The sequence below is a fragment of the Triticum urartu genome, chromosome 5A (genome assembly GCF_056163025.1).
Source record: "Triticum urartu cultivar PI428250 chromosome 5A, HENAU_Tu73, whole genome shotgun sequence".
In the NCBI taxonomy this organism is placed as follows: domain Eukaryota; kingdom Viridiplantae; phylum Streptophyta; class Magnoliopsida; order Poales; family Poaceae; genus Triticum; species Triticum urartu.
The window spans coordinates 104048251-104120046 of record NC_141877.1 but is presented as its reverse complement, the minus strand read 5'-3'; the positions used below and the strand labels follow the sequence as shown (position 1 = coordinate 104120046).

At 44.6% G+C, this 71796-nt stretch overlaps 4 protein-coding genes across 5 annotated transcripts; 2 read left to right on the top strand and 2 right to left on the bottom strand.

Moving 5' to 3' along the window:
- Window positions 1-26864: 26864 nt before the first annotated feature.
- On the bottom strand, window positions 26865-63451 carry LOC147970474 (uncharacterized). The gene is made up of 5 exons (XM_087523455.1): window positions 63217-63451; window positions 62533-62736; window positions 62152-62381; window positions 32589-33080; window positions 26865-27014 (listed from the first exon to the last, which is right to left on the bottom strand). Exons 1-5 carry the CDS (start codon window positions 63287-63289, stop codon window positions 26865-26867), a joined length of 1149 nt encoding a protein of 382 aa, XP_087379581.1. The 5' UTR covers window positions 63290-63451.
- On the top strand, window positions 34986-37547 carry LOC147970476 (protein FAR1-RELATED SEQUENCE 5-like). Its single transcript, XM_087522660.1, has 4 exons — window positions 34986-37020; window positions 37102-37236; window positions 37346-37447; window positions 37523-37547. The coding sequence occupies exons 1-4, from the start codon at window positions 36077-36079 to the stop codon at window positions 37545-37547; spliced, it is 1206 nt and encodes a 401-aa protein (XP_087378786.1). The 5' UTR covers window positions 34986-36076.
- On the bottom strand, window positions 47219-58152 carry LOC125508073 (uncharacterized). 2 transcript variants are annotated; one of them, XM_087522659.1, is made up of 4 exons: window positions 58100-58152; window positions 57770-57892; window positions 57404-57494; window positions 47219-47541 (listed from the first exon to the last, which is right to left on the bottom strand). In XM_087522659.1, the coding sequence occupies exons 1-4, from the start codon at window positions 58150-58152 to the stop codon at window positions 47365-47367; spliced, it is 444 nt and encodes a 147-aa protein (XP_087378785.1). In that variant the 3' UTR covers window positions 47219-47364. The 2 variants fall into 2 exon arrangements, 1 of the variants encoding a protein (XP_087378785.1); XR_007283215.2 differs by lacking the exons at window positions 57404-57494; window positions 57770-57892; window positions 58100-58152 and adding an exon at window positions 47848-48539.
- On the top strand, window positions 54127-56624 carry LOC147970475 (uncharacterized). The gene is made up of 8 exons (XM_087522399.1): window positions 54127-54201; window positions 54313-54468; window positions 54543-54608; window positions 54684-54773; window positions 54843-54971; window positions 55039-55119; window positions 55385-55624; window positions 56436-56624. The coding sequence occupies exons 1-8, from the start codon at window positions 54127-54129 to the stop codon at window positions 56622-56624; spliced, it is 1026 nt and encodes a 341-aa protein (XP_087378525.1).
- Window positions 63452-71796: the final 8345 nt, after the last annotated feature.

Sequence of the window (71796 nt, the reverse complement as noted above, 5' to 3'; positions counted from 1 at the left end):
GACTTGGCCTTAAAAAATTGCCGTCCGGGAAATATTTTGCCCGAAGAATCTCCACCCAGAGACCCTTCTCATTTTGAGCAAGGTGTCACCACCATTTGGTGAGCAGGGCAACGTTCATAAGTTTCGAGTCCGTGATCCCCAAACCACCGAATTTCTTCGGTCTGCAAACCGCAGCCCACTTTACCAAGTGGTATTTGCCTTTCGTCCCAGTTCCTTCCCAAAAGAACCGGGCGCGCAGCGTGTCAAGCTTGGCATGCACTCCGTCGACAAGGAGGAACATGCCCATTGTAAAGAGAGGAAGGGAGGATAAGCTAGAATTGGTAAAAATTAACCTAGCGGCCGAAGACATAAACCTCCCTCTCCACGGACTAACCCGATTCACCACTTTGCCATAAAGGGGCGCCCATTCGGCTATGGTCAGGTTCTTGTGCGTAATCGGTAGCCCAAGATATTTGATCGGAAACTTCCCAATCTTACAGTTGAGGAAGTTCACACCTTTGTGGATGCAAATTTCTACGTGATCAACTATAGCCTATAGGGTTTTCTTTTCCGCTGACAGGAAAGCACGCCCTCTTCGTCAAGTCCATGGAAATCACACAGGGAATAAATGCAATCTAATGACATATTGAGTTAATTATATACACGTGGTTCTGAGAAACGTATTGAACAAAAAGTTGTGTTTTTTTTGAAATAGAGAGTTGTATTAATTAAGCAGAGAAAATATAGTTCGTAAATCGTGCAAGGCTTCGCTCAACACGCAGGTTGGCACTGTGCCTTGTATAACCCCACCATGCAACTCTCTACGCCCCAACTGGGCAAGACTATGAGCTAACCTATTGTCCGTTCTATCTACTTTGCAAACTCTAACTTTTCTATTCCCTTTTATGGCTTGAAACTCCTTTGCAATTGTTCCAACCTCCGATCTATCAATAGACAAGAGGATGAGCGCCTTTGTCACCGAGTTGCAATCCGTCTCGATGATTAAGGGTAGATTCGTCCCCGACATTGCCTTCCGTAGTCCTTCTAGGCAAGCCATGGCTTCCATGCAGTCCACTCCATTGCACTGCGGTATATAAGAGCATCTCCAGCCGCGCCCCCAGGAAGGCCTCCCCAGGCGATTTTCTCGCGCCGGCGCCGAAAAAACGGCCCAGTCGCGCCCCCAGGAGCCCGATTTTCGCCGTCCTGGGCCGAAAACAGCGCCGGCGGACCCAGGCCGAACCCGGCGTGCTGGGGGGCGCCCGGGGGCGTCGGGGCGAGCTGTTTTGGTGCGAAAAAGTCGCGGACCAGCCATGTAAGTGACATGACACCTCGTCTTCCCCCAATGGCCTCGGTTCCCGCCGGGAATCAATGGCAAGGCTGCCGCCGGTCAGCCTTGCCATTGATTCCTCATGGGCGGCGCGTCACGGGACGGCGCGCCGACGCCTCCCCTCCCTCGCACACGTTCACACGGGCGCGGCACGGCTATATAGCTGGTGGCCTCACTCGCCTGTGCCCACACCAGTGTTGGGGAACGTAGTAATTTCAAAAAAATTCCTATGCATACGCAAGATCATGGTGATGCATAGCAACGAGAGGGGAGAGTGTGATCTACGTACCCTTGTAGACCGACAGCGGAAGCGTTAGCACAACGCGGTTGATGTAGTCGTACGTCTTCACGGCCCGACCGATCAAGCACCGAAACTACGGCACCTCCGAGTTTTAGCACACGTTCAGCTCGATGACGATCCTCGGACTCCGATCCAGCAAAGTGTCGGGGAAGAGTTCTGTCAGCACGACGGCGTGGTGACGATCTTGATGTACTACTGCTGCAGGGCTTCGCCTAAGCACCGCTACAATATTATCGAGGATTATGGTGGAAGGGGGAACCGCACACGATTAAGAAAACGATCACGTGGATCAACTTGTGTGTCTAGGGGTGCCCCCTGCCCTCGTATATAAAGGAGCAAGGGGAGGAGGCCGGCCGGCCCTATAGGCGCGCCAAGGAGGAGTCCTCCTCCTAGTAGGAGGGAAGGAAGTGGGGAAGGAGAAGGAAAGGGGGGCGCCGCCCCCCTCTCCTAGTCCAATTCGGACCAGGGGGGAGGAGGCGCGCGGCCCACCCTGGCTGCCCTTCTCTTTCTCCACTAAGGCCCATATGGCCCATTACTTCTCCCGGGGGGGGGGGTTCCGGTAACCCTCCGGTACTACGGTTTTCTCCAAAATCACCCGGAACACTTCCGGTGTCCGAATATAGCCTTCCAATATATCAATCTTTATGTCTCGACCATTTCGAAACTCCTCGTTATGTCCGTGATCACACCCGGGACTCCGAACTAACTTCGGTACATCAAAAACTATAAACTCATAATATAACTGTCATCGAAACCTTAAGCGTGCGGACCCTACGGGTTCGAGAACAATGTAGACATGACCGAGACATGTCTCCGATCAATAACCAATGGCGAAACCTGGATGCTCATATTGGCTCCTACATATTCTACGAAGATCTTTATCGGTCAGACCGCATAACAACATACGTTGTTCCCTTTGTCATTGGTATGTTACTTGCCCGAGATTCGATCGTCGGTATCTCAATATCTAGTTCAATCTCGTTACCGGCAAGTCTCTTTACTCGTTCCGTAATACATCATCTCGCAACTAACTCATTAGTTGCAATGCTTGCAAGGCTTATGTGATGTGCATTACCGAGAGGGCCCAGAGATACCTCTCCGACAATTGGAGTGACAAATCCTAATCTCGAAATACGCCAACCCAACATTTACCTTTGGAGACACCTGTAGAGCTCCTTTATAATCACCCAGTTACGTTGTGACGTTTGGTAGCACACAAAGTGTTCCTCCGTCAAACGGGAGTTGCATAATCTCATAGTCATAGGAACATGTATAAGTCATGAAGAAAGTAATAGCAACATACTAAACGATCGGGTGCTAAGCTAATGGAATGGGTCATGTCAATCACATCATTCTCCTAATAATGTGATCCCGTTAATCAAATGACAATACATGTCTATGGTTAGGAAACATAACCATCTTTGATTAATGAGCTAGTCAAGTAGAGGCATACTAGTGACGTTTGGTTTGTCTATGTATTCACACAAGTATTATGTTTCCGGATAATACAATTCTAGTATGAATAATAAACATTTATCATGATATAAGGAAATAAAATAATAACATTATTATTGCCTCTAGGGCATATTTCCTTCAGTCTCCCACTTGCACTAGAGTCAATAATCTAGATTACACAGTAATGATTCTAACACCCATGGAGCTTTGGTGCTGATCATGTTTTGCTCGTGGAAGAGGCTTAGTCAACGGGTCTGCAACATTCAGATCCGTATGTTTCTTGTAAATCTCTATGTCTCCCATCTGGACTAGATCCCGGATGGAATTGAAGTGTCTCTTGATGTGCTTGGTTCTCTTGTGAAATCTGGATTCCTTTGCCAGGGCAATTGCACCAGTATTGTCACAAAAGATTTTCATTGGACCCGATGCACTAGGTATGACACCTAGATCGGATATGAACTCCTTCATCCAGACTCCTTCGTTTGCTGCTTCCGAAGCAGCTATGTACTCCGCTTCACATGTAGATCCCGCCACAACGCTTTGTTTAGAATTGCACCAACTGACAGCTCCACCGTTTAATGTAAACACGTATCCGGTTTGCGATTTAGAATCGTCCGGATCAGTGTCAAAGCTTGCATCAACGTATCCATTTACTATGAGCTCTTTGTCACCTCCATATATGAGAAACATATCCTTAGTCCTTTTCAGGTATTTCAGGATGTTCTTGACCGCTGTCCAGTGATCCACTCCTGGATTACTTTGGTACCTCCCTGCTAGACTTATAGCAAGACACACATCAGGTCTGGTACACAGCATTACATACATGATAGAGCCTATGGCTGAAGCATAGGGAACATCTTTCATTTTCTCTCTATCTTCTGCATTGGTCGGGCATTGAGTCTTACACCTTGTAACACAGGCAAGAATCCTTTCTTTGCTTGATCCATTTTGAACTTCTTCAAAATTTTGTCAAGGTATGTGCTTTGTGAAAGTCCAATTAAGCATATTGATCTATCTCTATAGATCTTAATGCCCAATATGTAAGCAGCTTCACCGAGGTCTTTCATTGAAAAACTCTTATTCAAGTATCCCTTTATGCTATTCAGAAATTCTATATCATTTCCGATTAGTAATATGTCATCTACATATAATATCAGAAATGCTACAGAGCTCCCACTCACTTTCTTGTAAATACAAGCTTCTCCAAAAGTCTGTACAAAACCAAATGCTTTGATCACACTACCAAAGCGTTTATTCCAACTCCGAGAAGCTTGCACCAGTCCATAAATGGATCGCTGGAGCTTGCATACTTTGTTAGCTCCCTTTGGATCGACAAAACCTTCTGGTTGCATCATATACAACTCTTCTTCCAGAAATCCATTCAGGAATGCAGTTTTGACATCCATCTGCCAAATTTCATAATTATAAAATGCGGCAATTGCTAACATGATTCGGACAGACTTAAGCATCGCTACGGGTGAGAAGGTCTCATCGTAGTCAATCCCTTGAACTTGTCGAAAACCTTTTGCGACAAGTCGAGCTTTGTAGACAGTAATATTACCGTCAGCGTCTGTCTTCTTCTTGAAGATCCATTTATTCTCAATTGCTTGCCGATCATTGGGCAAGACAACCAAAGTCCATACCTTGTTCTCATACATGGATCACATCTCAGATTTCATGGCTTCAAGCCATTTTGCGGAATCTGGGCTCACCATCGCTTCTTCATAGTTTGTAGGTTCATCATGATCTAGTAGCATGACTTCCAGAACAGGATTACCGTACCACTCTGGTGCGGATCTTACTCTGGTTGATCTACGAGGTTCAGTAGTATCTTGTTCTGAAGTTTCATGATCATCATCATTAGCTTCCTCACTAATTGGTGTAGGTGTCACAGAAACTGGTTTTTGTGATGTACTACTTTCCAATAAGGGAGCAGGTACAATTACCTCGTCAAGTTCTACTTTCCTCCCACTCACTTCTTTCGAGAGAAACTCCTTCTCTAGAAAGTTTCCGAATTTAGCAACAAAAGTATTGCCTTCGGATCTGTGATAGAAGGTGTATCCAATAGTTTCCTTTGGATATCCTATGAAGATACATTTCTCCGATTTGGGTTCAAGCTTATCAGGTTGAAGCTTTTTCACATAAGCATCGCAGCCCCAAACTTTCAGAAACGACAACTTTGGTTTCTTGCTAAACCATAGTTCATAAGGCGTCGTTTCAATGGATTTTGATGGTGCCCTATTTAACGTGAATGCGGCTGTCTCTAGAGCATATCCCCAAAACGATAGCGGTAAATCAGTAAGAGACATCATAGATCGCACCATATCTAGTAAAGTACGATTACGACGTTCGGACACACCATTACGCTGTGGTGTTCCGGGTGGCGTGAGTTGCGAAACTATTCCGCATTGTTTCAAATGTACACCAAACTCGTAACTCAAATATTCTCCTCCACGATCAGATCGCAGGAATTTTATTTTCTTGTTACGATGATTTTCAACTTCACTCTGAAATTCTTTGAACTTTTCAGATGTTTCAGACTTATGTTTCATTAAGTAGATATACCCATATCTGCTTAAGTCATCTGTGAAGGTGAGAAAATAACGATATCCACCACGAGCCTCAACATTCATCGGATCACATACATCTGTATGTATGATTTCCAACAAATCTGTTGCTCTCTCCATAGTACCAGAGAACGGTGTTTTTGTCATCTTACCCATAAGGCACGGTTCGCAAGTACCAAGTGATTCATAATCAAGTGGTTCCAAAAGTCCATCGGTATGGAGTTTCTTCATGCGCTTTACACCGATATGACCCAAACGGCAGTGCCACAAATAAGTTGCACTATCATTATCAACTCTACATCTTTTGGCTTCAACATTATGAATATGTGTGTCACTACTATCGAGATTTAATAAGAATAGACCACTCTTTAAGGGTGCATGACCATAAAAGATATTACTCATAAAAATAGAACAACCATTATTCTCTGATTTAAATGAATAACCGTCTCGCATCAAACAAGATCCAGATATAATGTTCATGCTTAACGCTGGCACCAAATAACAATTATTTAGGTCTAATACTAATCCCGAAGGTAGATGTAGAGGTAGTGTGCCGACCGCGATCACATCGACTTTGGAACCATTTCCCACGCGCATCGTCACCTCGTCCTTAGCCAATTTTCGCTTAATCTGTAGTCCCTGTTTTGAGTTGCAAATGTTAGCAACAGAACCAGTATCAAATACCCAGGTGCTACTGCGAGCATTAGTAAGGTACACATCAATAACATGTATATCACATATACCTTTGTTCACCTTGCCATCCTTCTTATCCGCCAAATACTTAGGGCAGTTCCGCTTCCAGTGACCAGTCTGCTTGCAGTAGAAGCACTCAGTTTCAGGCTTAGGTCCAGGTTTGGGTTTCTTCTCTTGAGAAGCAACTTGCTTTCTGTTCTTTTTGAAGTTCCCCTTCTTCTTTCCTTTGCCCTTTTTCTTGAAACTAGTGGTCTTATTGACCATCAACACTTGATGCTCCTTCTTGATTTCTACCTCTGCAGCTTTCAGCATTGCGAAGAGCTCGGGAATAGTCTTATTCATCCCTTGCATATTATAGTTCATCACGAAGCTCTTGTACCTTGGTGGAAGTGATTGGAGAATTCTATCAATGATGCAATCATCTGGAAGATTAACTCCCAGTTGAATCAAGTGATTATTATACCCAGACATTTTGAGTATATGCTCACTGACAGAACTGTTCTCCTCCATCTTGCAGCTATAGAACTTATTGGAGACTTCATATCTCTCAATCCGGGCATTTGCTTGAAATATTAACTTCAACTCCTGGAACATCTCATATGCTCCATGACGTTCAAAACGTCGTTGAAGTCCCGATTCTAAGCCGTAAAGCATGGCACACTGAACTATCGAGTAGTCATCAGCTTTGCTCTGCCAGACGTTCATAACATCTGGTGTTGCTCCAGCAGCAGGCCTGGCACCCAGCGGTGCTTCCAGGACGTAATTCTTCTGTGCAGCAATGAGGATAATCCTCAAGTTACAGACCCAGTCCGTGTAATTGGTACCATCATCTTTCAACTTTGCTTTCTCAAGGAACGCATTAAAATTCAACGCAACAACAGCACGGGCCATCTATCTACAATCAAACATAAACAAGCAAGATACTATCAGGTACTAAGTTCATGATAAATTTAGGTTCAATTAATCATATTACTAAAGAACTCCCACTTAGATAGACATCCCTCTAATCCTCAAAGTGATTACATGATCCAAATCAACTAAACCATGTCCGATCATCACGTGAGATGGAGTAGTTTCATTGGTGAACATCACTATGTTGATCATATCTACTATATGATTCACGCTCGACCTTTCGGTCTCCGTGTTCCGAGGCCATATCTGTATATGCTTGGCTCGTCAAGTATAACCTGAGTATTCCACGTGTGCAACTGTTTTGCACCCATTGTATTTGAACGTAGAGCCTATCACACCCGATCATCACGTGATGTCTCAGCACGAAGAACTTTCGCAACGGTGCATACTCAGGAAGAACACTTCTTGATAATTAGTGAGAGATCATCTTAAAATGCTACCGTCAATCAAAGCAAGATAAGATGCATAAAAGATAAACATCACATGCAATCAATATAAGTGATATCATATGGCCATCATCATCTTGTGCTTGTGATCTTCATCTTCGAAGCACCGTCGTGATCACCATCGTCACCGGCGCGACACCTTGATCACCATCGTAGCATCGTTGTCGTCTCGCCAATCTTATGCTTCCACGACTATCGCTACCGCTTAATGATAAAGTAAAGCATCACAGCGCAATTGCATTGCATACAACAAAGCGACAACCATATGGCTCCTGCCAGTTGCCGATAACTTGGTTACAAAACATGATCATCTCATACAATAAAATTTAGCATCATGTCTTGACCATATCACATCACAACATGCCCTGCAAAAATAAGTTAGACATCCTCTACTTTGTTGTTGCAAGTTTTACGTGGCTGCTACGGGCTTAAGCAAGAACCAATCTTACCTACGCATCAAAACCACAACGATAGTTTGTCAAGTTGGTGCTGTTTTAACCTTCGCAAGGACCGGGCGTAGCCACACTCGGTTCAACTAAAGTTGGAGAAACTGACACCCGCTAGCCACCTTTGTGCAAAGCACGTCGGGAGAACCGGTCTCGCGTAAGCGTATGCGTAATGTCGGTCCGGGCCGCTTCGTCCAACAATACGGCCGAACCAAAGTATGACCTGCTGGTAAGCAGTATGACTTATATCGCCCACAACTCACTTGTGTTCTACTCGTGCATATAACATCAACACATAAAACCTAGGCTCTGATACCACTGTTGGGGAACGTAGTAATTTCAAAAAATTTCCTACGCACACGCAAGATCATGGTGATGCATAGCAACGAGAGGGGAGAGTGTGATCTATGTACCCTTGTAGATCGACAGCGGAAGCGTTAGCACAACGCGGTTGATGTAGTTGTACGTCTTCACAGCCCGACTGATCAAGCACCGAAACTACGACACCTTTGAGTTTTAGCACACGTTCAGCTCGATGATGATCCCCGGACTCCGATCCAGCAAAGTATCGGGGAAGAGTTCCGTCAGCACGACGGTGTGGTGACGATCTTGAGGTTCTACCATCGCAGGGCTTCGCCTAAGCACCGCTACAATATTATCGAGGATTATGGTGGAAGGGGGCACCGCACACGGTTAAGAAAACGATCACGTGGATCAACTTGTGTGTCTAGGGGTGCCCCCTGCCCCCGTATATAAAGGAGCAAGGGGAGGAGGCCGGCCGGCCCTATAGGCGCGCCAAGGAGGAGTCCTCCTCCTAGTAGGAGTAGGACTCCTACTAGGAGGGGGAAGGAAGTGGGGAAGGAGAAGGAAAGGGGGGCGCCGCCCCCCTCTCCTAGTCCAATTCGGACCAGGGGGGAGGAGGCGCGCGGCCCACCCTGGCTGCCCTTCTCTTTCTCCACTAAGGCCCATATGGCCCATTACTTCTCCCGGGGGGGTTCCGGTAACCCTCCGGTACTACGGTTTTCTCCGAAATCATCCGGAACACTTCCGGTGTCCGAATATAGCCTTCCAATATATCAATCTTTATGTCTCGACCATTTCGAGACTCCTCGTTATGTCCGTGATCACACCCGGGACTCTGAACTAACTTCGGTACATCAAAAACTATAAACTCATAATATAACTGTCATCGAAACCTTAAGCGTGTGGACCCTACGGGTTCGAGAACAATGTAGACATGACCGAGACATGTCTCCGATCAATAACCAATGGCGAAACCTGGATGCTCATATTGGCTCCTACATATTCTACGAAGATCTTTATCGGCCAGACCGCATAACAACATACGTTGTTCCCTTTGTCATTGGTATGTTACTTGCCTGAGATTCGGTCATCGGTATCTCAATATCTAGTTCAATCTCGTTACCGGCAAGTCTCTTTACTCGTTTCGTAATACATCATCTCGCAACTAACTCATTAGTTGCAATGCTTGCAAGGCTTATGTGATGTGCATTACCGAGAGGGCCCAGAGATACCTCTCCGACAATCGGAGTGACAAATCCTAATCTCGAAATACGCCAACCCAACATTTACCTTTGGAGACACCTGTAGAGCTCCTTTATAATCACCCAGTTACGTTGTGACGTTTGGTAGCACACAAAGTGTTCCTCCGGTAAATGGGAGTTGCATAATCTCATAGTCATAGGAACATGTATAAGTCATGAAAAAAGTAATAGCAACATACTAAACGATCGGGTGCTAAGCTAATGGAATGGGTCATGTCAATCACATCATTCTCCTAATAATGTGATCCCGTTAATCAAATGACAATACATGTCTATGGTTAGGAAACATAACCATCTTTGATTAATGAGCTAGTCAAGTAGAGGCATACTAGTGACGTTTGGTTTGTCTATGTATTCACACAAGTATTATGTTTTCGGATAATACAATTCTAGCATGAATAATAAACATTTATCATGATATAAGGAAATAAAATAATAACATTATTATTGCCTCTAGGGCATATTTCCTTCAACCAGCCCCCGCCCTCGCCGCCGCCCAGCCCCTCCCTCTGCCTGTCCCGAGCGCCGCCGCCCAGCCCCTCCCTCTCCCTCTCTACCTCTCCCGAGCCCGTCGCCATGGCGGAGTGTTTCCCCGGAGATGAGGCGGCGGCCAACGGCTTCGGCCTCCGTTCGCTGCGCGAACAGGAGTCCTGGCTCCTGTTCCAGGCAAACATCCTGGCGCCGTCGGACATGCGCGCCGGGCCGACGGGGTGGAGGCTCAGTGACGGGGGAGTTCCCGTTCCCCCATTGCCCGACGCCGTGGCCAATCCCAACTACTTCGCCGAAGAGGTCGAGGTCGTACGCGCCTCCCTCACCGACGCCCAGCTCTCCCTCCCCCAGTACGCCGCCGACAACCACGCGACTTGGGCGGCGTACTTCGAGCACCGCCAGCAGCAGCGGTTGGCGTCCACCAACGACGCGCCGGTGGTCAGCGGCCCGAAGAACAGCGAGGGGCGCCACCTGTGGTGGGGCATCCCCGGCCGCACACTCGAGGGCGTGCTGAGGCACCTCGAGGGCGGCAACGACCCGCCGTTGGCGTACCCGGCGAGGGTGGCCGCCCAGGCGCACCACCGACGCGCCGGGCCATGGGCGCCAAGGAGGTTCGGGTCCTCCTCCTCTTCCTCCTCCTCGCGATCTTCCTCGCACTCCTCCGGTGCTCCGGCCCTGCTCGGCGTCAAGGCCGAGCCCGCGGCGGAGACGCCGCTCGGCCGGCGCACTCGCAGCGCCGGCATCGTCATCAACGAGGGCGGCCGGCGCGCCTCCTCGTCGGCTCCTCCTCCGCGCTTCGTCAAGCCAAAGACGGAGCCGGGGCTCGTGCCGGTGAAGAAGGAGCCGGCCGCGCCGGTGAAGACGGAGCTCGACGACGACGACGCGGCCCTGGAATGGGCGCGCAGGGACTCCATAGCGATAGAGAAGGAGCGTCGGTGCGCCGCCCTGCGCCGCTTCGCGGAGCGCCGACGCGGCCGCGACGAAGGCGGGGTCGTCGTCATCTGCGACAGCGACGACGACAATGCGTCGCCGCCACCAGCCCGCGTTGGCGACGCCGGTCAGGGTCCACCAGGGACGGCCGCGTCAAGGAGGAGAACTCCGACGACGGCGGCGACGATGGCAGCGACGATTGCGGCGACGACGGCGACTACTCGGCGTTCGGCCAGTTTCTCCTTTAGTTTAGTTATCTATTTTGCTATGTAATGAAAACCGGCGAACATGTCTAATATATGCCCAAGTTTGCCGAAATTTATCATGTTTAGCCGAACTTTGCCGAACTGTGCTGAAATTTGCTATACAAATTTTATTTTTAAACGCGCCTGGGGGCGGCCCTGAGGCCAACGGCTGGGGACCAACTCGCCCCCAGGCCCAATTTTTGCACCGGCTCACCCCCGGGCGGCGATTTTAGGCGCCCCCTGGGGGGCCAACGGCTGGAGATGCTCTAATCCCAAGCTGATAAGATAATTCTTCCATCATGGTCTCGAATCACAGCTCCACAGGCTCCACTCCTACCTTCCTCCAAAAAAATTTCCATCAACATTGACCTTAGCCCATCCGAGCTCTGGCTTTTTCCATCTTTTTTTCCTTTGTATTATCATGTTATTTCACAGATGGCAATTTAACCATCAGACTTTTTCCTTTTCGATCTATCTCAGAAGTTCCGTCCGCAATCAAGCGGAGGTTTACAAGGTAGTTTTGCAGAAAACGAGCAGAGTGGGAATTTTTCGCTTTACCTTTTGCAAATATCACGTCATTTATATGGTGCCAAACACGCCACCAAAATAGCATAAATTTTTGTTTCATATCTTCACTCACCTTATCTAGCAGGATTAGGACCCAATCCCTTCCAGTATATTCTATTTCATGCTCAGGGGCAGGTTCCATACCTCCTTGAGTTCGTGCCACAAGGCCCTTGCAAATGTGCATCGTTGTGCCATATGGAAGCATGTTTCATCATCGGCCCCACATACATTACAAATTAGGATGAGGCCTGGGATGCGACGGAATCTATTAGTTTGAACCGCCAGTGACTCAGTTGCTAGTCTCCATGTAAAAATACGTGCTTTTTTAGGTACATTTGTCTTTTAGATATTATTTCAAATACTGCGACCCCCTTGGGTATTGTGGCTGGACCCAATCACCCCAGAATCCTTTTCGTCCATGGCTAACCGGTATGCGCTACGAACACTGAAAATTCCGGTTTTTTAGCTGCCAAGCAATATAATCCTCTTTATCATAATTTGGTAGTCGGATACTTAAAATATCATTTGCGTCTTCGCGTGTAAATATATGCATGATGTAATCTTCCTTCCAAGCGTGACTCTCCTGGTCGATGAGGTCTGCTACCCAACGGGTTCGGCAGCTTGTTGGATTTTATGTTTATTTTCATGTTTCCTCTCAGGGTCCAATTGTCTCTCCAAGTGTCGACACTATTTTCGTTGCAAATGCGCCAAATACATCCTTTTTAAGGAGTTCCAAACCATGCACGATGCCTTGCCAACCCGGCGATGCATTATGAATAAATGCCGTGTCTAGCAGATCAGCCCCATGGTAGTATTTTGCCTTAAGTACTCTCACGCACAAGCTGTCAGCATGTGCAATAAGTCGCCAGGCTTGCCTAGCGAGGAGAGCCTGGTTAAAAACTTTAAGATCTTTGAATCCCATACCTCCTTGGCTTTTACGTTTTGTAAGTTTCTCCCAACTCAACTAATGAATACGTCAACGATCTTTATCATCTCTCCACCAAAAGTCTCTAGTCATGTGCATGAGCTCCTCACAAAGGGTTGCTAAGAACTTGAAAACACTCATTGCAAAAGTGGGGATCGCTTGGGCCACTGATTTAATTAGTGTCTCCTTGGCTCCACTGGAAGAATATTTTTCTGTCCAATCATTCATTCTTTTCCTCGCTTTATCTTTTGTGTGCTTGAATTTCCTTTTTAGCATACGTCCTTCTGGAACCGGCAAACCCAGGTATTTCTCCTCAAAACTCACCGTCACTGCATTCAGGATATTTATTGCATCATGTCCATCTTCTTGTGAGCATTTGTTTCCAAGGAGCAGGGAGCATTTAGATGGACTTATTAGCTGTCCAGTGGCTCTCTCATAGTTGTCCAGGATGTTCTTTACCTTATTGGCTTGATCACTATTTGCTTTAAAAAATAACAGGCTGTCATCCGCGAATAAAAGGTGTGAAATACCAGGGCTTTGTCGACAAATTTTCAGCTCCTGTAATTCCCCCGTTTCCACCTTACTCTGTATTAGCCGCGAGAGCCCATCAGCGACAAAGAGAAAGAGATAAGGGGAAAGTGGATCTCCCTGTCTCAACCCACATGTAGGAGTGAAACTCTACAGCAGGTTCCCGTTGAAACGGACAGAGTATTTTACTGTTTTCACACAAGTCATGATCCATTGTATCCATTTATCTGCGAAACCTTATCCTCTCATTGCCCCTTCAAGGTAATTCCAGTCAACTCTGTCATAGGCCTTTGCGAGGTCTAATTTGTATGCGCAATATTTTCCTTTTGCGTCAGAACTTTTTTGGATGTTATGGATACATTCAAATGCAATCAGAGCGTTGTCCGTAATCATTCGCCCTGGAATGAAGGCACTTTGCGTTGGGGCTATCAAATCATGAAGCAATGGTCTCAATCTATTTAACAAACATTTTGAAACAATTTTGCACACTACATTGCATAGGCTGATAGGCCTGTAGTCATTTAGGGACCTCGGGTTTTCCTTCTTCGGTATTAGCACTATAACAGTATTATTAACTCCTTCCAACATGACGCTCGAACTGAAGAACTCTTTTACTTCCTTGATCACCTCATTTTTCATAGTACCCCAACGCCTTTGATATATGGTGGTGCCGAATTTTCACACATGGTGGAGAACCTAGATTAGTGATCACCATGCTAGCTACTATGAAAAAGGGTTTCCCCCTGCTTTATATTATAAAGCAACGGACCAAGCATCCAACATCACAGTACAGAGAGTAATCAAGTCAAAGTCATGCTAGGGGCATAGCAAGACAAGCCCCAAAACAAAGCTAAAAAAGATGCTAATCCGGCTCAGGAGGTGGCGGAGGAGGTGGTGGAGGCGGCGCAAAAGCCGATGTTGAAGAATGAAGACCCGCTATGATGATGTCGATGGCGTCCCAGTCTCTCCGCTTGCTAAGCGGTTTCCAAAGCTGTAGAAGGCCACACAATTTGTAGATAGCATCAGTCACACGCCAAGGGATCACGCATTCTATGACTAGCTTATTACGATTACACCAGAGGGTCCATGCTAGGGTGCCCAACACCACCCACATGGGTGGACGGCTAGAGCCGGGGAGCCTAAGGACCTCCCCAAACAAGTCCGGGAGGTTGTTATGGCACCAGTTGCCACTGACCACCTCCCGGAGGCAACTCCAAAGGAATTGTGCCACCGGGCACCGAAAAAAGATGTGATTGCAGTCTTCCGGTACCAAACAAATGGGGCATAGACCATCCCCCGGGCCATTACGTTTGCGGACCTCCATACCCGAGGATAGGCGACCGCGGACCCATTGCCAAAGGAAAATGCGGATCTTCAAGGGGATTTTGATCTCCCAAAGCACTGAGAGTTCCATCGGGCCAGGGGTGGGGACAATCGCCTGATAAAGGGATCTCGTCGAGAAGCGGCCACTTGACTCAAGGTGCCAAGAAATAGAATCGGGATCCAGGGAGGGGGATGTAAGGCAATACACTCGAGCAATTCATCCCATTGCTCAAGTTCCACCGCCCCAAAGGTACGGCGAAAGGTAATAGCACCCAAATTAGCTAAGGCCGCAGCCACAGAAAGCTGTGGGCGGACGCATATCGCGAACAACACAGAGAAGCGGTCCGCAAAGGGGCGGTTCCCTGCCCATCGATCTAGCTAGAATAGGGTGCCAGCGCCAGAACCTATTTTAACGGAGGTCCCAATATGCAAAACCGGCATCAGCCGAATCACCGATTGCCAGAATTGGGAACCACCAGATCTATATGCAAACGCCAGTGGCTGTTCGCGCATGTACTTTGCGCGAATAATCTCAAGCCACAGACCGCCCTCAGCAGTTTGAATCCGCCAAAGCCATTTGGAGAGGAGGGCAATATTCATCTACTTGGACGAAATAACCCAAGACCTCCTTGGTCTTTCGGCTTGCAGATCTCAGATCACTTCACCATGTGGTACTTCTGTTTGTTGTTCTCTCCTGCCCAGAAGAATCTGAAGAGGAGTTTGGTGACCTCGTGATGAAGGAATTCGTGCAGACTATAGAATCCCATGATATACATCAATAGGCTAATGAGGGAGGAGTTCATCAGAATCACTCGAGCGGCTTTGGATAGCCACCTCCCCTGCCATGGCTCCATCCTAGGTTGGAGCTTGGCGATTATTGGGCGAAAATCCTTCTCAAGCAAGCAAGTGTCACTAAGATAGGTGGTCGGGAAGGTTCCCAAACAGCAGTTCAAGCGGTTGGCAATGCGCTGAGCTTCCGTCGGGGAGTATCCCATGACCATCACCTCACTCTTGACGAAGTTAATCGTAAGTCCCAACATTTCCTGGAAGCATAGGAGAAGGAACTTGAGATTCTGAATGTCCTCATCCGAGCCTTCCACTAACCATGCTAGCTACTAGCGCTGCTAGTACCAGGTCGGCTATGATGTGGTGGTAGCTTCGCTTTTCAGTCGATTAACAGGAGCATGCACGCTGCATGAGAGCATCTCCAGCCGCGCCCCCAACAGCTCCCCCCCCCAAGGCCGTCTTTTAGCGCCAGCGCCGAAAAATCGGTCCAGTCGCGCTCCCACGAGCCTGTTTTTCACCGGATTGGGCCGAAATTGGCGTCGGCGCACTCAACCCGAACCCGGCGCGCTGGGGGGCGCCCGGGGGCGCCGGCTCAAACGTTTTGGCGCGAAAGAGTGGCGGGACCGGCGCATCAGCGAGACAAAGGCTGGTCGTCCTCATCGTCTCAGTTTTCCCGCGGGGAATCAATGCCAAGGCTGCCGCCGGTCAGCCTGCCATTGATTCACGGGCGGCGAAGTGCGGCGACGCCGCCCCGCCTTCCGGCACGTTTTCACACGCGGCCGCCCCCGAGCCGCTATAAAAGCCGCCCCTGGCTGCGCCGGTGAGGCACCAATCCTCCCCCTCCTCGCCGCAGCACTTCCTCCCCTCTCTCTGCCGTTCGAGCCCCTCCCCCCCCCCCCCCCCCCGCAACCATGAACGTGAGGTACCCCGGCGACGAGGCGGCGGCCAACGGTTTCGGGCGCCGCTCGCTGCATGAGTGGGAGGCCCACCTCCTCCACGAGGCCAACTACCCCGCGCCGCCCGGCGTACGCGCTCCGTCGCGGTGGAGGCTCAGCGCCGGCGGGGTCCCTGTCCACCCTCTGCCCGTCCCCGAGGCGCCCACCTATTTCCATGCCGAGATCGAGCGTGCGCGGGCGCTCCCGGAGTACACCGCCTACAACCACGCGGCGTGGGCGGCGTACTTCGAACGCCGGCAGGAGGTGCGGCTCGCCTCCACCAACAACGCGCCGGCGCCGCGCGGCCGCAACAACAGCGAGGGTCGCCGCCTGTGGTGGGGCGTCCCGGGCCGCACACTCAGCGGCGTCCTCGCGCACCTCGAGGACGGCAACAACCCGCCGTTCGAGTACCCGACCACTCGGAGCGGCGGCGCGTGGCTGTCGAGGAGGATGATGGGATGGTCATCCTCCTCTTCCTCCTCCTCCCGATCCTCCTCTCACTCCTCCGGCGCGCCGGCGTTTGTCAGCGTCAAGCCAGAGCCGTCCGAGACGCCGCTCGGTAGGCGCACCCGCGGCGTCGGCCTCGTCATCAACGACGGCGGCCGTGGCTCCTCCTCCTTGGCCACTCCTCGCCTGGTCAAGCCGAAGAGGGAGCCAGGGCTGGCGACGGTGAAGCCGGAGCCGGGGCTCGCCGCCGTGAAGCCGGAGCCTGCTCTCACCGAGGAGGCCGACCAAGAAGAGGCCGCCTTGCAGTGGGCGCACGAGGACTACGCGCGCATGGAGCTGGACCGCCGGCGCCGCGCCCTGGAGGAGATCGCCGAACGCCGCCGCCGTGAAGCAGCGCGCCGGGGCGAGGGGTCGAGCAGCGGCGCCGGCCGTGTCAAGGAGGAGAAGCAGGAGGATGACGCCGGCGACGACTACGCCCTGCTCAGCGCCTACTTCGGCCCGTAGTTTAGGGTTTTTTCTGTGTATTTTATTCGTGTAAAAAAGATCTAAATTTCGTCGAAATATGTCGTGTTTGTTGAAATTTGGTCTAAATATGTCGTGTTTGCTGAAATTTGGCCGAACTGTAGGGACGTCTGGGGCCCGACGGCTGAGGACGTACTCGCCCCCACGCCGAAAAAACCATTGGCTCATTCTGAAAAAGCAATTTTCAGCGTATTTTGGAGGCGCAACGGCTAGAGATGCTCCGACGTCGTACGCCTCTAGCTAGCCCTACCAAAGGAAATCACGCCGGCCAGGGAATCAGATCAGTGCTCAGTTACCAAGTTTAGCTGGGATTTTTATTTTTTTTAAAGCAGCTGGGATATATTTGGTGCTTTGTTTCGGGTGTAAAATTCAAACCGACCATCTCTTCCGCCACTAGCTTATCGCGGTCGAGACGACCGGAGCCCGACGGCCAGGCCGCCATGTAGTAGACAAAAGAAGACTGAATTACACAATCATTGTATCTATTAAGAGAGTCTCCAATACTCAATACTGACCCTTAAATCACCCATAACCGTCCAGATCACATGTGATTCGGCCATGTTTTGTCATTCAACATGGGTTTGTATCGGTCCGTAGACCGATTCATATGTGTTTTTTTTCGTAAACCAGAAACAAACTAGGGGTGGGGGGCTTTGCGGCCGGACCATTGCCACGCCCGCTTCTGACTACCGTGGTCCACCCAAAAAAAACCTCCCTCGCACGCACCCTTTCCCGGCCGAAGCGGTTAACGCCGCTCCAGAGCACCAGTGCCGCATTCATGCCGGCTCAGAGCGACACGAGGCGACCTCTCACTAGTGCTCCGGCAATGAAGCGGCACGCTGGCCAAGAGCGCCGCTCGCGCCGCTTCTTGGTGCACGCGACTCCTCCTCGTTCAAAACAGTAGTTCGTTGTTCCGCCTACCTACATTAAACATGTGTGGTTGCTGAGGAACCTACGTTGACGCCACCTGTTCGTCCATTTGCCGCCCACCATTAACCATGTCGTCACTTGCCCTGTCATCCGACCGCTCTTTAAACTTCAGCTCCCAGCCATAGCCGCATCCATCCTCCTCCGCTCCCTTTCTCCACTCAGCGCCATGCCCGCCATGGCCTTTTCAAGCTCCAAAACCATTTGGGATAGCCTCTCGTCCGAGAAGAAGGCAGAGATCACCGTCATTGATGCCGGCAGGAAGGCTGGTAGGCAGACCGAGGTCGGCATTGTGGACGTCCCAATGGAGGATGCGGCCGACGACGAGCTGGCGCCACCCTCCTCGCCGGTCCATGCCGGCATCACCATGGGTGAGGCTCGTGCTCACTACACTGAAATGGTGTTGGCCGAGTGGGAGGTCGTATTCCGGCAGGCGCAAGCCGACCAGGAGTACAACCTCCGCCTCCTCTACAAGCACTGGTGCGCGGAGGAGCATCTCGCCGCCAGCATGGCCATCGCCCCGAGCATGGACCTGGCCGAGCAGGACGTGTTGGTTGACTCCTATCGCTCCACCCACGACATCCGGCATGACCGCTGACGGTACCGTCTCCATCAGACGGAGCTAGATGCCACCTTCTGAGATCGATGAGGTGGCGGATGAAGTCCATGGCAGGAACGAGGACAAGGACGGAGTTGCCAGCTCTGCCACATCTGCGCCCCGATGACATGACCACGAAGCGGCACGTCCACGAGCACCGGTGGCAGCGAAGAAGAGTGGAGCATGGGAGGTCGCAGGTGCTTGGGTCCGAGGAAGGTCATCGCTCTTTTGCTCCCGCTGAAGCCAAGCTTGACTGGCGCATCATCGTCGGTCGATTAGCCGCTTGCATGCTGCAAAGGCGGAGGCGGAGCTTCAGTTCTCAGGGCTCATGGCCTGCCGGACATGGGGAACGGGCGCTGGCGGTCATTTAGGCTAGATTTAGAGTCCGGCCTAGTTCAAATATGTCGAAAACCATCCGGTTTTATGTAAAAATTATTCAAGCATGAATGAATATCGTCCGGGTTATTCACATATGCATCAAAAAATGAATTAATTTCATTAAATTTTGACCGAAATGCAACGGAACATATGCGGCTAGTTTTGGATAGCCGGCTACCGCATCAGTGTCTACGGACTGATCTCCCAGTTCGTGGACGAATGCGGTGTCTGGTTTGCAGGCCCGCGTTGTAGTTTGCATGCATCGCCTCCCCTGCTGATCTATCACTCTATCTACCTTCAAAGTATGATTAGTATCCCCGGCCCCTATTGTTATTTAGTATACGTGTATATATACAACCATACTTATGCATGCAGTCTACGTACGTACGTCCTGCTTAATTAAAAGCTATGCATGATAGTCGGTTTCTGCTCCCTGACATGCATCCGTACGAACCGCTCATGAATTATGGGAAAGAGCATGCTGGTTTAACATGCGTGTGACGTCTGTGAGCTAGTAGCCGATCGGTTACTACTGGTGTGCATATGGTTACTAGTGCAACTTTGGAGCCTGACACGCCTCAGATCTCTTCTTTCTCCACCCTTTCTCTCGCACACACACATACAGTCTCACACCCGAGAGGGAGAGAGAGAGAGAGAGAGAGAGAGAGAGAGAGAGAGGCAGAGGCAGAGAGCAGTAGCATATATCCCTATCCCCAGACGCGCATCACTATCGTCTCGACGAAGTAAAGAAAGAAGCAGCAGCGTGTGAGGTGAAGGTCGACGGAAGAAAGAGGGAGAGAGCGGCGAGCGGCTGAAGGGAGCGCCGGCGGATCTGCGTAGCGACGTGAAGACAGTCAGTACCTTCATCACGGTGTGAGGTAGCTAGCTCCGATCGAATCTCCTGGCTTTCCTGCTCCTCTCACTTGGGTTTCTTTCCGTACGTTTTGCTGTTCATCCCTCGCTGCACTGCATATTCTTTCGGCCTTTTGTGACTTCGCCGGCGCAAGCTTCTTCGTTTTGCTTCACTGTCGATCGTTCCCTGCGCAAGTTGAACGTCGTGTGTGCTCTCCTAGTATCATATGCATGGATGGTTGCATCATGCGTGGTGGCGATCGGCTTGACACTTTTTGTTTGAGATTTTCTTTTTACTTGCACTTGATCTGTGCCCTGCTGCCTCCAAGAACTTTTCTTGATGAGCAGGAACTTGTACTACCAAGATAGTACACGATGGTCTACTACTGCTAGTGCAGGCTGGCCGGCTAGCCCTTCGCAAACAAGTCGCCACCACAGGGACGTGATTAGTAGCGACGTGAAGACGGTCGCTTGAAGAGGAGGTTTTTTTTTCTTCTTTTCGTCAGTTCTTGGTTTTCCCCTTCTCTGCAGAGGGTCGGGGGAACATGCATCCATCATGCGATGGTGCATGCATGGTGACGATCGGGTTGCCGCTTCTTCTTCTTTTTTTAGGATTTTTGCTTGCCACTTTTCTTGGGGATTTTTCTTTACTTGAGACTTGATTTATACCTTGCTGCATATCTAAGTTTTTTTTTCTTGATGAGCAGGGCTGTACACGTACGGCGGGTTCAAAAACTTGCACCAAGTTAGTACACGGTGGCGTGCTACTGTACTGCTAGTGCAGGCCGGCCTGCTGTTCGCAAACAGGTCGCCAGAACGTAATTTTGTTGATTTGTTGTATATTTTATTGTCAAAAAATTACATCAACCTAACCGACGTGAAGAAAATAAAATGGACAAACCTTTCCTACATGCTCCTCTTCTTTATATTTGCACGTAGCATATATATGTTGTGCTCATATGTAGCAGTGTGAACAGGGGTTTATCAGGCATGCATGCACTTGAGTGCTCGTATGTAGCTAGGCTGTTGGTTGCTTTTGATCTTACTAGATTTAGAGAGAATAAAAATTAGTGGAGTTTGAGATTGTTTGTGAACAGGGAACAAGAGGTTGCTTGTTTGTAGTAGTAGTAGTGCTACTCAAACGTGCATTAATTAATTATAAATGAGTAATTTCTATCTTTTGACGAGTAATTTAGACCAACATGCATGTTTAAGGTGTGACACTAGTGCAAATCTAGCTATAACTTTGTATTTCTTTATTCCACTCCACCAGCAAGATCACTACACTACGTACGTACGTAGCTAGCTAGCCATGCATGAGAGGGTATACGTACGTGCATACATGCAGGTAGCAAGCATCGCCATCACTCGTTCAAGCATGCATGCACATGCATCGTTGTGTGTTGCAGATGTACTGTGCACATACAGGTTACTTTTTCCAAATGATGGCAAATGGAACAATGGAGCATGTGTGTGTGTGTGTGTGTGTGTGTGTGTGTGTGTGTGTGTGTGTGTGTGTGTGTGTGACGCACCAATGTGAACCAGTACTAGGTGTGCAATGCGACTTCTCTCTGTCTCTCTCTCTACAAATACAGAAGCACTTCTTCTTTGCCTTTTTTTTTGCGAATCACTTCTTCTTTCCCTTGCTCGCTCTCCCCTGATCCGGACAAGAAGGCAAGGTCGATCTGTAGGTGCTAGGCGTTGTAGTTCATCTTGGTTCCTTGGATCTGTATGAGCTAGGTGAGGGTGGGAAGCTAGCGGCCGCGTCGTTGCCCTTGCAGAATACACCCGTCGAGGCTAGCTGCTTGGTACGGTGTGCTCGCCAGACTCCAAGCAGCTCATGCATGCAGCTCGGCGGGTGGCATGCATGGCGAGCTTTGGGCCATGCATGCATGGTCGTCCTCATTCGTTCTATCATCTCGCCTCGGCTACTTTCTTTGCTTAAGAGTTACGAGTGACCATATGCTGTTGCTTAGGATATCCATAGCAGAGCGAGGATGCAGATTCGATCTTGTCTTTTTTTACTGGCAGTTTTTAAAGTACCTTGAGAATTTTTGGCTGCCACTTTTTCTTCTTGACGGTTTTTAGTTTGTGACTTGACGTGTACCTTGCTGCATCTAAGTAATCTTTTGTGCTGATCTTGCTGATCAGATTGCTGTAACCTGCGCTCAATCTTGTACCAAGTTTTGACAGCAGCAGCAATTTTTTTTGACAGCAGTTTCTACCAAGTTTGAAGACTAAGGTGGTGTCATACTCGATCGTCCTACTGCAGGCCAGCTCTTTGAGAACAGATCGACCCCAGCACTGGTACGATATTATTCTACCATTCATTTTTGTTTTTGGTTCTGTTTCTTTTGCGGGGGATTTTTGTTTTGGTTCAACCGAGATGACTTCATGAGGTGAATTTTCTCTGAGCAGTGACGTTTAGCTTTCTTGCACCCACTTCTGCTTATAGTTGTGCAGAAATTATCTTTATGTTTTCGGGCACATAGTGAACTTGAACTTGGTGCCTTTTTTCCTTATATGTTAAACTGAGCATGATGCAGATTTTATGATCGAGTGGTATACATGTGTTTTTTTACTTGCCAACTTTTTTGTTTTGGGGAATTTTAACTTACCACTTGATTTGTACCTTGCTGCGTCTAAGTATTTTTTATGCTCAACCAAGTTTTTCTATACCTTTGCTGCATCTAAGATTTTTTTTCTTGATGAACAGGGCTGTACGTAGGGGTTCAAAAACTTGCACCAAGTTAGTACTTAGGACACGGTGGTGTGCTACTGTACTGCTAGTGCAGGCCGGCCGGCTCTTCGCAAACAGGTCGCCAGAACGTACTTATTTTCATTTGTTGTACTCCCTCCGAAGGCGTTTTTTCACTCTAGTGTAGTATGAAAAAGACTTACATTATGGATCTTAAACTTATGTGCTTGTATTTGCAAATAAAAAATTAATGTGCTGGTAGGCTATCCTTTTGATCATCCGCTGTGGGGGCGGGGCCGTTGTTGTAAAAAAAAGATTGTCTAAAAAAAGTAAAAAAGAAAAAGAAAACATCCCCACTGTAGTGATTTCCTTAACTAAAATTTGTGTCTGGCCATTTATGCCCACTAGGACAAAAATTAACATGTGCAAATAATTAGGGATGCTGCTACTATACTTTGCAACGAAAAGTTCTTGAGCTGCGATTTGTTTTGCCAATATCCTAGTCAGAGAATCTCTGTAGTTCCTTCTACTGCTAGCTTTTTCTATGGGTACTGCTAGCTTTATTTCGCTCAGATGCGATATACTACTTTTTAACTTGCCGATTGTATGTGTGGCTTGTGTATTGCAGTTAGACCAAGGAGTAGATTCCCTGTCCTGGCTGTTGAGAACCGTTCGTACGTCACAGCTCTCAACCTACTGCTGGTAATAAAATAACCGCTTCCATGCATATTGCTTCTTTTGGTTAGAAGAAATGATGACTGTTCAATTTGCATAGCATGAACTTGAGCCGAAATCGAGTCACATTTTGATAATGTACGTACGTCTTGAACACTGTTGCCTGAACTTAGAATCATTTCCTTTAATGTATAGGATGTTAGAATTCTTGTGGGTGTTCACTCCATACACAAGAAAATTATTATCTTTCAACACGAATGTTCATCTTCTAACGGTAGCTAAGTACGCCCTTTAGGATGATCCTCTTAATTAGTTATAAATATATGCTCACAGTATGTTACTCCTTCATAAGTGATATCTCTGTTGTAACCAAATTTTGCGGGAGCGTATTTCAGAGCATATTTGCAGGGCTAATCTATATATCTACAGTGAAATGGTTAAGTTTAATAAGAAAGTGCATTCAGAATTTCTCCAAAGAAACGTATTCGGAAATTCTCAAAAAAGTGTATTTGGAATGTCTGTTATAATATTCCCAAATTGTGTATTTATTTACTTGCAAATAGTGCTGAGACTAACATTCACCAAGATGTTCCTTTTATCCGGTTGAATTCTCATGGCTGTAAATGCAAGCGATCGAATGTAGAACTGTTCTGTAGAATTGTCCTCGTACCCAGAAAACGTTTACATTGTTTGATAGGTCCTGTAGAATTGTTCTGTTAGACATGCATGCATGGATGTTGCTCTCCTTCATTATCTTGAAATTAATTCCCATTTACCACAATAGTTTTTCTTGATTGCAAGATAATTCCAACATTCAGGAAGACATTGGTATTGTTGTTTAGAGTATATATTTAGCCACTGAATTATTTCGGTTTTATGGTATATGGTTCCAGCTAACGGTTTCCTTTATATATGTCGTACAAACTTTATGGTCGGGAAACCTAATCACTACAAAAATTTCTTCAACATGTCCACAAGGAGTTCCATAATCCATATAAGCAATAGAGACCCCTTTTGGGTATGTAACAGGGAGATAAACCACTAGGGTTTTCGTCCCCCCCCCCCCCCCCCCTCTCTCTTTATGGTCGGGAAACCTAACAAAAATTTCTTCAACATGTCCACAGGGAGTTCCATAATCCATATAAGCAATTGAGACCCCTTTTGGGGATGTAACTGGGAGATAAACCACTAGGGTTTTCGTCCCCCCCCCCCCCCCCCCCCCCCGCCCTTTTTTTTCTTCCTGTATTTTTCTCCCTCTCGAAACCCACTGATCACTTGATCAACAATGTTATCCATTGCTTCCTGCTAAATTAATGAACGCCAGCCAGCAGCTGGATCTTTAAAAAAACCATATACAATCAAGTTTTTAGTTTAACCTAAATGACTCCGAGAAAATAAATGTGTGAATTTTGTACAACCAGTAAAATTTACAAGCTTTCTTAGGTCCTCTTTCAGTTTGACGAAATAGGGTTGCACCCCGCCACTTTATTTTTACTTGCCACTCCATGTGTACTAATTTACAGACCATTATACTTATTTTTTGAGTAGGCAACCAGCATGTTAATCTTCAGAACAGATAATTAACTATCTAGGCTCTTTCAAAAATAAAACTTTAACCACCTAGCTCAATGTAAGCAATGTTTTTGGTGATGATAGGGTACAAATTATGCAAAATAGAACAGAAACGAACAAGTGCATGCAAATCATTAGGAAACTGCTGCTAATATTCTCTGAAACAAAAGGTTGATGAGCTGCAATCAGTTTTCAGGCGATCTCTGAATTTCGTTCTACTGCTATCATTTTTGTGCGCAGGATATATTACAAGGAAGAGCATCCACGAACAATTCCATGGCAACCGGCATTCTGGAGGTATACGCAATTATTACTATACAGCACATTGATGAGTTTATCACCCAAAGATGTGGTTGCTTCTAGATTCTGTCTAAATTGTGCAAGTCATTTTTAATATAGGTTATACCAGCTCCAATTGCAACATTTGACATCAGTGATGACAACAAGTTGGCCGAGAATTACAAAACATGTGTCGAAGCCATCAGGAGTCACATGGCGAAAGAAACGGATGTGAAGTTTACTGTTACTGTGGAAGGCAAGGAGGCGACAGTTCCTGTGACTCCAAAGAAAAACCATACACCATCTGGTATGTACGTAATAGAAGTCACAGATGGCAAGAAGAGTCTGCAACTTGTCGGCACAAAATTTCAAGCATGGTTTAGGGGCATTGTGAACAATAGTGGGGATCGTTTTGAGGTTGATGACAAAGAGTCGAAGATAATGAGGAAGTCTGATTCCCTCCACACTACTGGCATGTACCCTAAGCTGCTGTCATGTCAGCTTGCAGATTTCAAGGTGGGATATCATCGGTTGAAGTCTGCCTTCCACACCCTGGCATTCTGGCAACCTATGGAGAAAGACTGCTGAGCAAGGACCTCGTCAAAGAGAATGACTCCATTGGGTTATTCATTGTGATGTTGTTTGAAGGTCCCAGGTTCATTCCCATCTACGAGATCAGCTATGATGCTCTGCTTCATATGGATAAGGAGAATACTGTTGGGCAAGACAACAGTAAACTGCTAATTAGGAACTGGGGTGATTTGAGCAAGGGTTTTTATCACCACGTGAAAGGAAAAATGAGTTTTACCCTAGAGGGAAATACACCAGAGAATGTCAGGAAGGCTGCTACCACCTTAAGAATCATGTCCAGAACGGAATGGGATAAGTGGGGTGGACGAGTACGGGAGTGGCCGGAGCAGCAGCAGCAGCAGGTGTTAGGCTCCTTCATTAAGAGTGAAAAGTAATTTCTACTACTCGTCATTCCCTAGCCTCTATATACTATAGTACGTACTGTAGTATTGTACTCCACATTTGCATTACAATTGTACATATATACATATATAGTGCTCCATATTCGCATTGGTATATGTATTTGTATTCCATCAGCAAACCACCCATACTTGGTCAGATATATATTGTACTCAGCTTTCCTCTGGCCCTGGTACATGTATATTCATGTGAGATCTCATCTAACAAGCATAGTGCCAATTTCTAAACAAAAATAAGGCATCCATACTTCTGCCTAGTCATGGTTACTTATAGTTGTCAACTCCACAGGAAATGGCAGATCGGATGTGTTGAACTTATAAAATTACGTTTAAACAAATGTAGTAGAGTTTAGTTTCTCTCACTTATCAGTTTTAAAGAATATCTCACATTTAACAGAGTATAAGACACTATACTAGTAGCAAATAGTTTTGCAGCGCAGCAAAAAATCCTTTTTGTGCTTACACTAGAATAGAAGTTCTTTTCTTACCGGAACATAGAAGCTCCGTTCTAAGCATATCGGATGCGCCATTCTTCATCTACCATACTCCAAGTCACTTTCACTGAAATCGTAGTGAATTTATCAAACTTCACCTTTTCAACCACTGTTCCATGATAGCATGCATCAAATCTGCCTGTCCAGGTATAACAGGGCAGCTTCTGATCAAGACCATGTGATGGACAGAACTCTCTGCTCACAATCAAGTATACGAATTCATGGTTACAAGTAGTTGAGAGGAATTGGAGAGGAGAATTGGAGAGGAGAGATACAGCTTGGAGAGGAAGGAAGAACTTGAGGAAGGAGGGGATCGAGATCTGATTACACTCGCTGCCTTCCACCACTAGCCAAACTGGGTATTATACCCCTCCCTATTACATGGGCCTCACGACAGGTATGTTGGCCCAACAGTCCACCGCCACTTCAGTCAGTCGATGGCCCAGCCTCTCCATCCTTGATGCTTGTCAGTGGTAGGGTACTAGCGCTGACATTGCCTCCCGCTTGAGTTTCAGCCTGTCCCCAGGCTGGAACAGTAGGGTAGCGTATCTTGATGGTGTCATAGTTCTCCCAAGTAGCCGCTTCCACAGGTAACCATGTCCACTGTATCAGAACCTGCAAAAGAGCAGTATCGCCCCTCTTCACCAATTTCCTGTCCAAAATAGAGCCTGGCGCCACATCGAGACTGGAGAGGTCAACTGGAACAGGTAAAGTAGTGAAAACTGGTGTATGGTCTGGCACAAACTCTTTAAGTTGAGACACATGGAAAACTGGATGAATTTGAGCTTCTGCAGGCAGTTGAAGCTTGTACGCGGCAGGGCCAATTTGCTCCAATATTTCAAATGGTCCATAGTACTTGTAGGCCAGTTTTGCACAGGGTCTATTCACCACAAAGTGTTGTGCATAAGGTTGTAATTTCAAGTAGACTGCCTCACCCACAGAGAAGACCCTAGGTGTCCTGTTCTTGTCAGCATAGTGCTTCATCTTAGCCTGAGCCTTGAGTAAATGTGCTTTCAACACCGCAGTGTGTGTTTGATGGTCCCTGAGCCACTGTTCCGCATCTATATTGTCTGATTGAAGCAAAGTGGGAAACACACCATATGTAGGTTCATAGCCATACAGAGCCTTGAAAGGGGAGCACTCCAGAGCTGAATGAAAATTGGTATTATACCAGAATTCAGCCAAAGGCAACCAAGCATGCCACTTTGTTGGAGTATCATGGACTGCACACCTCAAAAACATCTCCAAGCATTGGTTTACTCTTTCACTCTGGCCATCTGTTTGAGGGTGATAAGCAGTGCTCATAAGCAACTTAGTATCCCATAGTTTGAACAAATCTTTCCAGAAATGGCTAGTGAAAATCTTGTCTCTGTCTGACATAATGGTATGAGGTGGTCCATGAAGTTTTATCACAGTATGTAGGAAGGCTTTGGCGACGACTGGAGCAGAAAAGGGATGCTTCAATGGGATAAAATGAGCATACTTGGTCAGTCTATCCACCACCACCAAAATCACTGTATAACCTTCTGATTTGGGTAGAGCTTCAATAAAATCCATGGTGATTTCTTGCCAAGGCCCTTCAGGGACAGGAAGTGGTTGAAGTAAACCTGGGGATTTAACATGTTCATGTTTTGCTTGCTGACAGACAGCACACTGATGGACAAAATCAACTATGTCTTGCTTCAACCCAGTCCACACAAACAGTTTCTGAATTCTGTAATATGTAGCTTGAATGCTAGAATGCCCTCCCACAGCACTTGCATGAAAAGCAGAAATCAGTTTAGTTCTTAGAGCTTGATTTGCTCCAATCCAAATTCTGCCCTGATGTTTGATGACACCCTTTTCCAAAGAATACTTTGTTGTATCGTTATCAGAAATAGCCAACTTCTGGAGCAGTGCCTGTGCCTCAGGATCCACTTCATAAGAGTTAATCACTTCCTGTAGCCACACAGGTTGGCTAGTATAAGTAGTGGTCACTGCTAGTAAGTGCCCCACCCTGGATAAAGCATCCGCTGCTACATTGTCCGTGCCTTTCTTATATTGAAATTGAAACTGCAGCCCCACAAGCTTGGTCATGGCCTTCTTCTGGACATCTGTTGTAAGTACCTGATTTTCCAGTTGACACAAACTTTGATGGTCAGTTTTGATAATAAAGGGACCTCTCTGCAAATAAGCTCTCCACTTCTCAACCGCTATCATAATTGCTAGAAATTCCTTTTCGTAGATAGACAGAGACTGATTCTTGACGCCCAAAGCTTTGCTATAAAAAGCAACAGGATGGCCTCCTTGAGTGAGTACAGCTCCAATTCCTGTAGCACATGCATCTGTTTCAATGCAAAATTGTTGCTCAAAGTCAGGCAGTACTAACACAGGAGTAGTCATCATACATGTCTTAAGGTTCTCAAAAGCTTGCTGAGCTTCAGGGGACCAAATAAAAGCTTGTTTCTTCAGTAATTGAGTCAGTGGTTTGGCAATGATGCCATATCCCTGCACAAACTTTCTGTAATAGCCTGTGAGCCCCAAAAAACCTCTGAGTTCAGTGACATTTTGAGGAGTGGGCCATTGAGCCATAGCCAAAGTTTTCTCAGGATCTGTCTGTACTCCCTTGTCAGAAATGATATGTCCCAAGTAGTCTAATTGCTGCTGGGCAAAAGTGCATTTGGTACTCTTTGCAAAGAATTGGTGCTCCCTTAATGTCTGGAATACAATTCTAAGATGTTCCAGATGTTCCTCAAGGGTCTCACTAAAGATCAAAATGTCATCCATAAATACAATCACAAACTTCCTATTGTAAGCAGCAAAAATCCAGTTCATGATGCATTGAAAGATAGAGGGGGCATTGGTAAGTCCAAAGGGCATCACCCTAAATTGATAGTGTCCACTGTGAGTTTTGAAAGCTGTCTTGTGTTCATCCTCTGGTAACATTCTGATCTGATGATATCCTGACCTGAGATCTATTTTGGAAAACCATTTACTGCCACTAAGTTCATCTAAAAGCTCATCCACTACTGGCATGGGAAATTTGCTCTTGACGGTGATTGAATTTAGCTTCCTGTAGTCAACACAAAACCGCCAAGTGCCATCTTTCTTTTTAACCAACAAGACAGGAGAAGCAAAAGAGCTAAGGCTAGGGGTGATAGTGCCAGCTTTTAGCATTTCAGCAACTTGCCTTTCGATTTCATCCTTTTGTAGTGGTGAATATCTGTAAGGTTTGGAGTTGACAGGAGCAGACCCTGGTAACAAGTGTACAGCATGGTCTAGAGTTCTGGAGGGAGGTAGCTCAGTAGGTTCTTTAAATACATCTGCAAATTCCTGCAACAATGGTTGCACTGGGGCTGGAACATTGTCAGATTTTTTATCAAACACCGGATGTATCAGTGCTACTGCCCAAACGTCATTTCCTTTGTGCCATTTCAAGGTTTGTTCGAGAGTGACCTCCTTGATGTCCTCTGTCAATTGTGGGGTTATGCCCTACAACTTAACCATACTGTCCTTGTGGTTGAACTGTATCCATTTGTTTTTCCAGTGAAAAATCATTTCCCCTTGAGCCTCCAACCAATCCATGCCCAAAATGAGATCATAGCCTCCCAAGTCAATGACCTTTAAGTCGTATTCAAATGTCTGCCCTTGTATCCACCAATTGAGCTGTGGTACCTCTGAATTGCATACTAGTTTCTCCCCATTAGCTACTGTGACCGACATTTCTTTTGGGAGTGGCTGAGGTGTCACTTGAATTCTGGGCAGTAGAGCTGAGTCCATGAAACTATGGGTGCTGCCCAAGTCCAAAAGGATTAACACCACCTGGTTGCCAATAAGAGCTCGCAAGCGAATGGTTCTAGGGTGATCAGCTCCAGACAAGGCATTGACAGACAAGTGCATTTCTTGCAAAGCAGTTTCTTGTTCTTCTACTGCATCAAGTATTTCATCCGACAAAATGGCTTCAGCTGCACTAGTCATGGCCATGACTGCAGTAGGAGTAGGTGGCTTCACACAAATATGACCCGGTGTGTATTTTTCACCGCAACTGAAACACAGGCCATTAGTGCGCCTATACTCCTTCAGTTGTCTTGCCTTCCACAACTCTCCAGCAGGTGGTGTGTTTAGACGAGTGTCAGGCTTGAAGAATGCATGTCTGTTGCCAACACTTCTATTGGAGCGAGCACGTTGGACAATCTCTTCCTGGATAAGTGCATACGACACTGCTTCACTGACGTTGGCTGGTATCTGCATATCCACAGCAGCCCGGAGTTCCTCTTTGAGGCCTAAGATGAACCGTGTCACCAGGAATGTGTCACTCACTGTCGGTTCATATAACAGAAGTTGATACACCAACTGGGTGAACTCCCTTTTGTACTCTGCTACTGATCCAGATTGCTTGAGTAACAGAAGAGCTCGCATCTTTGTGCGATGGACATTCAAATCAAACTCCTGCATGACAGCCACCCGAAACTCATTCCAGCATGGCCATTGATGCAAGGCCTTGTAAGCATGAAATCAATTGGCTGCATCACCTGACAGATGCAATGTAGCTGAAGTGACCTTGAATTCCTCAGGAATAGCATACAGAGAAAAATATGCCTCACACCCATCAAGCCAAATGCGGACATCTTCCCCTTCAAAGCGAGGGAAATCCATCTTCGGCATCCATGTTTTCTTCGACTGGAGCTCTATCCCCGAATGCTCTGCTTCGTGATGTACAGTGTGAGGTACAAACACTGGTGGTGGAACATGTGGAACGGGTGGGCGCCCCTGCTGCGGTGGCGTACCCAGGATTCCATCGCCTGCCAACGAACCCTGAGGGGATTGCTTAGAACCCAATTCTCGAGCAGCCGCTGCCTGCTCCTGTCTGATTTCTCCAATCGATTTCATCATGAGACTGACATTATTCTACACGATATGCATCTGCTCTACTTGCGTTGCAAACTGTTGATCAAAGGAATCCAACCGGCGAAAGAGATCATCGAGCTTACTCAACTTGTCGCCCATGTTCTGTAGCATCTGCAACTGCTCACCAACCCGAGCCTCGATCGTCTCCATGGCGTCCACCACGAGACGCGTCTGCTGATTAGGCTTGGGGGGTGCCGCAGTCGCCAGCTTCACCGCCTACCACGAATCGGCGAGTACCAGAGAGTTTTACAGCAGCCGCTAACTCTTTCCTCTGCAACCGACTCCTTGCCGCCGCCCTGCAGCGCCAATCAAGCAGCTTCACCGGGATTTCACACACACAGGAGATCTGTGTGCAACCGTGAGTCACGCTCGATCCGCTGCCGAATAAATCTCCGTCGCCCTGAAACGCCGCCCGTGCCGCACCGGAACTGCAGCCACACACCGCCGCCACAGACCCAGCTAGCGGACGGGAATTTTACGAGAGAACCCAACCCGACCGCCGCCGAGCCCGATCCCGCCACCGATCGACCCAAATCTGATACCAACTGTGATGGACAGAACTCTCTGCTCACAATCAAGTATACGAATTCATGGTTACAAGTAGTTGAGAGGAATTGGAGAGGAGAATTGGAGAGGAGAGATACAGCTTGGAGAGGAAGGAAGAACTTGAGGAAGGAGGGGATCGAGATCTGATTACACTCGCTGCCTTCCACCGCTAGCCAAACTGGGTATTATACCCCTCCCTATTACATGGGCCTCACGACAGGTATGTTGGCCCAACAGTCCACCGCCACTTCAGTCAGTCGATGGCCCAGCCTCTCCATCCTTGATGCTTGTCAGTGGTAGGGTACTAGCGCTGACAGACCACAACCGTCTTGAGGCGACCTCTGACAAAGACCCTCTCTGGAAGACCCTTTAATGCAAACATCAAGGTAGCTATCTATCAAAACACCCACAACAGAACTGAATCTACCGCCGGCTTTTGAACGTCCATGAAATAGGCGGATAATATCCCTGAAGCCACTCGTCTTGGCATACAGATTCAGGATAAGGCCACATGCAGGAGCGTAAACTATCTCAACATCAATCTTTGCTTGAACTGCGCTGTTCAGTATGGCAAACTTCAGGTCCAATCCACACTTCTCTCCATAAAGACGTTGGGTTTCAACAAATGATGGTCTGAACATATTGCTCAACTCAGTACACCCTTCAATTAGAAGCTCCTCTTTTGGCCCCTCGTCAGGTTCGTCTTCAATCCGTATGCAAAGTTTGAATTCGAATAACACATGGTCTGTCATATTGATACCTCGAGCAGGGCTTCCTAGTGATAAACGTGCAGTACCCTGCCAATTAGGATCAACGGTTAGCTAAATTACATGTGTATGAAAATGAAAGAAAAATGATCTCCTTAAAACTGATGATGAGATTTTCATTTTACCATTAGACTGCAGATTATTAATTTTGTCACCGAGAACATCCGAGACAATTAAGCTGAGATGCCCCCTATTCAACCTATGGCCTCACCAAGGGTGCAAGGGGGTGTACCAACCTTGACGGTGATGGCATTCTGAACGGTCTACGGATAACTTGCCAAAAACATTCTAGATGGGATCATCCTTTTCTATTCTCTCTTTATATTGTATTTTTCGCAAAATGTGCTAGCCCGCTTTGCTATTATAGAGATCCCGATCACTAACCGTAACCCTAAAGAAACATTCACGAGCATACCCTCAACAGCATGTAATCCCATGCCTTGACGAAGTTGGCAGGGTTGGTTTTGCCAGGCCGATCTGGTCTATCTTGTGCCTTAGCAAAGTTAGTAGGGCTGGCTTCGTCTGGTTGATGCATGTGTTGTGCCCTGGCGAAGTTGGTGAGTTTGGCCTTGCCAAGTTGATGTTTCCTATCTACCTTGGCAAAAGTTGCATGCTCAACTTCGCTGTGTCGATCGCCTGCCTCTGTGGATTCCATGGCCTTCCCACTCTATCCTTGGAGCATCTCTAGCCGAACCATCAAAAGTGTTCAACTCAAAATATTACCTTTTGAGGAGTTAAGCCACACCTAGCACAACCCTCAGCCGGTTTAATTCCTGAAAAAAAATTAGGCAGCTTGTCGTCTTCTCAACAAAAATACCTCTCGTGCGGCTCCTCCATATCACTCGACACTCTCCACCCTAGTGTTGTCTCCACCGATTTCCTTTGAGACATTTTACGACATTTTACGGTGCATCATACTCCTGTAAATAGTGGGTAGTATATAGGTGATCCAATGGTCATTATTGATCCCTATTTTTTCTCTTGAGGACATTTTAGTAATTGGATGTAAGGGTAGATTAGTCCTTTCTTAATGATGATGTTATTAATTTTTAACATGGGTAATTGCAGTGATTGGAATCGTACGTACTCACAGCTGGAATAGAATCGTACGTACTCACAGCTGGAATAGAATTGTCGTATCTGTTCATAGGTCTTCTCGTGCGTTTTGTGCCGCCGCCTATCTGCCCGGCAGTCGTGGCACAGGGGCTGCCTCTCCTTCTCCCGCCCTGCGGATCGCTCCGTCGCACAGGGGCCGCCTCTCCTCCCCCCCCCCCCCCGCGGTCGCTTCTTCCCCCGCCCATCGGTCGCTTTTGCCTGAGTCGCACTTGGGCGGCCGCTCCGTCTCCCGCCCTGCGGTCGCCGCCGCAAGATCTTGGACGAGCCCCAAGATCTTCAACGGCCCAGCCGGCCCGCGTCGCCCGGCGGCCCTCTATCTCCGTCGCAGAATCTTCTGACGACGCCCGAGATCGGTTCCTCCACGCGTCGTGATCCCTCGCATAGGTACGTTGCCTCTGGTTCTCCCCAAACACCATAGCTGGGCGCACATGGATGCTGGCTGTGCATGCAATACCAATTCAAAAACGGCTGCTGGGTTTTCTGTGCGTGTGGATGCTGAATTAGTAGTGTGTGTGAGGTTTCTAGTTCTTGTACTGTGAGTAAAATGCTCTCAGATTATGTGTTTGATATTGTGGGATGCATGTTACTTCTTACAAGAACATAATACAAATTTCTGGGAACATGAAAACGATGGGTTAAATTACTATGGCCAGTAGGATTCTTGGCTTCTCAGGAAACTAGTAAGGATGTCAGAGATTATTGGTTCAGTTACAGATGATAATCGTTGACAATGTATAATTAATATGTTTTAGTTCCAGCGTATTTTCTTTCATGTAAATATGTAACAGGTTTTGCTGTTTCTTATGGCAGGATATCGGCATGGCTGGTGAAGGCATCTCGATAGATGAATTTATGGAGTATGGCTCGATGGTCAGGCAGACATTTAAAAGTGAGAACGAAGCGTACAAGTTCTACTTAGCGTATGCGAAGAGCAAAGGGTTTGGTGTTAGAAAGGGCGGTCTTAAATATAAGGGAAACAAGGAAAATGCATACCGGAGGACGTTTGTGTGCTGCAAACAAGGATATCGTGACGTAAAGCACTTTGATGAAACCGACAAGAAATGGACGCCAAGGGCACTCTCTCGGTGTGGTTGTCCTGCTCTTTTGTAGGTTGAGCTTCAAGCAAGCACTGGGTTGTGGTTTGTAAAGAATTTTGTTGACCAACATAGCCATCCACTCATAAATCCTGAGTTGTCACCTTTCCTGTGGTCTCATCGTGGCCTGAACGACCCACAGAAGGCGGATGTCATTGAGTACTCGGTTGGTGGACTTCGCACACATCATATAATGGATGTGATGAAGAAGCAGGCTGGTAGTTTCGGCAAGGCTGGATTTATATCTCGCGATCTGTATAACCATGTCGCATTGGAGAAGAAGAAAAAGATAGAAGGTAGCGATGCTCAGTTTATGCTGAACTACATGACAGCACAACAGATGAAAGACCCAGATTTTTTTTACAGATACACCACAGACAATGATGGGCATCTGCAGAACATATTCTGGGCAGATGCCCAATCTCGCTTGGACTATGTTGCATTTGGTGGTGTGGTGGTGTTTGACAGCACATACCGGTCAAACAAATATAGGTTGCCGTTTGTTCCATTTGTGGGGTTGAACCATCACCGCAGCACAGTCGAGTTTGGGGTTGGTCTTGTATCCGGCGAATCGGCTGACTCATATGAGTGGCTGCTTCAGGTTTTTTTGGAGGCAATGCACCAGAAGCATCCCATTTCAGCGATCACAGACGGCAACGCTTCAATGGCCAAAGCCATATCATCAGTCTGGCCTAGCACATATCACCGTCTGTGCAGCTGGCATATCGAGCAGAATATGGTGCTTCACCTCCGAAAGGAAAAGCTTAAGGAATTTAGGAAATTTATTTACTATGCCATGGAGATGCATGGATTCACATGATGTACGAGCTGAGAGAGAAGTGGTCTGTAGCATATAAAAAGGAAAGGTATTTCCTAGGGATGTTGAGTAATCAGAGGAGTGAGTCTCTAAACTCGAGGCTTCATGTGCACCTGAATAGGAGAATGAAACTCGTTGATCTTGTGCAACACGTTGAATACTGTGTGTCAGTTTTGCGTCGGAATGAAGCAGCATTGGACGATGTAGCTTCGCACACAATCCCCTTCACTAGATTGACTGCCGACCCACTTGAGATAAGTGCGTCATCTATTTATACCCCTGTTATGTTCAGTAAGGTAAAGGCCAAGATTGTCAACTTATCAAGATGGAATGTTCTTGAGGTGGAAGAGGACACTGGTTTGGTTAGCTATGGAGTTGCTCGCAAAGAGTCGGTGCATGTTAGGTTCCATGTCATATGTATTTTTGATGGATCTAAGATGGAAAGTGCATATTGTGGATGTAGGAAGATGGAAAGCGAGGATTTTCCATGTGCTCATATATTTTGTGTTCTGAAGTACAATGGGATATGCACCATCCCCGCATGTTGTGTGAAGGCTAGATGGACAATGCAAGCCAAGCCTGCTTTCGGTTCTGTGAGGAGTGCCAATACACATGTATGGTCAGAACAGATGGATAAGTACCATGAACTGCGCAATATGGCTAGCGAGGCTTTATTCACGGCCTCAGCTAGCGAAATGAAGTCAAAAAAGGTGATGGAGTACCTGAGGAGCATATTGGACGAGGGCAACAGAAATGATGTGAATACTGGCACACCATCATTTGTTCCTATGCCGGCGTATTTTTCTGGGGCGCGGCAATGGTTTATAGATCAAGTTCAAGACCCTAAACCAATAATAAATCCCAAAGGCAGACCAGCCAAAGAATCGAATAAGAGGTTGAAGCCATTCCTGGAGAATTTGAAAGCAAAAAAGAAAACATTGAAGTAAGTGTTTGGTCATTGTGATGTGTACTGCATATGTTCATTTCTTGGTTGCAGCCTGTCAATATGGTTTACTTTTTGCAGGAAAGTTCATGGTCAGTTGAGTAGGGGGAGGAAGAAAAAAGTGAACAATACTGTGGAAGAAGTAGAAGAAGAAGAAGAAGAAGAAGAAGAGGCGGCAGAAGAAGAGGATCGTGCTAAGAAGAGGAAACCGGTGAAGTAAGTTTTTAAGAAATTTCGTGTATCTTGTCTACTGTACTTGTGCAAGTCGAACTATTGTTGAAGCATGTTAATATGTGCAATTTAAACAATGTTTTGCACTACACAGGAAAGCTTCAGCAAAGGTGACTGAAGTTATTATGATGACTCGGGGGAGAAAGAGAAAAGAGAACAATGACGAAGTGTGTGCTAAGAACAAAAGACCTTTCAAGTAAGTTTATGCATTTTCAGAAGTACATGTTAAACCCTTTGTCAATACCATGTTAATTTATTTGAGTTTGTACAGGAAAACGGCTGGAAAGTCTAAGTAGACAGACAAAGATGACAAGGGGGACAAAGAAAAGATGATAATAAATCCACTTTTTGTTTGCCATTATTCTGTCGAATTATTGGTCACAAGTGTTATACATTCAATTTTTTACTATGGAATTTATCATCAGAGTTATATTTGTACTATGGAAGTTATCATCAGAGCTATTGGATGTGTGTGTCCTTGTGAACTTGTGATTATGTGCTATGCTAAATGCTATGGGAACTAAACCTGCGAACATGTTCTATTTGAATTCTGCCAAAAATGAGCATGGGTTCACTTTATTTTTTTGCTGTCAAAAGTGAGCATTGGTTCAGTTTATTTTGCTGCTACCAAAAATGAGCATGGGTTCAGTTTATATTGTTGCTGGCAAAAAACAGCTTGATTCAGTTTATTTTATTGCTGTCAAAAGTGAGCATGGCTTCAGATAATTTCAGTTCATTACTGTGAACATTCTCTATGAGTAAATGTTGCTCTTTTACATTGCGTACAATTTATTTTGTTGCTGTACAAAATGACACTTCAAACCTGAAAAAAAATTGCAAACTAAATCAAGTACACTATTTGTTTAAAATTCAGTACATTTCCTCACAATTTTTCCAAACTGAATTCAGTACATTGCCTTTCAAAATATAGTACATTGCCTGAAATATTTTGCAAACTGGATTCAGTACACTGCCTTTCAGATATTCAGTACATTGCTTGGCAAATTCTGCAAACTGAATTTCATTCAGTACATTTCCTGGCAACATACATTACATTGCCTCACAACCATTTGTGGATAAGATCAGTAGCAAATGAACTAGGATAAGATCATCCCTAGAACTAAACCTGATACAAATATCAGAATGCCACACACCAACATCCACCCTTTCCTAAGTAAATTGTCACTAACTGATGCAGCAGCACCACCATACCCTGCAGTTTGTTCAGTTCTCTTCTGCATTTCCACACGCAATGCACCAGCACCTACATCTGAAGGAAATATGCCCTAGAGGCAATAATAAAGTTATTATTTATTTCCTTATATCATGATAAATGTTTATTATTCATGCTAGAATTGTATTAACCGGAAACATAATACTTGTGTGAATACATAGACAAACAAAGTGTCACTAGTATGCCTCTACTTGACTAGCTCATTAATTAAAGATGGTTATGTTTCCTAACCATGGACAAAGAGTTGTTATTTGATTAACGGGATCACATCATTAGTTGAATGATCTGATTGACATGACCCATTCCATTAGCTTAGCACCCGATCGTTTAGTATGTTGCTATTGCTTTCTTCATGACTTATACATGTTCCTATGACTATGCGATTATGCAACTCCCGTTTGTCGGAGGAACACTTTGTGTGCTACCAAACGTCACAATGTAACTGGGTGATTATAAAGGAGATCTAGAGGTGTCTCCAAAGGTACATGTTGGGTTGGCGTATTTCGAGATTAGGATTTGTCACTCCGATTGTCGGAGAGGTAGCTCTGGGCCCTCTCGGTAATGCACATCACTTAAGCCTTGCAAGCATTGCAACTAATGAGTTAGTTGCGGGATGATGTATTACAGAACGAGTAAAGAGACTTGCCGGTAACGAGATTGAACTAGGTATTGGATACCGACGATCGAATCTCGGGCAAGTAACATACCGATGACAAAGGGAACAACGTATGTTGTTATGCGGTCTGACCGATAAAGATCTTCGTAGAATATGTAGGAGCCAATATGGGCATCCAGGTCCCGCTATTGGTTATTGACCGGAGACGTGTCTCGGTCATGTCTACATTGTTCTCGAACCCGTAGGGTCCGCACGCTTAAGGTTTCGATGACAGTTATATTATGAGTTTATGAGTTTTGATGTATAGAAGGAGTTCGGAGTCCCGGATGAGATCGGGGACATGACGAGGAGTCTCGAAATGGTCGAGACGTAAAGATCGATATATTGGACGACTATATTCGGACATCGGAAAGGTTCCGAGTGATTCGGGTATTTTTCGGAGTACCGGGTAGTTACGGGAGAAGCAATGGGCCTTGATGGGCTTTAGTGGGAAGAGGAGAAAGGGCCAAGGGGCTGCTGCGCCCCCCCTCCCCTCTAGTCCGAATTGGACTAGGGAAAAGGGGGACGGCCACCTTTCCTTCTCCTCCACTTCCTTCTCCCTTCCTCCCCTCTTGGTGGACTCCTACTAGGACTTGGAGTCCTAGTAGGACTCCACATCCTGGCGCGCCTCTCCTTGGCCGGCCTCCTCCTCCTCCATCCTTTATATACTGAGGCAAGGGGCACCCCATGAACACAAGTTGATCCACGTGATCTATTCCTTAGCCGTGTGCGGCGCCCCCAGCCACCATAGTCCTCGATAATATTGTAGCGGTGCTTAGGCGAAGCCCTGCGGCAGTAGTACATCAAGATCGTCACCACGCCGTCGTGCTGACGGAACTCTTCCCCGACACTTTGCTGGATCGGAGTCCGGGGATCGTCATCGAGCTGAACGTGTGCTAAAACTCGGAGGTGCCGTAGTTTCGGTGCTTGATCGGTCGGGCCGTGAAGACGTATGACTACATCAACCAAACGCTTCCGTTGTTGATCTACAAGGTACGTAGATCACACTCTCCCCTCGTTGCTATGCATCACCATGATCTTGCGTGTGCGTAGGAAAATTTTGAAATTACTACGTTCCCCAACAGTGGCATCCGAGCCAGGTTTTATGTGTTGATGTTATATGCACGAGTAGAACACAAGTGAGTTGTGGGCGATATAAGTCATACTGCTTACCAGCATGTCATACTTTGGTTCGGCGGTATTGTTGGATGAAGCGGCCCGGACCGACATTACGCGTACGCTTACGCGAGACCGGTTCTCCCGACGTGCTTTGCACAAAGGTGGCTAGCGGGTGACAGTTTCTCCAACTTTAGTTGAACCGAGTGTGGCTACGCCCGGTCCTTGCGAAGGTTAAAACAGCACCAACTTGACAAACTATCGTTGTGGTTTTGATGCGTAGGTAAGATTGGTTCTTGCTTAAGCCCGTAGCAGCCACGTAAAACTTGCAACAACAAAGTAGAGGACGTCTAACTTGTGTTTGCAGGGCATGTTGTGATGTGATATGGTCAAGACGTGATGAGATATAAGTTGTTGTATGAGATGATCATGTTTTGTTGAAGTTATCGGCAACTGGCAAAATCCTTATGGTTGTCTCTATATTGCATAAGATGCAAGCGTCCAATAATTGCTTTACTTTATCGCTATGCGATAGAAATAGTTGCAAGAGCAATTGTTGGCGAGATGACCACGTGACGACACATTGATATAGATCAAGATGATGGAGATCATGGTGTCATGCCGGTGACGATATAGATCATGTCAGTACTTTGGAGATGGAGATCAAAGAAGCAAGATGATGATGGCCATATCATGTCACATATTTTGATTGCATATGATGTTTATCTATTATACATCTTATTTTGCTTAGTTTGACGGTAGCATTATAAGATGATCTCTCACTAAATTATCAAGAAGTGTTCTCCCTGAGTATGCACCGTTGCCAAAGTTCGTCGTGCCCAGACACCACGTGATGATCGGGTGTGATAAGCTCTACGTCCATCTACAACGGGTGCAAGCCAGTTTTGCACACGCAGAATACTCGGGTTATACTTGACGAGCCTAGCATATGCAGATATGGCCTCGGAACACGGAGACCGAAAGGTCGAGCGTGAATCATATAGTAGATATGATCAACATAATGATGTTCACCACTGAAAACTACTCCATCTCACGTGATGATCGGTTATGGTTTAGTTGATTTGGATCACGTGATCACTTAGAGGATTAGATGGATGTCTATCTAAGTGGGAGTTCTTAAGTAATATGATTAATTGAACTTTAATTTATCATGAACTTAGTCCTGGTAGTATTAGCTTATCTATGTTGTAGATCAATAGCTCGCGTTGTAGCTTTCATATGTTTATTTTGATATGTTCCTAGAGAAAATTGTGTTGAAAGATGTTAGTAGCAATGATGCGGATTGGATCCGTGATCTGAGGTTTATCCTCATTGCTGCACAGAAGTATTATGTCCTTGATGCACTGCTAGGTGACAGACCTATTGCAGGAGCAGATGCAGACGTTATGAACGTTTGGCTAGCTCAATATGATGACTACTTGATAGTTTAAGTGCACCATGCTTAACGGCTTAGAATCGGGACTTCAAAGACGTTTTGAACGTCATGGACCATATGAGATGTTCCAGGAGTTGAAGTTAATATTTCAAGCAAATACCCGAGTTGAGAGATATGAAGTCTCCAACAAGTTCTATAGCTAAAAGATGGAGGAGAATCGCTCAACTAGTGAGCATGTGCTCAGATTGTCTGGGTACTACAATCGCTTGAATCAAGTGGGAGTTAATCTTCCAGATAAGATAGTGATTGACAGAATTCTCTAGTCACCATCACCAAGTTAGTAGAACTTCGTGATGAACTATAATATGCAAGGGATAACGGAAACAACTCCCAAGCTCTTCGTGATGCTGAAATCAACGAAGGTAGAAATCAAGAAAAACATCAAGTGTTGATGGTAGACAAGACCACTAGTTTCAACAAAAGGGCAAAGGGAAGAAGGGGAACTTCAAGAAGAACGGCAAGCAAGTTTCTGCTCAAGTGAAGAAGCCCAAGTCTGGTCCTAAGCCTGAGACTAAGTGTTTCTACTGCAAAGGGAATGGTCACCGAAAGCGGAACTACCCCAAGTGATTGGCAGATAAGAAGGATGGCAAAGTGAACATAAGTATATTTGATATACATGTTATTGATGTGTACTTTACTAGTGTTTATAGCAACCCCTCAGTATTTGATACTAGTTCAGTTACTAAGATTAGTAACTCGAAACGGGAGTTGCAGAATAAACAGAGACTAGTTAAGGGTGAAGTGACGATGTGTGTTGGAAGTAGTTCCAAGATTGATATGATCATCATCGCACACTCCCCTATACTTTCGGGATTAGTGTTGAACCTAAATAAGTGTTATTTGGTTTTTGCGTTGAGCATGAATATGATTTGATCATGTTTATTGCAATATGGTTATTCATTAAAGTCAGAGAATAATTGTTGTTCTGTTTACATGAATAAAACCTTCGATGGTCATACACCCAATGAAACAAGTTCATTGGATCTCGATCGTAGTGATACACATATTCATAATATTGAAACCAAAAGATGCAAAGTTAATAATGATAGTGCAACTTATTTATGGCACTGCTGTTTAGGTCATATTGGTGTAAAGCGCATGAAGAAACTCCATGCTGATGGGCTTTTGGAATCACTTGATTATGAATCAGTTGATGCTTGCGAACCATGCCTCATGGGCAAGATGACTAAAACTCTGTTCTTCGGAACAATGGAGCGAGCAACAGATTTGTTGGAAATCATACATACTGATGTATGTGGTCCGATGAATATTGAGGCTCGCGACAGGTATCATTATTTTCTGATCTTCACAGATGATTTGAGCAGATATGAGTATATCTACTTGATGAAACACAAGTCTGAAACATTTGAAAAGTTCAAAGAATTTCAGAGTGAAGTGGAGAATCATCGTAACAAGAAAATAAAAATTTCTACGATATGATCGCAGAGGTAAAATATTTGAGTTACGAGTTTGCCTTCAGTTAAAACAATGTGAAATAGTTTCACTACTCACGCCACCTGGAACACCATAGTGTAATGGTGTTTCCGAACGTCATAACCGTACTTTATTAGATATAGTGCGATCTATGATGTCTCTTACCGATCTACCACTATCGTTTTGGGGTTATGCATTAGAGACAGCTGCATTCACGTTAAATAGGGCACCATCTAAGTCCGTTCAGACGACAACAATCTGAACTGTGGTTTGGCAAGAAACCAAAGTTGTCGTTTCTTAAAGTTTGGGGTTGTGATGCTTATATGAAAAAGTTTCATCCTAATAAGCTCAAACCCAAATCGGAGAAATATGTCTTCATAGGATACCCAAAGGAGACTGTTGGGTACACCTTCTATCACAGATCCGAAGGCAAGACTTTTGTTGCTAAATTCGGAGTTTTTCTAGAGAAGGAGTTTCTCTCGAAAGAAGTGAGTGGGAGGAAAGTAGAACTTGATGAGGTAACTGTACCTGCTCCCTTATTGGAAAGTAGTTCATCACAGAAATCTGTTCCTGTGACTACTACACCAATTAGTGAGGAAGCTAATGATGATGATCATGTAACTTCAAATCAAGTTACTACCAAATCTCATAGGTAAACCAGAGTGAGATCCGCACCAGAGTGGTACGGTAATCCTGTTCTGGAAGTCATGTTACTAGACCATGACGAACTTGCGAACTATGAGGAAGCGATGATGAGCCCAGATTCCGCGAAATGGTTTGAGGCCATGAAATCTGAGATATGATCCATGTATGAGAACAAAGTATGGACTTTGATGGATTTGCCCGATGATCGGCAAGCCATAAAAAATAAATGGATCTTCAAGAGGAAGACGGACGCTGATAGTAGTGTTACTATCTACAAAGCTAGAATTGTCGCAAAAGGTTTTCAACAAGTTCAAGGTGTTGACTACGATGAGATTTTCTCACTCGTATCTATGCTTAAGTCTGTCCGAATTATGTTAGCAATTGCCGCATTTTATGAAATCTAGCAAATGGATAAACAAAACTGCATTCCTTAATGGATTTACTAAAGAAGAGTTGTATACGATGCAACTAGAAGGTTTTATCGATCCTAAAGGTGTTAACTAAATAAGCAAGCTCCAGCGATCCATCTATGGACTGGTGCAAGAATCTCGGAGTTGGAATATACGCTTTGATAAGTTGATCAAAGCATATAGTTTTATACAGACTTGCGGTGAAGCCTGTATTTACAAGAAAGTGAGTGGGAGCACTACATCATTTCTGATAAGTATATGTGTATGACATATTGTTGATCGGAAATAATGTAGAATTATTCTGCAAAGCATAAAGGAGTGTTTGAAAGGAGTTTTTCAAAGAAAGACCTCGGTAAAGCTGCTTACATATTGAGTATAAAGATCTATAGAGATAGATCAAGACGCTTGATAAGTTTTTCAATGAGTACATACCTTGACAAGATTTTGAAGTAGTTCAAAATGGAACAGTCAAAGAAAAAGTTTCTTGCCTGTGTTACAAGGTGTGAAGTTGAGTAAGACTCAAAGCCCGACCACGGCAGAAGATAGAAAGAGAATGAAAGTCATTCCCTATGCCTCAGTCATAGGTTCTATAAAGTATGCCATGCTGTGTACCAGATTTATTGTATACCCTACACTTTGTTAAGCAAGGTAATACAATAGTGATCTAAGAGTAGATCACTGGACAGCGGTCAAAATTATCCTTAGTGGAATAAGGAAATATTTCTCAATTATGGAGGTGGCAAAAAGGTTCGTCGTAAAAAGTTACGTCGATGCAAGTTTTGACACAGATCTGGATGACTCTAAGTCTCAATCTAGATACATATTGAAAGTGGGAGCAATAAGCTAGAGTAGCTCCGTGCAGAGCATTGTTGACATAGAAATTCGCAAAATACTTATGGATCTGAATGTGACAGACCCGTTGACTAAAATTATCTCAGAAGAAAAACATGATCACACCTTAGTACTCTTTGGGTGTTAATCACATAGCGATGTGAACTAGATTACTGACTCTAGTAAACCCTTTGGGTGTTGATCACATATCGATGTGAACTATGGGTGTTAATCACATGGTGATGTGAACTATTGCTGTTAAATCACATGGCGATGTGAACTAGATTATTGACTCTAGTGCAAGTGGGAGACTGAAGGAAATATGCGCTAGAGGCAATAATAAAGTTATTATTTATTTCCTTATATCATGATAAATGTTTATTATTCATGCTAGAATTGTATTAACCGGAAACATAATACTTGTGTGAATACATAGACAAACAAAGTGTCACTAGTATGCCTCTACTTGACTAGCTCATTAATCAAAGATGGTTATGTTTCCTAACCATGGACAAAGAGTTGTTATTTGATTAACGGGATCACATCATTAGTTGAATGATCTGATTGACATGACCCATTCCATTAGCTTAGCACCCGATCGTTTAGTATGTTGCTATTGCTTTCTTCATGACTTATACATGTTCCTATGACTATGAGATTATGCAACTCCCGTTTGCCGGAGGAACACTTTGTGTGCTACCAAACGTCACAACGTAACTGGGTGATTATAAAGGAGCTCTGCAGGTGTCTCCAAAGGTACATGTTGGGTTGGCGTATTTCGAGATTAGGATTTGTCACTCCGATTGTCGGAGAGGTATCTCTGGGCCCTCTCGGTAATGCACATCACTTAAGCCTTGCAAGTATTGCAACTAATGAGTTAGTTGCGGGATGATGTATTACAGAACGAGTAAAGAGACTTGCCGGTAACGAGATTGAACTAGGTATTGGATACCGACGATCGAATCTCGGGCAAGTAACATACCGATGACAAAGGGAACAACGTATGTTGTTATGCGGTCTGATCGATAAAGATCTTCGTAGAATATGTAGGAGCCAATATGGGCATCCAGGTCCTGCTATTGGTTATTGACCGGAGACGTGTCTCGGTCATGTCTACATTGTTCTCGAACCCGTAGGGTCCGCACGCTTAAGGTTTCGATGACAGTTATATTATGAGTTTATGAGTTTTGATGTACCGAAGGAGTTCGGAGTCCCGGATGAGATCGGGGACATGACGAGGAGTCTCGAAATGGTCGAGACGTAAAGATCGATATATTGGACGACTATATTCGGACATCGGAAAGGTTCCGAGTGATTCGGGTATTTTTCGGAGTACCGGGTAGTTACGGGAGAAGCAATGGGCCTTGATGGGCTTTAGTGGGAAGAGGAGAAAGGGCCAAGGGGCTGCTGCGCCCCCTCCCCTCTAGTCCGAATTGGACTAGGGAAAAGGGGGCCGGCCACCTTTCCTTCTCCTCCACTTCCTTCTCCCTTCCTCCCCTCTTGGTGGACTCCTACTAGGACTTGGAGTCCTAGTAGGACTCCACATCCTGGCGCGCCTCTCCTTGGCCGGCCTCCTCCTCCTCCATCCTTTATATACTGAGGCAAGGGGCATCCCATGGACACAAGTTGATCCACGTGATCTATTCCTTAGCCGTGTGCGGCGCCCCCAGCCACCATAGTCCTCGATAATATTGTAGCGGTGCTTAGGCGAAGCCCTGCAGCAGTAGTACATCAAGATCGTCACCACGCCGTCGTGCTGACGGAACTCTTCCCCGACACTTTGCTGGATCGGAGTCCGGGGATCGTCATCGAGCTGAACGTGTGCTAAAACTCGGAGGTGCCGTAGTTTCGGTGCTTGATCGGTCGGGCCGTGAAGACGTATGACTACATCAACCAAACGCTTCCGTTGTTGATCTACAAGGTACGTAGATCACACTCTCCCCTCGTTGCTATGCATCACCATGATCTTGCGTGTGCGTAGGAAAATTTTGAAATTACTACGTTCCCCAACAACATCTCCATCTGTACATAATGCTGCAACATCATCCCCTAGCTTCCATACTCTCCCAGCAATACACGCAGGAATTGAGATGTTGGGTCGTCGTGCTACTGTCTGAACCCATGCTGTTCAAAAAACTGAAGTTTATAAGACAGGGGAATTGAACAGAGCAGAGGAGGACAGAGCATGGGACAGAAAGTACCAATACATGTTTATATTTGAGGGCAGAAAGTACCAATACATGTTTATATGCAACAGCAAGTAACACAGTACCAGTACATGTTTACATTTGAGAGCAAGTAACAAGATTCATATGACACAAAGTAAGAAGATTCATGATTCAGCTTCAATTGGCTTGTCATCTTGAGCAGCTTCTAGATTGGCACCTTCGACAACTTCATCGTCAATAATACTATGTAAGACAGATTTGTCTCCTGCTTCTGCATCTGCCTCTACACTCATAAATGCATCTTCATTCTCATTCAGTTCCTCATCATGTTCAGAAAACATCTAAAAAAAGAGGACATTAGTCTGTCAAACAACATTGACCTGATCAAATCACAACATAAATATACACCATGTATATATCTAGTTTCAGGAAACAAGCACAAATGCATTACTGTGTATGCAGTATTGAAGTATTGAAGCTGCTAACATTTGACACAAAACAAGCACAAATACAGTGTTCTATTTGTTGTCTCCAAGTGCTAACATTTGGCACAAAAAGCAAGGGCATGTATTGCCTACAAAACACATTCTGCAGGAGTGCTTATTTTCGTGGGAATCACAGGTTTACAGAGAGGTGGGGTAGCTCACCTTCAGCTGCGATGTGGAGAACCGAAAGTGGGCAGGTCTTCAGGAGGTGGAGCACCGGCAGCGGACGAACCGTGTGGAAGAGGACGGGTAGTGGTGAGTGGTGACGAACTGTAGTGGTTGAACTGGTCCTTGGGAGGTGGAGCACCGGCAGCGGACTTCTGGCGGTGGAGCGATCGACGGGAGGTTGGGGTTGGCGGCGGCGCAGGGGCTCAGGGCCGCCGCTCGTGGCGCCCGTCTTCACCTGCCAGGGCCGCCGCTCGGGCGACGGTCTTCACCGGCCAGGGCCACCGCTCGGGCGCCGGTCCTTGTTCTGGGGGGCGCGGCGTGCATCGAGGCAAGCAGCAGGCGGCGGCTAGGGTTAGTAGTTGGAGAACGAGAGATTGGCTGCTGGTGGTTTCTGTGAATCAGGATGTGAGGATGCGAGGTCGTGTACTCTACTCTGTAGTTGGGTCTAGTGGTTTGGCCGGACGGGCCATGGGATGGGCTTTTATTAATCGGTCTATTTGGTCTATTCGGTCCTAAACATAGCATGACCGATCAGACCGAAACTAGTTCGGTCTTCTATTTGCACAGACTGTTTTCTATTCGGTCTTTTCGAATTCAGTCTTTTTGGGTTTGGTCTCGGTCTTTTTGGTTTCGGTCTTTGGTTTTATGCCCGGGGTGAGCAGGAGGACGCGCCCATCGAATCTGGCTGGAGGAGATGGAGGAGCGGGCCGAGGGGATTACGTGGGTGTGCTGGGCGCTGCCGGCAGCCGTCGGATTCGGCCGGGATCGACCGCCGTAGGTGGCGGCGGCGAGAGTCTCGTGGGACAGGGACAAAGAATTGGCATTATACCAAAAACTCGAGCAACGTCGCGGTTTATGATTGAATCTCAGAGACATTCTTTTCACTTTGGTGATCCATGTCCATGGCCTATTTCAAATTCATTGCGAGTTTTGGCAACGACCATAAGACGTGCATATGGTGGCGGGATGTCCTAGATGAATCCATATTGGAGGGGCTCGGTTGCAATTGAGCATATTTCTTGTAGTGATAGTTCAGGGTATGGAGTTCCGGGATTTGAAGGTCGGGGTTCATTTGCGACCGCGTCTACAACCACAAGGTTCGTTTCAGACTTCACTCAAGATAAAACCAATACGTTTCTTTGAAAAATAAAGTGTGACGAGGAACATTCACGAAGGCCAAAACTATTAATACAAATAAACAAAAAAACAAATTGATTCTTGTCGGCCAATATTTTATGGGTTTTTATGGAAGAACCATAGAAATTGCATAAAATGTTAGATGTGAACGAAAATTGGCATGTGTGCTTGCCATGTTGTTGTGTGCGTGTGCAAAAAATTTGGTTCCGTTTGGGGTGGATCCAAAAAAACACTTTGAGACTTGGCCTTCCGTCATAACCGAAGCAGCACGTTTCCACATGGTGTATCTCTTGCCATGCATGACACGATTCCAAAATTTGGCATCATGTGGGAATTGCCACCGGAGGACCCCCCCCCCTCCCCCGCCAAAAATGAATGAGTTCAGACACCAAACACAAGTTCCGTCACGACCGGCGTGTATTTTATGGTTTTTTCATCGGAAAACCATAGAAATTGCATAAAATGTTAGATGTGAATGAAAATTGGCATGTGTGCTTGCCATGTTGTTGTGTGCGTGTGCAAAAAATTTGGGTCCGTTTGGTGGATCCAAAAAAACACTTTGAGACTTTGCCTTCCGTCCTAACCGAAGCAGCACGTTTCCGCATGGTGCATCTCTTGCCACGCATGACACGATTCCAAATTTGGCATCATGTGGGAATTGCCAAGGGAGGACCCCACGCCAAAAATGAATGAGTTCAGACACCAAACACAAGTTCCGTCACGACCGGCGTGTATTTTATGGTTTTTTCATCGGAAAACCATAGAAATTGCATAAAATGTTAGATGTGAACGAAAATTGGAATGTGTGCTTGCCATGTTGTTGTGTGCGTGTGCAAAAAATTTGGGTCCGTTTGGTGGATCCAAAAAAACACTTTGAGACTTGGCCTTCCGTCCTAACCGAAGCAGCACGTTTCCACGTGGTGTATCTCTTGCCATGCATAACACGATTCCAAAATATGGCATCATGTGGGAATTGCCAAGGGAGGACCCCACGCCAAAAATGAACGAGTTCGAGTTCAGACACCAAACACAAGTTCCGTCACGACCGGCGTGTATTTTACGGTTTTTCATCGGAAAACCATAGAAATTGCATAAAATGTTAGATGTGAACGAAAATTGGCATGTGTGCTTGCCATGTTGTTGTGTGCGTGTGCAAAAACTTTGGTTCCGTTTAGTGGATCCAAAAAAACACTTTGAGACTTGGCCTTCCGTCCTAACCGAAGCAGCACGTTTCCACATGATGTATCTTTTGCCATGCATGACACGATTACAAAATTTGGCATCATGTGCGAATTGCCAAGGAAGGACCCCACGCAAAAAATGAACAACTTCAGATACCAAACACAAGTTCCATCACGACCGGCGTGTATTTTACGGTTTTTTCATCGGAAAACCATAGAAATTGCATAAAATGTTAGATGTGAACGAAAATTGGCATGTGTGCTTGCCATGTTGTTGTGTGCGTGTGCAAAAAATTTGGGTCCGTTTGGTGGATCCAAAAACAAAACACTTTGAGACTTGGCCTTCCGTCCTAACCGAAGCAGCACATTTCCACATGGTGTATCTCTTGCCATGCATGACACGATTACAAATTTTGGCATCATGTGGGAATTTCCAAGAGAGTACCCCACGCAAAAAATGAACGAGTTCAGACACCAAACACAAGTTCCGTCATGACTGGCGTGTATTTTACGGTTTTTTCATCGGAAAACCATAGAAATTGCATAAAATGTTAGATGTGAACGAAAATTGGCATGTGTGCTTGCCATGTTGTTGTGTGCGTGTGCAAAAAATTTGGGTCCGTTTGGTGGATCCAAAAAAACACTTTGAGACTTGGCCTTCCGTCATAACCGAAGCAGCACGTTTTCACATGGTGTATCTCTTGCCATGCATGACACGATTCCAAAATTTGGCATCATGTGCGAATTGCCAAGGGAGGACCCACGCCAAAAATGAACGAGTTCAGACACCAAACACAAGTTCTATCACGACCGGCGTATATTTTACGGTTTTTTATCGGAAAACCATAGAAATTGCATAAAATGTTAGGTGTGAACGAAAATTGGCATATGTGCTTGCCATGTTGTGTGCGTGTGCAAAAAATTTGGGTCTGTTTGGTGGATCCAAAAAAACACTTTGAGACTTGGCCTTCCGTCCTAACCGAAGCAGCACGTTTTCACATGGTGTATCTCTTGCCATGCATGACACGATTCCAAAATTTGGCATCATGTGCGAATTGCCAAGGGAGGACCCACGCCAAAAATGAACGAGTTCAGACACCAAACACAAGTTCTATCACGACCGGCGTATATTTTACGGTTTTTTATCGGAAAACCATAGAAATTGCATAAAATGTTAGGTGTGAACGAAAATTGGCATATGTGCTTGCCATGTTGTGTGCGTGTGCAAAAAATTTGGGTCTGTTTGGTGGATCCAAAAAAACACTTTGAGACTTGGCCTTCCGTCCTAACCGAAGCAGCACGTTTCCACATGGTGTATCTTCTGCCATGCATGACACGATTCCAAAATTTGGCATCATGTGCGAATTGCCAAGGGAGGACCCCACGTAAAAAATGAACGACTTCAGACACCAAACACAAGTTCCGTCAAGACCGGCCGTACTGACACTTGTGGGTTTGGACGACTCGTACTGACATTTGGCATCATGTGGGTTCGAACAACTCATACTAGCTCATACTTGCATGGGTCCGGGCATCCGTTCAATGGGCACAATTAATGCGACCTTGACAATTTATAATGAAGGCAACACATTATATGAGAACGTTATTCATCGTGTTAATATGTGCAGGGAACGCATTATGTGAGGGCGTGATTGGAAGGGAGGTGGGGCCCCTTTGTGGTGAGATAAATGATACATATACGTAGTCTAACAGAAGTAGATAACCGATCGGCGATTTTGTTTCCTTTCCAGAAAGGTAGCTATCGTTAGCAACGGAAGGAGACGAGGCATGCACGCCCTACATTACCGGACTGCATGCAAAAGATTTTGTGGAGGTGGTATTTTCGATAGGAAAATTTTGGAGGATTCTAGAAAGTTACTTCCAATCCCATCAACAATAAACAAAACAAGGGTTTATTCTTCGGCAAGAAATAAATGACTAGATTGTAACCTACACGATCGTGTACCCAGCCTATATATATGCTTTGTATGCATCAACCTAAACCTCACCACAGCCCAGCCTCCCTCCTTGAATCCCATCCTTGAACCTTGAGCAGAACCAACCAATCTCGCCATCACCATCACCACCACCGTCATATGTCTTCCTATCATCCTGCCGCGTCCGTCAGGCCTGCACAATCAGTCACGAAGCAGTCCAAGTCACGTGCATCAAAGCCCCCACCTTCATCGACAAAGTCAAGTGCACCGAAGCCGCCACACTCGTCGGCAAAGAAGGTATACATATCTCATTGAACCCGTACATCAACTCGTGTAGATCAGCATGACATAGCAGTCCCGATTTACCATAGCCTACTATAGATCCACATGACGCCTCTTGTGTAGATCAGTCCCGATTTCCTTTTTTTTGAATGACAATCCCGATTACATCCTGTTTACATTACATCAAAAAAAGATCAGTAGATTACATAAAAAAGATTAGCTTAAGTACAAGTTACATTAATCAAATCATTACTTCAGCCTGGCACGTCTTAAACTAATTAGCTAGCAATATAGTACGTCAACGAATGAGTACAGTAAAGTTATATTTTTATTTCTCAGCAGTTTGTACAGTAAAATTATATTTTTATTTCTCAGTAAAAATATGCTGAAAATCCGTAGGCACGTTCACCATAGCCTACTCTTACTGAAGATAGAAAGAGAACATGCATGCAAATTAAAACAACACCGCATATAGCCAAATAAACAGCCTAAATGATAATCTTAATTATTTGTTCACAATAAATCTCTTATTTTTGTTGGCTTGTCACTGAAAATAATCTTTGCACATACAGGGTACCCAGGTTGTATCAATGCACGGGTACTCGGAGTTTGTCCAGTCGCTAACCCAGGAACAGTATGTCATAGCTAGTCAAACGACAATTCGCGAACAGTTTGTCTAATTCACATCTAGATGTTTTTTAAGGATGTCACATCTAACCACCCACAAATATATAATGGAGCAACAAGAAGCAAAAAAAAAACTAGGACAAAAAAATGGACCACAAACAGAGTGAAAATCAGCTTAGATGTGACATAACTATGTTACATCTAGATGTGTCCTAGACAGACCCATTCGCGAAACTCTGAAGACTCCCGCAATGAACGTTAGGAGAGTTTTGTGCCAAAAGATTGCTAGCACATATGATTCACAAGTTGTCGCGTTTGTGATACACGGGGTACCTATGAGAATAACCTTGCAAGACGTAGAACACATCACAGGCCTGCCCAGCATGGGGAGGGACTATGTCCCTCCTCCGTTCAAAGAAGTGCAGGACTTATGGCGTGATTTAAAGGATCCTGAAGATAACAAAGTGACCTTGAAAGGTATATGATATTTTCAGAACTATTTTTTCGTTTGATAATGGAACAAATTTCATAATTACAATACTTGACAAACAACCTTTTCAGGTCTTCGTAAGAAGATGATTGGCGAAGAGAGGCCACGGTTTGTGAAGCCTTATGTCTTGTACACCATTGGCAAGTTGGTTTGCCCAACGACACAACCCTATGTTGATCCCAAATATTTGGGAATTGTTATCGACATACATACTATAAACTCCATAAATTATGCTAAACTATTTCTTGACCACTTAATGTCAAGTGTGAGGAAGTTTGTGAACGGTGCCGTGAACTTGGAGGGGAATCTCCCACTACTGCAGGTAGTACAAACTCATTATTTCCTATGATATTCTTTAATTGGTCAATTATGTATTCTTTTTAATTCTCTCCCAGACTTGGTTCTATGAGAAATTCCGAGTCGACCATATTGATCGCACCATTTCCTATCTTCAACGAGATAAACCATTGATACAATACTGGGACGAAGAAAAGGCAGCAAAGGTCGACAAAATAATATCGCAGAACTACATAGGAGTAGGACAGGTATATGCTTACTGTTGCTAGTTGTCATCTGCTCAATTTTTGCAAAATGACTCATAATATATAAAAAATTGCAGATGATAGACGACCTCAGGCGCCCTTGGAAGCCAATGCCGAAGGCTTCACATCAGCCTACAAAGTCTACTTTTGAGGTACGTCCTATGTAACTTGTACAATGATACTACTCGTTTCTTAGGCTGAAACTATTTGTTTGTACAAATATTTTTATGAAACAATCAGTTCTAATTTATCTTAACTTGTAGGTCGATGGGACACTAGGCCGCGCACTCGCCCAGGTGGGAGAGATAAAAGCAATAGTGTGTCGGCAATATTCGGAGATTTCCGCAAAACTGGACGGAGTAGAAAGGCGCAAGAAGCAAAACAACATGCGCTTGGAGGACTTCATTTGTGCATTCAATGTATGCATTTTTTCTTTTTTTGTTGTAATTCATCCTTCTAGATGAGTGCATGACTAACATTTTTTCATTAATAGGATCATCGATTTGGAGTAGGACAGAAGGACTTTAATGAGGGTCAGAGAGTTGATAATAATATCAAGGTATGTCACAAAATTTCTAACTGTCTTCATGTCAGAATGTATGCTAACCATTTTTCATTTTAACGTGCGAACTAGAAAACCTCAAAGAATGTTGCTGCTAGTACAAATGAAGTGCCAAAGTGTGTCTACAGCAACCCCAGCAAGAACCTTGCTGGGGAATTTGAGGTATGAATTCCATCTTGGTACAATGTTTTTTGTCAACCATACTTAGTGCTAACTTGTCCATCTGTACAGAAGGTAAAAAAACACCTGTGGACCCCCACAAAGGAAAAACAGACAGAGATGACGCTGTGGACTCATTTGGTAAGCGTTTTAGGAGTGACAGCAAGAACTTACCCTCCCAATCTGAGGTCAGCATCACATGTCTGAACTATATTGCTAGGAAAGGGTTTATTTCAACCATATTCTTAACTTGATGACAACATTGCAGAAGGTGAAGAAAACATATGCACACCCCCAGAAGTCAAAGACTGAAAGAGACGATAGCAAGAACTTACCCTCCGAATATGAGGTCTGCATCACATCTTAACCAAATTGCTAACAAACATTTTTCTCAACCCATATTCCTAACCTTAAGTCAAATATCGCAGAAGGTCAAGCATACGTCCATGGATGCCATGGACTCCATAGGGAGGCGTGTCAGACATGACAGCCGGAAGAAAAAGAAGTCTTCACTCCTTCAGAGCGAGGAATATGAATTTTACACCCCCGCGCTCAGAAGGAAAAGAGCTCTATCTCAACAGACACATGACAGTAACGATATTATGTACACATAGAATAAGAAGATGAATCCCGGGAAAAGCAGCGCCCAGCAGCTAAAACAGCTCAAGGAGGACTTGATCAATTTTCAGGCAGAAACAGATCGAGTTACACAGAATATAGTAGTTGACTATGTAAACACTACTCCTGAGACCGCCAAGTTGGTGAAGATCAAGGACATACTTCTAACGCAGAAGTATCTTAAATGCCTGACAACACCAGATCATTCCTCCTTTGCAGCTTGGGTGGATGACGATGTAAGTGCTAACGCAAAATAGTATCTTTGATTATTTATATGTTTTCCAATTAAACTAATATCTTCTTTCTTAGGTACTCCATGCGGCGTTTGAAATCCTACGCCTGGACGGACTAGAAGGTGTACGAGACCATGGTACTGTGTGTGTCGAAAGGTCGACCATTGTCAACATCCTAAAGAGAGATGGCACAGTCCCGAATTGTACCTTGGATGTTTTAAGCGGCAAATCAGGCACTAAATGGGGAGATAACTACCTGAAGCATGACATGGTAAAAAAAATCCACCCTTCTCTTATATAAATAAGAAATTTTATTTTTAGGCACTTCAAACCAGTTACAAATTTTGCACGCAGATTTTCCTACCTTCAAATATTCCCAACCACCACTGGTTCCTGGCTGTTGTCAACTCCCAAAAGAGGGAGATTCAAATTCTGGACTCACTCCAATCACGCAACAACCGCAAAGAAGTAATTGCTGCGGTGAGGCTCTAACAACATTTTATATAACTTACAGTTTATACGAATAATGTACTAAATTGAGTGATATGTTACTTGCAGCTTCTTGGAATGGAAACACATATTGATATAGCAGTGATGAAAAATAGAATGCCAGGAAGTAGATGGTCGGACACTCAAGTGGCTTCGTGGCCTATCACAGACTATGAAGTGCCACAGCAAAAAGATGGGTGTTGAAATACATCCAATATTGGACTAGAATGAGATTGTCGGCAATATTCAACCAGGTACCTACATCTTCCCTATCTAACTTAACTTTCACATATACAAAGGGTCCTAACGTCTACCTCCTATGCAGGATGACATAAGACAGTTCAGAAGATGGTTTGCTGCTGCGTTGATCAATTCACCTCACAATGAGTTGAAAGTTTGGAAGGCCATACCAGCAGTTGACTTAGAAGATGATTTAGAAGACGTCGACCTCGGAGGTGACGACGGACACAACGACAGCGGAGATGTCTTAGGAGACGATGGTTCCGCACTATAGTTGTGTGGTGCTAGACTTAGGGAAGAGTTAATAGGATTGGGGTGGTGTGGTTTTTGCCCCGTAGACGGTTTCCACACCGTTTTCAATTTTATTACTTTATCTATACATCGGAGATGTATCAAACATTTTTTTTGGTTCTGCTACTTTATCTATACGGCAAATTGCCGTACATTTACTACTTTTATCCATATTGAATATCTACATTAATTTTTAATTAAAGTGTTTCACGCACAAAATCTTGTATTCTTTGTTTAATGATGCAATTCCCTTTGGTTTATAGGATGTGATTCAAAAAAAAATTCTAAGTGGCTTTACACTTTCAGTCGCAATTTCCTTGTTACTTGTGTCCTTGGAAGCAACACAATTTTTTTAAACCTGGGGTTTCAATTCTGTATTATGCCAATGAATGATAGGCAAATGATGTCCTGTTATTTCAACTTGTGCATCCTACCATTTAATCGATGATCAGGATTTTCTAAAAAGCCAACTTGGCCACCAACTTGGGAACTATCCATTGCCTATCTGAGTGTTGAACAGGTGTACTAATTAACTAGACTGAACTGGAATGTCTGTTCAAATGACCATGACTGAATCGGCTGAAACTGAAACATGCTCTATGTGGAACCTGAAACTGCACATGCTCTGCACTAATATCACATACAAAAAAAAATCCTTGTGTACATGAGCTCCTGTACTTTCGGACTTGCTGCTATACAAGCTAGTGTGGATTTCTGAATTTGAACAAGTACACAAGATGAGCAGAGAGGACGAGCATGGACCTGAACTGCTGCTGGTGTGATGGAACTCGTCCTCCTCCTAGGCGAGGACCATGGCTGGATCAGCTTTTTCCCTCCAAATCGCTTGTCACTGCTATACAGGAAGGATAGACATACACGTTTGACATCATTGTTTATCTCCACACGGCACTATTTGAGTGAGAAACAAAAACATAGGATTTGTGATGCTATGACATCTTAATTATTCATGAACTAAGCTGAATAAGCCTAGGTCCAATTTCAGAATAAGCCTCGGTACAGACACAGCTAGCAAGTGGCGGTGCCTGGGCCAGAGACGATGGAGAAGCTAGCTTACGAAATCGAGGAAAGAAATGGGGGCCAATGGATCGATGGGTCGGATGCGAGTACCTGCATCGGCCACGACAGATCTGTACGGCACTGGTCGGCGTGTAGGGCCTTGACGGCGACGGGGCATGCTGGCAATGTCTCGCCTTAGTCCTCCCCCTCGGCGACCCGCTCCACATCCTGCAGCTTAGGAGGGGAACACGAACGGCGGGACATTTAGCCGCCGACCAGAAAAACAACTTGTATCAAGATTCCTCACCATAATAATAACAATGATTCCAGCTTCTATAGATGTGCAATTTCAACGACTACAAACCCAAATTACAGACCCAAATATCATCCAATGCGGCAAATCAAATCAATCGATAAGTGAGATCTGTACGAAGCTAGTACCTTAGTGGAACTCCAACTCGGCGGCGCGCAGGGCCGTCACGGCGATGGGGCATGCCGCTGCAGCAACGTCTCGCCTTCGTCCCCCTCCCCCTCAGCCACCAGCTCCAGAACACAAATGGCAGGGCCATCTCGCCGACGATGACTGTGACACCATGGGGGCAATGCCGCAGCGCCCGCTCATCTGGCCGAAGGCGGGGCACCAAACCCTAGCGCCCGCACTGACTGCGCGAAGGGCCGTCACGGCGACCGGGGCTCGTCATCGTCCTCTCGCCCTACCGCGGCCAGCGTTCGATTGGGATTTTTTTCTCATTCGAGGTCTGCCTAAACAGTCGGCCTCATTTCCCTCAAGGAGCAGACGGCGATGGCTAATGAAAAAAAAAGATGAATACGTGAAATTCCACAAATGCCCTTCACTCGTTTTCTGAGGAAACCAGCCCGCGTTTTTGGTAAACAGCGAACTACCGAAACTACCCCTGATAAGAAAATATACTATCGAAAATCTGTGGTAGTATTTCCATATCTGAACCGTCCAAACGAAAATATGAACGGTCAATATTGATCTGATGCACCGTAAAAGGTCTCTTTCCTTTCCCCCGCCAGCCACCGCACTCGCTCCTCTTGGGCCAAATTAGATTAGCTTGCCGCTGGCGCTGCAGCCAGAACCACCCCATATCTTCACCGCTGCATTAACCGCCACACTCTCGTGGACCAAAAAGGTAACCACCAAGCTTGGTTTTGTCCAAATCAGAACCGGCGGACGACCAAGATGTCGTAGAGCACCCGAGGATGAGTTAGGAGGCTCGAAATCGCGACCACACTGGTGAAATTCTAAAAGCCGGAGTTCGGCCACGGCATTACTTTGCACCCAATCGGAATAGAGCAAAAGATCATGCCAAGCTTATGAAGGATTAGTTTGCACCCAATTCAACCTATCCAGAGAAATATTTTCGCTGGCGATTTCGGATGCACCAAAGTCTCTTCCTCAGCATTGCAAAAGTTGTTGAGGAGCACGATCCATGGTTTACACATATGAGAAATGCATCGGGAGAGATACGTGCATGCCCATTGATGAAGTGTGTCGTGGTTGTTCGAGTGCTTGACTATGGGTGTTCGGCAGACGCCATTAATAACTATGTCCGCATTGGGGAAGATTCTTATCCTAGAGGCCGTTCGAAGATGCACACAAGCCGTCATTGAGATCCATGGACCAGAGTACTTGAGGGCGCCAATGATGAAAACACGGAGACTCTTGGGTTGAGTGAAGAGCAGAGACTCTTGGATTGAGTGAAGAACAAGGATTGCCAAGGATGCTTGGATCAATTGATTGCATGCATTGGACATGGAAGAATTGTCCTACGGGATGGAGAGGTCGGTACAAAGGGCACTCCAAAGATCCAACCATCATTCTTTAGGCAGTTGCATCGGAGGATCTATGGATTTGACATTCTTTTTTTGGCTTGCATGGCTCTCATAATGACCTGAATGTGCTTTCTAGATCAGCATTGTACGCAAGGCTTGTTGCCAGAGATGCTCCTCCTTGCAACTATGTTATCAATGGTCGTCAGTACGCGATGGGCTACTACCTTGCAAATGTCATCTATCCTCCATGGGCAACATTTGGTGAAGACAATCTAGCATCCTAAAGGCAACAAGATATCCCACTATGCAATGCGTCAAGAGTCCAAAAGAAAGGATGTTAAGAAAGCTTTCGATGTGCTTCAAAAGCGCTTTGCCATTATTCCGAGTATTGGAAGCCAGAGGTTCTATCAAAAATAATGACATGTTGCATCTTGCATCATCTTGCACAACATGATCATTGAGGATGAGAGAGGCATGTCAAAGAACTTTCGGTACATCTCCAATGGGGATCCTGTCGAGCTGGAACACAATATGACTATCTGGCCTCCACACCCTCATCTCCTTTGCCAAGGCCTATGAACAACGACATTTTACTCCAACATTAGCACACGAGCTTTTCTGGGCCTATAAGGCCCTCACGCCACTCCGATTCTCCTGGGGTGAACGCAGCCAAAATACCTTCCACGCCAGCACTGCTAGCACTTGTTCTGTTGTCGACCACTCCATGGCCAACCCCGCGACGGCAGGTTCGGTGCCTCACCCCTGAGTTTTTTTTGACCATGTCCTCACCCCTGAGTTGGCAGGACATCGTTGTCAGGGCCTTTGCTTCGACTGCAACGAGATTTATGTTCATGGTCATTGGTGCACGCGGCTCTTATTCATCGAGGCTAACGACTACGACCACCACAACTGGTAGCACCCAGGGTCCCTTGGGAGGCAATTGACAACCGAAAACTTGCAAACAAGCTGTTTTTCAAGGAAGGGGGAAATGTCGTATTGTGTTCACGCTCCAGCCAATTTATCCAAAAGTCTGAACTGATGGAGAGAGGCGGGCAATATATTTTAACACTCCCCTCTACATCTAGGTTGCTTTAGCCCTTAACGTGGGATCAATGCAGGCCACAAATATCATTATTTTTAACACTATGTTAGCAGGGTCAAACTCGAGATCTCTTGTTTGGAATTCTAGATGAATTGGCTAAAGCATGAGTTCGGTAGTTATGTGGGCCAGCCCATCAGACATGGAGTATTATCCCTTAATTAGAGTCCAAGTTGATTAAGCAACTTTGTTAGGAAAGAGTCCAGTAGTTTAGAGACTGCATTAGAGTTTGACTACATTTACCGGCTTGTTGGTCAAGTCTTGTCTATTATATAAAGTGGCTGACCCCTATATCAATAAAGCGGAGAAGAATATTGTCATTTACTTTATCTAATTTTCAGTAACTAGGTTATGTCTGTAGTAGATTCTTCCAAGGTAAGATTAAATTGTTAACCTATGGAATTTGCCTTGCTCTTTCTACATATCAAAGCATAAAAGAGGTTTGAGTAGATTGTAAAATGCCTTTGTTTTTCCTTTGAAACTCAATCCAAATGTTAAAATCCCTTCATTTTCCTATGTGTCCTTCATTTGAACCAAATGGATGAATAGTGTCACCAAATGAAAATTTCCTATTCTATGCTTTCCCCTACTTTTCCTATGAAAAAAGGAATAACAACAACAACAACAAATCCTTTTGGTCACAAGCAAGTTGGGGTAGGCTAGAGTTAAAACCCATAAGATATTGAACCCAAGCCATGGTTCTGGCAGGTGGACAGCTAGCTTCCCCACATCCCTGTCCATGGCTCAATCATTGGTGATATTCCAGTCATTCATATCTCTTTTTACGGACTCCTCCCTTGTCAAGTTTGGTCTACCCCGATTAGCTTAAGATTATCAACATGCCTTAACCGTCTGCTACGCACTATTGGCGCTTTTGAAGGCCTGCGTTGTATATGCCCAAACCATCCCAAACGATGTTGTACACGATTATCGACCCTTTCTTGTGTGACCACATATCCATCTCAACATGTGCATCTCTGCTAGAGCTAGCTATTGGACATGTCACCTTTTAGTTGGCCAACATTCAACGCCATATAACATCGTAAGTCGAATCGACATCCTACAGAACCTGCCTTTTAGCTTTTGTGGCACTCTCTTATCACAAAGAACGCCAGAAGCTTGACGTCACTTCATCCATCCAACTTTGACTCAATGGCTCACATCTTCATAGATATCACCATCCTTCTGCAGCATTGACCCCAAATATCAAAAGGGTGTCCTCCTGATGATGAAGGACATCTTCATCGATATCACCATCCTTCTACAGCACTGACCCCAAATATCGAAAAGTGTCATTTTGAGGTACCATCTGCCCATCAAGGCTAACTTCCTCCTCCTCATGCCTAGTAGCACTGAAACTGCACCTCATGTGAATTCAGGGTGGGGCGGTGGCCCTCTAACTCAACTAGTTTGTTGCAGCATGGATTATGCGAGGAAATAAACTAATTCCAGGGCCCTGTTAAGATGATTATCACAAACTTACAAAAACAATGCCTATCTGGAGCTTTGACAATTGACATGATGCAATTATCTTATATTTTCAGAACGAAAAAAAGGTCCGAGCACAAAGTTGCAAGCCTGTAAACCAAATTACCATTTTCCGATTCACAGCCACAGCTTCATAATTATCAATCTCGCGCTTGTAGACATAGTTGCACAGGGGTTTGATCCGATCCCGTGCTGCGAAAAAACCAAATATTTTGGCAGGTCCAGGCTGGGTATGGTGATATCCAGCGATTTTAAGATCAAAGAACTGCACCAAGACCATTGTAGATCGATCACAGCTATTTGAGCAATCATTGATCCCAACATCGTTAACAGTGACTGCATATTCAATAGATGAACCGTGAGATTATACTGAGATACTATATAATTGGGGTAAAAATATATACTACATAATCAGTGACAGAGGATAATATGATGTATGGCAACGCAGCAACAGAAAGTAGTAGATTATTTAACAACAGAAACGTACTTTCAGACTCGTCATGGAGTTCATACTCTTTACAAAACCAACCCCTCTCTTTATCAACAAGGGGGTCATTGTATGCGCGGAAAAGAGAGAGTGGCGCAGGGCCCCGAAGACGAAAATCAGGATTCGCATAGATTCTATAAGTCTGTTCACCACGGTCATAACTAACCCTTGGAAAATCGTCAACTGTAAAAGGTTGGTTTGTCCCTACATGAAAAATCATCAAAATAGTGAAATCAAGTAAGAACTTTGTCTAGGATGTGGACTTGCACAATCCATACATCCCTTACTGACATGGAAGCTAAATGTACAAGGCTAAAAATCCCTAGATGAATCACTACAGAAAGCATTGCAGAGAAACCAACTGCGATTGACTAGGCTACACTCAGTATACCTGAAAAAAAAATCCACATTCATATTAAGGGTGTGTGCCCAATATCATCAACAAGTTAAGCACGGACCTCATGTTCAAAAACACGATTTTATTTTCGATTATAAGGCAAGTCTATATGACTAATTCAGCAAGATGTTATTATTGTTTCTGAACCTCTTTGCTGTATGTTAAATCAGGAGCAATGATCTATAACTAAGCAAAACCAATTGCATGTCAGACATACATGGATTAAAAGTTTAAAACAGCCAGGAAACACAAATCAAGTGAAATATCGATTACGGGGTTTGTCTTACATTCCTCTTCCTCGTCACTGCCGCTGTCGCCGAATGTCCATCCGGCGTGGTCCTCGTCCGCCGTGATGGACATGGCTGAATCCCCACAGTCGCTCGGAGAAGTTGAGGGGGCAGGAGGCCTCTTCTTGCTGTGGAAGACTGGGCGGAGTAAAGGATTACTGCCGGTTCACCTCGGCCCCCGTCGATCTCCGCGCCCACTGTCCACGCCGACGCAACTTTGTCGACGCCGCTAGGCTTTAGAGGAAGAGGAGAGGGTGGTGGTAGGTAGCATTTGGGTTTATTTTTAGGCCTCTTATGGTTAATAGGATAGGATTATCGTAGGAATAGAAATTTCGTAGGAAATGAGATGGTATGTATCTTAAATTCTACATCAAAAAAAATTTTCATTGAGTTTAGCCTCATTTTTATTTTCCTATGAAATGTGAAGGATAGGAACCAATTCTATGTAGGAATAGGAATCCATTCCTATGAACTAAAAGGCTTTAAAGAAAAAATCCTATAAGAATCATATCCTCTAGAATTCCTATGAAATTCCTCCAAACCAAAGTAGGTCATAAGGTAGAAGTATGAATTACTGACAGGTAGGTGGATGTGCGTTCATAGAGATGAGTGTGTACGCGTATATATAAACGCTTGCGTTTATATTGTGTTAAAAGAAAGACAGATAGATGGGTTATGAAAATGTAAAAAAATGAAAGAAAAAAAACGAACCGGCAAATCAATTATAATCTACCGTCGGCGAGATTATGCTGTGCGACTGCCTCAGCGCCGGTACAGTCCACCTTTTTTGCAGGTTTGCAGTGCTCATTCGTCTGGAATTTTCGAGTTAAAAATGCTCGGGGCTATGTACCTCACACCTAATTACAATCATGCCTTCTGGACAGGCTCCATAACTGACTCATTCTTACATATTGTTGTTTTTTCATCGTTATATTTTCTTTGTTACTGTGATTTTAGTTGTAATTCAATGCAATTTGTTTGATTTTCAATCTAACCAGTCACATCCATTTTGTTTGTTTCCTTTCCTTTCCTTTTCTTTCTTTCAGATTTCGTATAATTTGTTTGTAAGACGTGTTGAACTTAAGTAGAATAAAAAATGAGACCGCTGGTTCAGATTTACACCGGGCGGACCGTTGTTTCATTGCGTTATTGGCAAACAAAACCGAAATATTTAAGCAACTTTTTCAGGAAAATGACCTCAGATCAAATGATACATGCAATATCAAATGTAATCTATATTACGAATATCCATTTCTGAGCTCGTACTCATCTGCACCCGGTTAAGAAAAAAAATCAAAACAAATACTAACAAAATTAAAAAAAAATCCATTTTTGCATGGAAAATGATTTGGTGCGTGAAGTCCACTCCAAATTTAGATTATTTGGACATATGAGTAGCTCTCAGCACAAAAGAAAAATTGAATTAGAACAGTAGATGAACAATAAACTGTTTCATAGACCCCAAATTTGTCATTTTCACTGAGAGCTATTAAGGTGCCCAAATAAGCTGAAAATTGGAGTGGACCTCACACACCTAAGCTTCTTCCATGCAAAAAAGATAGATTTTTTTTTTGAATTTTTAGTACTTTTCTTTTGAATTTACTGTTCACCATGGGAGCACCTATTTTATCGTCTACTGGTCCGCGTCCTTCCTTGGCACAAGTCGCACACCAGGACCGGTCTAGTTGTCAACAGCGGCGAGAGGCCTTCTGCCAGGCCTAGGTCACTGCATTGAGGAGCAGCTTGACCCCAAGCCGTCAGAGCAAGGTACCTCCAATGAATAACGAAGGCTATTTCCAGGTATCGTGAGCTGCAGAAAATTTTTCCCAACACACCTTGATTCAAGGTCTCACTTTTCTTCCTGGCTGGGTCACTGCACTTATATTTTCCCTTTTGAATTTGAATTTGGTTTCAAAACCAAATATGTTTCAAATTCGTTTTAGAAAATAGGAAGAGTGTCAAGGTCATCTTTTGGACCTGTGGACTTTCATTTCCTGCCAAATAAAATGCAAAACCATTTTTAATAATTCCCTTTTGATTTTGAATTGTTTTCAATGAATCCAACTAGTCCTTTTGGGAATTTAATTGGCTTTGAATATTACTTGGGAGTTATCAAGAAAACTTTTACCCAAATAATATTTTCAATGGTTGGGTTCATACCACTGTTTAAAAAATCTTTTGATTCGGCGATTTATCGTACGGTTTATCACAGCTCATAGGTGATACGTCCATTTTGCATCATGCTTTTATATCAATATTTATTGCATTATGGGCTATTATTACACATTATGTCACAATACTTATGCCTATTCTCTCTTATTTTATAAGGTTTACATGAAGAGGGAGAATGCCGGCAGCTGGGATTCTCGGCTGAAAAAGGAGCAAATATTAGAGACCTATTCTGCACAGCTCCAAAAGTCCTGAAACTTCACGGAAGCTATTTCCAAAATATATAAAAAATACTGAGCGCAAGAAGTTCCAGAGGGGGGCCGCACCCTGGCCACAAGGGTGGGGGCGCGCCCTACCCCCCTGGGCGCGCCCCTGCCTCATGAGCCCCCTGGTGGCCCTCCGATGCCCATCTTCTACTATATGGAGTCTTTCTTCGAGGAAAAATCATAAGCAAGTTTTCGGGACGAGACTCCGCCTCCACGAGGCGGAACCTTGGCGGAACCAATCTAGGGCTCTGGCGGAGCTGTTCTGCCGGGGAAACTTCCCTCCGGGAGGAGGAAATCATCACCATCGTCATCACCAGCGATCCTCTCATCGGGAGGGGGTCAATCTCCATCAACATCTTCACCAGCACCATCTCATCTCAAACCCTAGTTCATCTCTTGTATCCAATTTTTGTATCCAAACCTCAGATAGGTACATGTGGGTTGCTAGTAGTGTTGATTACTCCTTGTAGTTGATGCTAGTTGGTTTACTTGGTGGAAGATCATATGTTCAGATCCATTATGCATATTAATACCCCTCTGATTATGAACATGAATGTGCTTTGTGAGTAGTTACGTTTGTTCCTGAGGACATGGGAGAAGTCTTGCTATTAGTAGTCATGTGAATTTGGTATTCGTTCGATATTTTGATGAGATGTATGTTGTCATCCCTCTAGTGGTGTCATGTGAACGTCGACTACATGATACTTCACCATTGTTTGGGCCTAGAGGAGGCATTGGGAAGTAATAAGTAGATGATGGGTTGCTAGAGTGACAGAAGCTTAAGCCCTAGTTTATGTGTTGCTTCGTAAGGGGCTGATTTGGATCCATATGTTTTCATGCTATGATTAGGTTTACCTTAATACTTCTGTTGTAGTTGCGGATGCTTGCAATAGGGGTTAATCATAAGTGGGATGCTTGTCCAAGTAAGGGAAGTACCCAAGCACCGGTCCACTCACATATCAAATTATCAAAGTACCGAACGCGAATCATATGAGCGTGATGAAAACTAGCCTGACGATAATTCCCATGTGTCCTCGGGAGCGCTTTTCTTCATATAGGAGTTTGTCCAGGCTTGTCCTTTACTACAAAAAGGATTGGTCCATCTTGCTACACCTTATTTACTTTTATTACTTGCTACTCGTTACCAATTACCTTATCACAAAACTATATGTTACCGATAATTTCAGTGCTTGCAGAGAATACCTTGCTGAAAACCGCTTTATCATTTCCTTCTGCTCCTCGTTGGGTTCGACACTCTTACTTATCGAAAGGACTATGATAGATCCCCTATACTTGTGGGTCATCAAGACTCTTTTCTAGCGCTGTTGCCGGGGAGTGAAGCGCCTTTGGTAGGTGGAATTTTGTAAGGAAAATTTTATATAGTGTGCTGAAATTTACTGTCACTTGTTACTATGGAAAGTATTCCTTTGAGAGGCTTGTTCGGGGTATCTTCACCCCGACCGGTAGAGCAAATAGTTTCTCCTCAACCTACTGGACCTACTGAAAATGAAAATGTTTACTTCGAAATTCCTTCGGGTATGATAGAGAAACTGCTAGCTAATCCTTTTGCAGGAGATGGAACACTTCATCCCGACTTACACTTAATCTATGTGGATGAAGTTTGTGGATTATTTAAGCTTGCAGGTATGCCCGATGATGTTATCAAGAAGAAGGTCTTCCCTTTATCTCTGATGCATTGACATGGTATAGGCTATGTGATGATATGGGATCATGGGACTACAAACGGTTGAAATTGGAATTCCAACAGAAGTTTTATCCTATGCATCTTGTTCATCGTGATCGTAAGTATATATATATATATATATAATTTTTGGCCTCGCGAAGGAGAAAGCAGCGCTTAAGCTTGGGGGAGGCTTAAGTCAATGTTATATTCATGCCCCGATCATGAGCTCTCAAGAGAAATGATTATTCAAAAAATTTATGCTCGCCTTTCTGACAACAATCGCTCCATGCTCGATACTTCTTGTACTGGTTCCTTTATGATGAAGACTATTGAATACAAATGGAATTTATTGGAGAGAATTAAACGCAACTCTGAAGATTGGGATCTCGACGAAGGTAAGGAGTCAGGTATAACACCTAAGTTTGATTGTGTTAAATCTTTTATGGATACCGATGTTTTCCGTAAATTTAGCACTAAATATGGACTTGACTCTGAGATAGTAGCTTCTTTCTGTGAATCCTTTGCTACTCATGTTGATCTCCCCAAGGAGAAGTGGTTTAAATATAATCCTCCCATTGAAACAAAAGTAGTTGCACCTATTAAAGTTGAAGAAAAGACTATCACTTATAATGATCCTGTTGTTCCCACTGCTTATGTTGAGAAACCACCTTTCCCTGTTAGAATAAAGGATGATGCTAAAGTTTCAACTGTAGTCAACAAAATTAATATTAGGACACACAAACCCCCTGAGCAAGTTAAATTTGAACCTAATATTGCTATGGTTAAAGATCTCTTGGCCGATAATATTGATGGGCATGTTATTTACTTCTGTGATAAGACTGCTAGAATTGCTAAACCTGGTGCTAAAGATAAACATAGACCTGTGGTAGGCATGCCAGTTATTTCTGTTAAAATAGGAGATCATTGTTATCATGGCTTGTGTGATATGGGTGCTAGTGCTAGTGCAATACCTATTTCCTTATACAAAGAAATTATGCATGATATTGCACCAGCTGAGATAGAAGGTATTGATGTTACCATTAAGCTTACTAATAGAGATACTATTTCCCAAATTGGGATTGTTAGAGACGTTGAAGTCTTGTGTGGGAAGACTAAATATCCTACTGATTTTCTTGTTCTTGGTTCCCCTCAAGATAGCTTTTGTCCCATTATATTTGGTAGACCCTTCTTGAACACTGTTAATGCTAAGATAGATTGCAAGAAGGATGTTGTTACTATTGGTTTAGGGGATATATCTCATGAGTTTAATTTCGCTAAATTTCGTAGACAACCCCATGATAAAGAATTGCCTATTAAAGATGAAATTATTGGTCTTGCTTCTATTGTCGTGCCTCCTACTGATCCATTAGAACAATATTTGCTAGACCATGAAAATGATATGTTCATGAATGAAAGAAGGGAAATAGATGAAGTATTCTTTAAACAGGGGCCTATTTTGAAACACAACTTGCCCGTTGAAATCCTAGGGGATCCTCCTCCACCCAAGGGTGATCCCGTGTTTGAGCTTAAACCATTACCTGATACTCTTAAATATTCTTATCTTGATGAAAAGAAAATATATCATGTTATTATTAGTGCTAACCTTTCAGAGAAGGAGGAAGAGAAATTATTGAAAACTCTGAAGAAGCACCGTGCTGCTATTGGATGTACTCTTGATGATCTTAAGGGGCATTAGTCCCACTCTATGTCAACACAAAATAAATTTGGAGGAAAACGCCAAGCCAGTTATTGATCACCAACGGCGGCTGAATCCTAAGATGAAAGAAGTGGTAAGAAAAAGAAATATTAAAGCTCCTTGAGGCATGTATAATTTATCCCGTTGCTGATAGTCAGTGGGTAAGTCCTGTTCATTGTGTCCCTAAGAAGGGAGGTATTACTGTTGTTCCTAATGATAAAGATGAATTTATTCCGCAAAGAATTATTACAGGTTATAGGATGGTAATTGATTTCCGCAAATTAAATAAGGCTACTAAAAAATATAATTACCCCTTACCTTTTATTGGTCAAATGCTAGAAAGATTATCCAAACATATACATTTTTTCTTTCTAGATGGTTACTCTGGCTTCTCTCAAATACATGTGTCAGCTGATGATTAATCAAAGACCACTTTTACTTGCCCTTTAGGTAGTTTTGCTTATAGACGTATGCCTTTTGGTTTATGTAATGCACCTGCTGCCTTTCAAAGATGCATGATGGCTATATTTTTTGACTTTTGTGAAAAGATATGTGAGGTTTTCATGGACGATTTCTCCGTTTATGGATCCTCTTTTGATGATTGCTTAAGCAACATTGATCGATTTTTGCAGAGATGTGAAGAAACTAATCTTGTCTTGAATTGGGAGAAATGCCACTTTATGGTTAATGAAGGTATTGACTTGGGGCATAAAATTTCTGAAAGAGGCATTGAAGTTGATAAAGCTAAAGTTGATGCTATTGAAAAGATGCCATGTCCCAAGGACATTAAAGGTATAAGAAGCTTCCTCGGTCACGCCGGTTTTTATAGGAGGTTCATTAAGGACTTCTCAAAAATTTCTCGGCTTCTGACTAATCTATTACAAAAAGGTATTCCTTTTGTCTTTGATGATGATTGTGTAGAAGCATTTGAAATACTTAAGAAAGCATTGATTTCTGCACCTATTGTTCAGCCACCTGATTAGAATTTACCCTTTGAAATTATGTGTGATGCTAGCGATTATGCTGTAGGTGCTGTTCTAGGGCAAAGAGTTGATAAGAAATTAAATGTTATTCAATATGCTAGTAAAACTCAAGACAATGCCCAGAGAAATTATGCTACTACTGAAAAAGAATTTTTAGCAGTTGTTTTTGCTTGTGATAAGTTCAGACCTTATATTGTTGATTCTAAAGTAACTATTCACACTGATCATGCTGCTATTAAATACCTTATGGAAAAGAAAGATGCTAAACCTAGACTTATTAGATGGGTTCTCCTGCTACAAGAATTTGATTTGCATATTATTGATAGAAAGGGAGCTGAGAACCCCGTTGCAGACAACTTGTCTAGGTTAGAAAATGTTCTTGATGACCCACTACCTATTGATGATAGCTTTCCTGATGAACAATTAAATGTCATAAATGCTTCTCGAACTGCTCCATGGTATGCTGATTATGCTAATTATATTGTTGCTAAATTTATACCACCTAGTTTCACATACCAACAAAAGAAAAAGTTCTTCTATGATTTGAGGCATTACTTTTGGGATGACCCACATATTTATAAAGAAGGAGTGGATGGTATTATTAGACGTTGTATACCTGAGCATGAACAGGAACAGATCCTACGCAAGTGTCACTCTGAAGCCTATGGAGGACACCATGCTGGAGATAGAACTGTACATAAGGTATTGCAATCCAGTTTTTATTGGCCTACTCTCTTCAAGGATGCCCGTAAGTTTGTATTGTCTTGTGATGAATGTCAAAGAATTGGTAATCTTAGTAGACGTCAAGAAATGCCTATGAACTATTCACTTGTTATTGAACCATTTGATGTTTGGGGCTTTGATTATATGGGACCTTTTCCTTCCTCTAATGGGTATATACATATCTTAGTTGTTGTTGATTATGTTACTAAGTGGGTAGAAGCTATTCCAACAAGTAGTGCTGATCATAACACCTCTATTAAGATGCTTAAAGAAGTTATTTTCCCGAGGTTTGGAGTCCCTAGATATTTAATGACTGATGGTGGTTCACACTTTATTCATGGTGCCTTTCGTAAAATGCTTGCTAAGTATGACCTTAATCATAGAATTGCATCTCCTTATCACCCACAGTCTAGTGGTAAAGTAGAATTGAGTAACAGAGAGCTCAAATTAATTTTGCAAAAGACTGTTAATAGATCTAGAAAGAATTGGTCCAAGAAACTTGATGATGCATTATGGGCCTATAGAACCGCATACAAAAATCCTATGGGTATGTCTCCGTATAAAATGGTTTACGGAAAAGCATGTCACTTACCTCTTGAATTAGAACATAAGGCATATTGGGCCATTAAAGAGCTCAATTATGATTTCAAACTTGCCGGTGAGAAGAGGTTATTTGACATTAGCTCACTTGATGAATGGAGAACCTAGGCTTATGAAAATGCCAAGTTGTTTAAAAAAAAGTTAAAAGATGGCATGACAAAAGGATACAAAAGCGTGAGTTCAATGTAGGTGATTATGTATTGCTATACAGCTCTCGTTTAATATTTTTTGCAGGCAAACTTCTCTCTAAATAGGAAGGTCCTTACGTTATCGAGGAGGTCTATCATTATGGTGCCATAAAAATCAACAACTTCGAAGGCACAAATCTGAAGGTGGTGAACGGTCAAAGAATTAAACATTATATCTCAGGTAATCCTATAAATGTTGAAACTAATATTATTGAAACTGTAACCCCGGAGGAATACATAAGGGACACTTTCTGGAACGTTTCATACTCCG

Coding starts and splice junctions, on each gene's coding strand:
- LOC147970476 (XM_087522660.1), top strand. CDS start 36,077: ATGATGTACGAGCTGAGAGAGAAGTGGTCTGTAGCATATAAAAAGGAA. Junction 37,237..37,345: donor AAGAAGAGGAAACCGGTGAA/GTAAGTTTTTAA, acceptor TGCACTACACAG/GAAAGCTTCAGCAAAGGTGA. Junction 37,448..37,522: donor AAGAACAAAAGACCTTTCAA/GTAAGTTTATGC, acceptor GAGTTTGTACAG/GAAAACGGCTGGAAAGTCTA.
- LOC147970475 (XM_087522399.1), top strand. CDS start 54,127: ATGATAGACGACCTCAGGCGCCCTTGGAAGCCAATGCCGAAGGCTTCA. Junction 54,972..55,038: donor ATCTGAGGTCAGCATCACAT/GTCTGAACTATA, acceptor ACAACATTGCAG/AAGGTGAAGAAAACATATGC. Junction 55,625..56,435: donor CAGCTTGGGTGGATGACGAT/GTAAGTGCTAAC, acceptor CCTCCTATGCAG/GATGACATAAGACAGTTCAG.
- LOC125508073 (XM_087522659.1), bottom strand. CDS start 58,152: ATGCCCCATCGCCGTGACGGCCCTGCGCGCCGCCGAGTTGGAGTTCCA. Junction 57,893..58,099: donor CGAGTTGGAGTTCCACTAAG/GTACTAGCTTCG, acceptor TCCCCTCCTAAG/CTGCAGGATGTGGAGCGGGT. Junction 47,542..57,403: donor TCACACCAGCAGCAGTTCAG/GTCCATGCTCGT, acceptor CTCTTTTTTTAG/ATGTTTTCTGAACATGATGA.
- LOC147970474 (XM_087523455.1), bottom strand. CDS start 63,289: ATGTCCATCACGGCGGACGAGGACCACGCCGGATGGACATTCGGCGAC. Junction 62,737..63,216: donor CAGTGACGAGGAAGAGGAAT/GTAAGACAAACC, acceptor TTTTTCATGTAG/GGACAAACCAACCTTTTACA. Junction 33,081..62,151: donor TGGCTGTGAATCGGAAAATG/GTAATTTGGTTT, acceptor CCTAATTGGCAG/GGTACTGCACGTTTATCACT.